Source organism: Schistocerca gregaria, chromosome X (genome assembly GCF_023897955.1).
Source record: "Schistocerca gregaria isolate iqSchGreg1 chromosome X, iqSchGreg1.2, whole genome shotgun sequence".
Classification (NCBI taxonomy): Eukaryota; Metazoa; Arthropoda; class Insecta; order Orthoptera; family Acrididae; genus Schistocerca; species Schistocerca gregaria.
Genome location: NC_064931.1, coordinates 288,936,635 through 289,008,723, shown reverse-complemented (window position 1 = coordinate 289,008,723; position 72,089 = coordinate 288,936,635). Strand labels below are relative to the sequence as shown.

General features: G+C 43.0%; 1 protein-coding gene across 1 annotated transcript; it reads right to left on the bottom strand.

Moving 5' to 3' along the window:
* Window positions 1–33,488: 33,488 nt before the first annotated feature.
* LOC126298033 (uncharacterized) lies at window positions 33,489–58,439 on the bottom strand. Its single transcript, XM_049989354.1, has 3 exons — window positions 58,209–58,439; window positions 34,202–34,486; window positions 33,489–33,896 (listed from the first exon to the last, which is right to left on the bottom strand). The coding sequence occupies exons 1-3, from the start codon at window positions 58,311–58,313 to the stop codon at window positions 33,489–33,491; spliced, it is 798 nt and encodes a 265-aa protein (XP_049845311.1). The 5' UTR covers window positions 58,314–58,439.
* Window positions 58,440–72,089: the final 13,650 nt, after the last annotated feature.

Below are 72,089 nucleotides of genomic sequence, written 5' to 3'. Positions count from 1 at the left end.
GTCTCTCTCATCGCAACGTTCGTCGCGGTGCCTCGTAACGCAATGTTAAAGATATGAACAGTTGTTGCTTACGTGAAGTACGGCTTTTCTGGAGTCCAAAAATTAAATGTTCTGTCTCAGTGTTCTCATCTCATATGGGGATTATGTAGCACAAATCATCAAAGTGGAAAGTGAATACTAAGTGAATTTAGCAGAATGGTTCAGGATCACATGCGGAAGTACATGCACTAGCACTGGGTCTCCAGGTATTTGGAGCGATGTTGTCAGCTCTTAGCTGTGCTAGGAGCAGTTATGTAGCGAAATGCTCGTCTTACATGGGCTCTCAGAGGAGAAGCACGAGAACGTTTGGTTTTTATGCAGCGTTATCTCCTGATACTTTCTAACATCGCCTGCCGTGCTATCTATAGTTAAGGCATTCAGTTAAATTTAATCTAGCATTCCACATTTTTAAAGCTTTTCGGGTGGAAAGGGGCCTTTAACGCCGGTGGTGTACAGGATGTTCGGAAATACCCGTTAGAAACTTCAAGCACATGTACAGGGGAGTGAGTACATAATATTTTGAATAGGAACCAATGTCCGAAAACGTACCGTATTTGTTCTACGAAAGTTTCAGCTCAGATGAGTAATGCGTCCATGTCTGCAGAGGGTAAGAAAAAAGTCTCAGGGTTATTTATCTCGTATGGTACCCAGTAGAGTAGACAGGATGCAGTGTGCTACGTCAGAGTGTGACCTGATATAAAAAAAATAAAAATAAAATGATTCAAATGGCTCTGAGCACTATGGGATTCAACTGCTGTGGTCCTTAGTCCCCTAGAACTTACAACTACTTAAACCTAACTAACCTAAGGACATCACACACATCCATGCCCGAGGCAGGATTCGAACCTGCGACCGTAGCAGTGGCACGGTTCCGGACTGCGCGCCTAGAACCGCGAGACCACCGCGGCCGGCACCTGATATCATTTAATGGCTGTGGGATCGTATGCATAGTTTAATTTTCGAGACTCCTGTAGAGACAGAGGAAGATCTGCTGGCACGATTTTTGGTCGCTGTACTAGAAACTGAAGAGGCAGCAGGTGGGATGGAGAGTGTGTAACAGAACATGCTTCGCAGGTACAATGTCTGTAATAACGTCGGTGGTCACCACGTAGAGCCGCTGTTATAATGCATCAGTACTGTTCTGTGCGTGCAGTACACTGGGTTCTTTTTTGTTTTGGAATTATGTTAACATATAATGTTTAAATGTTAATACAAACAAAAGTACAAAAGTGAGAAATGGATGTTTCATTATGTTTCCTTTCGGACTGATACCTAATAACTGTACTGTGTCACGTCTAATTCAATTCCTCACGTAGAAGTGGATGAGTTAAACATTTGAACTGAAACCATTGTAAAATGGAAATGATAAGTTTCCAGACGTGGGCTCCTATTCAAAATATTGTGTGGTCACTCCCGTCCACAAGCCCTAGAAGATTGTAATTGGAATTTCCGAACACCCTGTATAATTTTGGTGGAAGGATAACAAAGTTTCCTGCAGAAAACGCCATTTGAAATATTGAAGTACATAATTTTACATTGTGATTAAAATTTCCCAAAAATACAAATGAGGAAGACACTTACTCCGATAGTTTGTAATGGAAACTTATTTCAGAGGAATAAAAAGTAATAGGAAATCAATCTTCCCTCAACACGTCACAAAAGAGTAACAGCCAATCATTTCGTCCCTCGAAATCGACTATTTATTTGTGCAATCCTTTACCACATATAAACTGAATTTCACAGCTACCACAAGAATGTAGAAATATGTTGGTGGGGATGCAAACAAGAAGAAATACAGTTAACTAATTATTCGATGGTGCACAGTAATAATTTCATTGCAGGATTCAGAAGAGAAGAAACACAAAATTATGGTCAATGACAGATAAATTAAACTGTAAGTGTGGACAATGTGCGGATCAGCGCCTTCACATGTTTTCATCTTAAAATCATATAACACGGTTATTAGTGTATAATTTTGTGTGTATTCTTCTTAGTATTACACTTAAGAATGCAAAATAATTTTATGTAAGTTCAAGTCCAGTGTATAAATGTGCTCCAGCTATGGAGCAACTTAACACACGTATGGGGACGGCTCTGCACCCATTCTGGATTACTTTTTGATTGGTTGTATGGTTTCAGGTAGTAAATACAGAGGTAGTTTTTACCTTCTTCATCAGACTGATATAGGATGTAAAAGAAAGAAAGGAGAACTGGATTTGAGAATCATTAAGATGAAAGTGTTTGGTAACAGTGCTTTGGAAGGACTAGTTTTTGAAAGGAGATTGACAGAAAGCAGGAGATACAAGGTGACAGACGACAAATGGAAGCGAAAATTTCGAGGAGGTGAAGAGGATGGCAGAAGTCAGAAGAGTATGGGGAGTTAGCATGCGAAAACCTGTCTTTGTGCAGAACACTAATGATGAATTCAGAATTGGGTCTATACACATTTTCCTTGTTCCTTCTTTTGACACCTGCTTGCCGTTATCAGTCCTTGCTCTTACAGAATTAATTCTTTGTGTTTGAGATTTATTAGGTTCAAATGTTTTTTTTCAATTTCTACTTTGTAATTTTTTTTTTGATTGTATTTCAAACTGCTGTTATCTTATACTTTCCTTGCGTGGAATGTCAGTTAGGATGACAGTACAAAATAGTATGCAAGCATGCCCCAAGAAAACTGCGTTAACGTCCCCCATCGCCATGTTAGAAGTAGTTTCGAAACTACACTAGTAACATTCGGGTTTCCAAATTGCACAAATGTACCTTGTAAAGTAGAATAATCTCCTGTAAACAAACTTATATTTATCGATTCTCACTTCTAAAAGGTATGCTGCCAAGAAGCTTCGATACTCAAGTAACTTAACTTACTCACCTTGTACAAAAACAAGAATATGCTCTTCAGGCAAAGACGTTCATTTATCTGGTGCCGTGAAGTTTGTGGGAGCCTTTAGTAAACTAGACTACTAATCTACCATTGTCGGTAGCGCTGTAGCATGAATGGTTCCCGAGAAAAGTGCTATGCATAAAAGTGGCCCATGCGAAAACCCGCCCCGGTCACCCTACAAATAATGCCCATTAATTAGCGTCTTCATTGCTTTCGTTATGTTTCCTCCTTGTTTGGTCCCTAAATGAAGAAAATAATCCAAAAGCGTGTCACTGAAAGTTCCTTTGAACCTTTCTAGCAACTAAATTTGTGTGCTTTTGTTTGGCATTCGTAAAGCAGACCACCATGTCTGCTTGCACGAGGTATTGCACCGTGGTAACGAGAAGGCTTACGAAATGTATTCGCAATCGAATGTCCCGCCTGAAAAACAATTCATTATCTGGAACTTCCATGTCAGTTTTTTCAGTAAACACTGTCTCATTGCCATAATCGCGGCTGAGGTACATAATTCGCAACTTGGAAGATGAGAGTAGGCGTATCTTATGAACCCAAAAGCTTTCACATACATCTACATCTACATTTACATGGCTACTCAGCAAATCACACTTAAGTGCCTGGCAGAGGGTTCACAGAACCACCTTCATAATAATTCTCTGTTATTCCACTCTCGAAGAGCGCGCGGAGAAAGAACACTTAAATCTTTCCGTGCCACCTCTGATTTCCTTTATTTTATTATGATGATTGTTTCTGCCTATGTAGGTCGGTGTCAACAAAATATTATCACATTAGTAGGGGAAAGTTGATGATTGAAATTTCGTTAGAAGATCCCGCCGCAACTAGAAATGCCTTTGTTTTAATGATGTCCGCCCTAAATCGTGTATCATAACCGTGACAATCTCTCCCCTATTTCTCGATAGTACAAAAATTGCTGTCTGCCCTTCTTTGAACTTTCTCGATGTACTCCGTTAATCCTACCTGGTAAGGATCCCACACCGCACAGCAGTTCTCCAAAAGAGGATGGACAGGCGTAGTGTAGGCAGTCTTTTTAATAGATATGTTGCGTCTTCTAAGTGTTCTGCCAATAAAACGCAGTCTTTGGGTTGCCTTCTCCACAACATTTTCTGTGTGTTCTTTCCAATTTAAGTTGTTCGCTATTGTAATTCCTAGGTATTTACTTGTAGCTGCCGCCTTTAGAGCCGCGCGGGGTTAGCCGAGCGGTCTCAGGCGCTGCAGTCATATACTGTGCTGCTGGTCCCGGCGGAGGTTCGAGTCCTCCCTCGTGCATGGGTGTGTGTGTTTGTCCCTAGGATAATTTAGGTTAAGTAGTGTGTAAGCTTAGGGACTGATGACCTTTGCAGTTAAGTCCCATAAGATTTCATACACATTTAAACATTTTTTTTGAACCGCCTTTAGATTTGATTGATTTATCGTGTCACCGAAGTTTCATTTATTCCTTTTACCACCCAAGGGGATGACCTCACACTTTTCATTATTGAGGGTCAATTGCCAATTTTCGCACCATACAGATATCTTTTAGAAATCGTTTTGATCTTCTGATGACTTTACTACACGGTAAACGACGGCGTCATCTACAATAAACCCAAGGCGGCTGCTCGGACTGTCTCCTAAATCGTTTATGTAGATAAGGAACAACAGAGGGATTGTAACACCTTGGGGAAAGCCATATATCACTTCTGTTTTACTCGATGACTTTCCATCAGTTATTACGAACTGTGACCTTTCCGACAGGAAATCACGAATCCAGTCGCATATCTGAGACGATATTCCATAAGCACGCAATTTGATTACAAGCCACTTATGAGGTATGATATGAAAAGCTTTCTGTAAATATAAAAATACGAAATCAATATGAAATGCCTTGTCGATAGCACTCAAGACTTCGTGTCATTAAAAAGTTAGTTGTGTTTCACAAGAACGAAGTTTTCTAAATCTGTCAATAGACCGTTCTCTTTGAGGTAATTCATAATGTTCGAACACAATATACGTTTCGAAATACTGCTGTATACTGACATTAATAACATGGGCCTGTAATTAAGTGGATTACTGCTATTGCCTTTCTTGAATACAGGTGTGACCTGTGCAACATTCAAATCTTTGGGTGCGGATCTTTCGTCGAGTGAGTAGTTGTATATGATTATTAAGTATGAAGCTATTGCATCAGCATACTCTCAAAGCAGTCCAATTCGTATACAATCTGGGCCGGAAGACTTGCTTTTATTAAGTGATTTAAGTTGCTTCACTAGTACAGGGATATCTACTTCTAAGTTACTCATGTTGGCAGCTGTTCTCGATACCAGTTCTGGTATATTTGCTTCGTCTTCTTTGGTCAAGGACTTTCGGATAGCTGTATTTAGTAACTCTGCTTTAGAAGCACAGTCGTCGATAGTATTTCCATTGCTAGCGCGCAGAGAAGACGCTGATTGTGGTCTCTTGAACCAATTGCTCGAAATAATTTTCTCAGAATGCGTTTAGCACAATTTCGGAATCAAATAAGTTGCTTCACGAACTCAATGTGACGCATTAAGTGGGACTTATTCAGAATGTATCATCAAGATGTGAAGAAAAAGTCAAAGAAATTTAGTCTCATACCCGCACGGAACTGTCTAACAGTGTTACTACTGTAGAGGGTCGAACGATTAGAGCGATTAAGTTAGTTAAATGTAGAACCTTTACGGTAATGAAGTTACTTAAAATGTAAAGGAATATTGGGGGCCAGGAGTCATATGTGTTACATTCTGTTGCGCAGCTCAGTGGTATGGTACCGTGATGCAAGAGTGTCGACGGAGCACCGTGTTAAGCAATACAAAGGAGAACACTGTGTCACCGACCAGCGGAGGATGTGATAAGAAGCAGTACACCGCATGCCAGGGAGTCAACATCGAGGACGGTAATAGTGGTCAGTTATGCCACCCGAGCTACATCAGAATATTCCACTGACCTACTGGGGAGCGAGAACCGCAAATATCAGCCGCAGAAAGCCGTATTTGAGGACCGGCAGCCAGCTCGTCATAATTGACCGTCATGAGGTAATGGAGTCACGCAGAGTCTGTGCCACTTAACGCCGCCACCAGTTCCGAGTCGTCACTGTTATCGCAGTCATCGTGATAGTCGCCATCGTAATGAAAGTCGTCGCCTAGGAGGCGCCAGAGTGTCTCCGCCGCTGTAGTCATCACAGTCACTATCATCGAACACCGTCAGCAAGCAGCCAACTGTGTTGGGAGTCGTCTCCTGGGATGACACACTGTCATCGTGGTCCTGGGGGGCTACCTCCACAAACATCGTGACCGAGGCTGCAGCCGGGGATCCTGGTCCGCAGACGCCACACAACCGACGCCGTGAATGGTCGCTGAGACGGGGCCCTGACATGTCCAATTGCTGCCGCCGCCATCAGAGGCCTACCTGACGGCGTGTGGTTCAGCCGCTGCGTTACGACCCAGCAAGGCCGTAGCGCCACTGCCGAAAGAGTGGATTCCAGTTACACCAACGGAGTTATACTCGCAGCGGCTGGCGCACGTGTGAGCGTACGCCTGCCACCTTCGTTGTCTCCGAGAATACTATGTGGAAGCAAACCTCTCCCACAGGGCCAACAACCAATGTTCTACAGTTAATCAATATATGTTGTTATTCTGCCATCAGGAGCCATCCGTTGACCCACGCCCAGTAGACAGTAGACTACCAACGTTGGAATCCGGCGACGGACAGTGGAGTCGCGTGTCTGTTTGCACTACGTTGCGAAGTTCAAATGGTTCAAATGGCTCTGAGCACTATGGGACTTAACATCTTAGGTCATCAGTCCCCAAGAACTTAGAACTACTTAAACCTAACTAACCTAAGGACACCACACACACCCATGCCCCAGGCAGGATTTGAACCTGCGACTGTAGCAGTCCCGCGGTTCCGGACTGTAGCACCTAGAACCGCAAGACCATCGCGGCCGGCATTGCGAAGTCTTGATTATGCTAGTGGCAAGAAGAACGCGTTTTCGTAGCTAGAGTTCTGTATGATCAAATCCAGACATCCAATATAGTACGATTGCGAGACATAGTGTTCTCCAGATTTCAGATATAATGTGTGATCATCATGCTAAAATAGTAGAATACCGAATAATACCTTAACGAATGTTATCCTCATTTCTGCGCCTCTGATCATAGATAACGCTTAGCTAGGAATAGTGTTTATGTATACTGCCAACAGCCTACACCATTAAACACCAACAAGAAGGTTGACCAATACTTTCAGTAAAGGTTTCCTAACATTCAAATTTATCTTTGATGTTAATATGTCTATCTCTTGAGAAAAGTGGTTTTTGATTTTGCCAGTCTACATTTGATACCCATTTTACTTCTGACACCGTCAGATATTTTGCTGCCTCCATAGTAAAACTGCCTCTACATCGCCTACAGTTTATTGCCCTTCTATACGTCTACACATCAAAAGAAGGAAAAGTGACATCTACACCCAATGTTTGCTATGTGGTAACTCACGACGCTTTTGCCAATAATCTCGATCAGCGTCTGGTTAACGAAGTTCTCAATTTGGAGCGCACTTCAGATCTAACAAACAAAATAATAATAAAAGCAGCAGGATTACCGTCTTGAGTGTGAACAAGGTTCACGTAGTACCCTCATATTGGTACCGTTTCCTCCCAGTATACTACCTGATTACTCTGTTAGTACAAAAATAACGGCATATACTTAGACTTCGAACTTCTCTCACTGTTGCCTGCCTCGATGGTTTCGTTAAGTGTTACGTCATCAGGCATACACAACATGCAGAAAGCTATTCATTGTTATATAGTAACAAATCGTGTTAGCTGCAAGTTGCTCCATACACACATTTGAAAATACCGAGTATATGAATTTGGAAAGCAGAGTGTCTCGTGCTAGACTGAATGCCGGGATCCGATCATTCCAGTAACGAAATCGCATGGCGTGGTCAGGACTTCGCAACGTTGTAACATTGTTTGACATTTCTGCTGTAATAACAGTGATTTTTCGGTGTGGGACTGATTTAATCGATAAATTCGCTTGACTTGGCTTGTTACCTCAATGAAATGTTCTGAATAATTCCCACTTAAGTTTTCACCTTGAGTTGACAAAGTAAAACTTTTTGATTCCAAGAAGTTTGTTTCATGCATAAGCTACGCGTACTCTCAGATTTCACACTGCGAGCTATCTGCCGTAGCTACTGTTATGGTGTGAGGAAGTGTTTAAGGCAGGAATTCCTTGTCCGCGACCGTGTCATAACGTCTCCTGGCAGCACTAGGCGTCCTCTATGCTCCGCGACCTTGGACTCTGTACTACCGCAAAAAACGAACCCAAAAATGGTTTACTGCGCGCTTCTCTCGTTATGGCGTCTAGGGTATTTAAATTAATTCATTCCCAGACTACTCTTGTCGTTACACACAAAAATGATTACCAAAATTCGATTAAGAAGTGTCCTCTCCCACGGAATTCTTACATACACTCCTGGAAATTGAAATAAGAACACCGTGAATTCATTGTCCCAGGAAGGGGAAACTTTGTGACTTCGTAGGCTTTCCCGGCGTAATAAGTCTTGAAAATCTCTTCGGGCTTGCTGCCGGATCCTAAAATCAACTTGACTCGATATTTCGGCGATCCAACTGGTCGCCATCTTCAGGAGAATGCTGCTTGCTGATGAGTCCCGCTGAGAACTAACGCCTGGCTGCAAAACGACGTCCTATATAGCCCACCGTGCAGTACACGGCGCGTGCGCCACCCGTCACAGTTGCTGCCCTCCAAGACAGGGAAGGGGCGCCGCCCCTGGTAGAACTTTGCGGCAACGATATATCGCACTCATGGTCGCACCGAAGAACGTTCAATTTTGATGCGGGATAGTACCGGATTCCACGTCCTGCTCAGAGGAAACCCATTGTCTCTATTGATTAAATTATCCGCCAACCTAATTTCAATTGCCTCTTTATAAACACTATTCCAAAAACTGGAAATGTTGGCAACTACCACCGTTTCGTCATATTTCATGCCGTCTCCCTCATTTAAACAGTGTTCTGCTACTGCCGATTTTTCCGGCTGTTGTAGCCTCGTATGGCGTCGGTGTTCCACACACCTGTCATGAACTGTGCGAATCGAACGACCAATGTAAGTTTTCCACACTGACACGGAATTTTGTATACACCGGGTTTCCTAAGCCCCAGATCATCTTTTACAGAGCCAAGTAGTGCCCTAATCTTAGAAGGCGGTCGGAACACACTTTTGATGTTGAAATTCCTTAAAATTCGTCCAATCTTAAACGATATACCTCCTGCATAGGGAAGAAAGGCCACCGATCCATGTTCCTCTTCCTGCACCTCCAGAGATGGTCCAAACTCCATAGCCCGACGAATCTGCTTCTCGGAGTATCCATTATCCTTAAAAACAGCCATCAAATGCGCAAGTTCTTGGGTTAAGCTGTCCGCGTCGGAAATGGCATATGCTCTCCGTACCAAAGTCCTGAGGACGCCACTGCGTTGGTAGGGTGGATGACAACTTGTGGAATGCAGATACCGATCTGTGTGCGTCGGCTTTCGGTGAACACTATGTCCCAAAGTACCATCTGGTTTTTTATAAACCATAACGTCTAAAAATGGAAGAATCCCATCACTTTCGACCTCCATGGTAAATTTGATGCGGGGATGAAGACAGTTGAAATGGTCCAAAAATCTATTAAGAGAGTCACGTCCATACGGCCAAACGAAAAACGTATCATCCACGTATCTCCAGAAGCACGTTGGTTGCAAAGCTGAAGTCTTTAGTGCCATATCCTCGAAGTCCTCCATAAATAAATTGGCGACTATAGGTGATAGAGGACTACCCATAGCCACTCCGTCATTCTGTTCAAAAAAGTTGCCGTTGAATAAAAATATGTGGATGTCAGCACATGACGACAAAGCTTCACCAACTCTTCATCCAGTTTTTCACTAATCAAATTAAGCGACTCTTCTAGAGGAACTTGCGTAAACAGAGATACCACATCAAAACTCACTAATAGATCTGAAGGACTCAACTTCATAGATTTCAATCAGCTAATAAAATCCAGGTTCTACCAGGGGCGGCGCCCCTTCCCTGTCTTGGAGGGCAGCAACTGTGACGGGCGGCGCACGCGCCGTGTACTGCACGGTGGGCTATATAGGACGTCGTTTTGCAGCCAGGCGTTAGTTCTCAGCGGGACTCATCAGCAAGCAGCATTCTCCTGAAGATGGCGACCAGTTGGATCGCCGAAATATCGAGTCAAGTTGATTTTAGGATCCGGCAGGAAACCCGAAGAGATTTTCAAGGGGAAACTTTATTGACACATTCCTGGGGTCAGATACATCTCATGATCACACTGACAGAACCACAGGCACATAGACACAGGCAACAGAGCATGCACAATGTCGGCACTAGTACAGTGTATATCCACCTTTCGCAGCAATGCAGGCTGCTATTCTCCCATGGAGACGATCGTAGAGATGCTGGATGTAGTCCTGTGGAACGGCTTGCCATGCCATTTCCACCTGGCGCCTCAGTTGGACCAGCGTTCGTGCTGGACGTGCAGACCGCGTGAGACGGCGCATCATCCAGTCCCAAACATGCTCAATGGGGGACAGATCCGGAGATCTTGCTGGCCAGGGTAGTTGACTTACACCTTCTAGAGCACGTTGGGTGGCACGGGATACATGAGGACGTGCATTGTCCTGTTGGAACAGCAAGTTCCCTTGCCGGTCTAGGAATGGTAGAACGATGGGTTCCATGACGGTTTGGATGTACCGTGCACTATTCAGTGTCCCCTCGACGATCACCAGAGGTGTACGCCAGTGTAGGAGATCGCTCCCCACACCATGATGCCGGGTGTTGGCCCTGTGTGCCTCGGTCGTATGCAGTCCTGATTGTGGCGCTCACCTGCACGGCGCCAAACACGCATACGACCATCATTGGCACCAAGGCAGAAGCGACTCTCATCGCTGAAGACGACACGTCTCCATTCGTCCCTCCATTCACGCCTGTCGCGACACCACTGGAGGCGGGCTGCACGATGTTGGGGCGTGAGCGGAAGACGGCCTAACGGTGTGCCCAGCTTCATGGAGACGGTTGCGAATGGTCCTCGCCGATACCCCAGGAGCAACAGTGTCCCTAATTTGCTGGGAAGTGGCGGTGCGGTCCCCTTCGGCACTGCGTAGGGTCCTACGGTCTTGGCGTGCATCCGTGCGTCGCTGCGGTCCGGTCCCAGGTCGACGGGCACGTGCACCTTCCGCCGATCACTGGCGACAACATCGATGTACTGTGGAGACCTCACGCCCCACGTGTTGAGCAATTCGGCGGTACGTCCACCCGGCCTCCCGCATGCCCACTATACGCCCTCGCTCAAAGTCCGTCAACTGCACATACGGTTCACGTCCACGCTGTCGGGGCATGCTACCAGTGTTAAAGACTGCGATGGAGCTCCGTATGCCACGGCAAACTGGCTGACACTGACGGCGGCGGTGCACAAATGCTGCGCAGCTAGCGCCATTCGACGGCCAACACCGCGGTTCCTGGTGTGTCCGCTGTGCCGTGCGTGTGATCATTGGTAGTACAGCCCTCTCGCAGTGTCCGGAGCAAGTATGGTGGGTCAGACACACCGGTGTCAATGTGTTCTTTTTTCCATTTCCAGGAGCGTATATTTTAGCGCGAATACTATTCGCTGGATATGGAATGTAGCATGAACACTAAAAATGCCAACAGTATACGTGTTCAATGAATCGTTCATACTGAATTTCATTGTATGTTAAAGTGAATGAACGTACATTTTTAGGTATGTTGCGGACGTTACGATTGTTGTCTTCGGAATATTGCAAACGTATGTTCACAGGAACGTTCCATAAATTACGTGTATTGTACATAATCTATGTTGCTGTAACTCGGGGTTCGTTATTTATAGTTACTGTAAGTAAATAACATATCATGTCACATTATTATTCTCATTTAACAGCAGTGTATATATATTTCAACGTAGATTTTTGTCGACATTGGTAGTGACAACTACTTGAAAAACATTCCAGAGATGCAATAGAATTTATATCAAGTTTTCTGCTGTCATAATGGATACTTATCTCGTTTTGGCTGTAAATCGCTTCAGTTCTAAGCGGCTGCTGGTAATACTTGTAGTATGTGAGACCCATAAATTAAAAGAGAATCAGCAAGCTTACACTGAGATGACAAAAGTCATGGGATTTTTCCTAATATCGTGTCGGACCTCTTTTTGTCCGGCGTGGTGCGGCTACTCCACGTGACATGGACTCATCAAGTCGCTGGAAATCCTCTGCCGAAATATAGAGCCACGCAGCCTCTATAGCCGTCCCGTATATAAATGCGGAAGTGCTACCGGTTCCGCAGTTTGCGCACAAACTGACCTCTCGATTAAATCCCATAAATATTCGATGGGATTCATATCGGGCGATATGGGTGGCCCATAAATTCGCTCGAGTTGTCCATCACGTTCTTTAAACCAGCTACTAACAATTGTCGCCTGCCGACATGGGGCACAGTTATCCATAAAAATTGCATCATTGAATAGCTCTAAATGTCCTCCAAGTAGCGGAAAATAACAATTTACAGTAAATGATTGGTTCAACAGGATCAGAGGACCCAGTCCTGTCCATGTCAACACAGCCCACACCCTTATGGAGCTACCACCAGCTTCGACAGTGCCTCCTTGAAAAAATTGGGTCCGTTGAATCCTAGCATTACCTTTTATCAACTGAAAACTGTACTCATATGACCAGGCCACTGTTTTCCAGACGTCTGGAGTCAAACCGAAACAGTCACTTGCCCAGGAAAGGAACTACAGGCGATGTCGTGCTATTAGCAAAGGCACTCGTGTCGGTCGTCTGCTGGCATAGCCCATTAACTCCAAATTTCGCCGCTCTGTCCTAACGGATACGTTTGTCGCACGTCTTACATTGATTTCTGCGGTTGTTTCACATAGTGCTACTTGTCTGTTAGCACTGACAACTCTACGCAAAGGCCGTTGCTCTCGGTCATTGAACCACGCGCTCGAAGGCGCCTTGTAACTGTCCTCCCGTCGGAGGTTCGAGTCCTCCTCGGGCATGGGTGTGTGTGGTACATAGCGTAAGTTACTTTAAGTTCGATTAAGTAATGTGTAAGCTTAGGGACCGATGACCCCAACAGTTTGGTCCCATAAGACCTTACCGCAAATTCCCAAAAAATTCTCGGCTATTAAGTGAAGGCCACTGCGTTGTCCGTGGTAAGAGGTAATGACAGAAATTTGGTATTCTCTGCACACTCATGATGTTGTGGATCGCGGATCAATGATTTCCCTAACGATTTCCGAAATGGAAGAATGCATGAAGATCCCCGGCCCCGTGCGCCCGCGCTCCCACACGTCTCGCGCTTCCTCGCTCTTGACTTCACGATGCTATAACTAATATTTATGACGTGGTGCATATGCTGGAATTGTGTAAAATGACTGTTCAAGTGTGTAATTTTTGACTTACCTATAATCATCTTTATGTTTTATTACTATTATGGCAGCATGATGTTCTAGTTTTTTTTCTTTTTTTAATAAATGAACAGAATTATCTCCCTGCATTCTGTCTTGACAGTGACAATGACTGATGCAGATGTAGACCGTAAGTATATAGAAAGTCAGCTAGTCTTACATCATGGCACTGAACATTCGTTTTTCTGTATTAAATTAATTTAGTTTTTGTTCACAGCTGCTGACGAAGATATTCAAGCAACTTGCTTTTGTTGCTATGGTATTCTAGAAAACGTGGTGAGAATATTGTCGGCAATTATGTAAACCGCAATCAGCGTGTCACCTCTGGCTCTGAGGTGCTTATCAATCACACTACCTAAATGTCCTAACTATACAAGCTTAGACATACATAAGATGATGAGACCCGGGAAAAGAATAGGCCTCCAGTATGTTCTGCCAGTCGTAGAGGGCGACGAAAAGAACAAACCACTAATAGGGCTAAACCCCCTTTTAATGTGATTAGTTGGTTCAGGACAGAACTAATGAATCCTCGACAAGCGCTGTCATGATCGGGGACGACGCTGGAACCCTATGCCCGTCCACAATGGCAACGACACTGCTAGCCACACGGAAAATGATTTAAATCCAAATAGAGGTGTTTTGCAGGATATGCTTCCTGCAACCACTCTAGAAGGAAAACAAAGACAGAGGATGAGATGGTCAGATGAAGTTAACCGACACCTCATGTTCTGTTATTACCAAGCATCAAACTTAGGAACCAACACAACTGGGTACAGATCACAAGTATACACAACATTTATTACCAGATAACCAGAATTAAAATTTTTAACAGAACAGCGACTAGCTGATCAGATCCATGTAATAATAAAAAATAACAGGATACCCCAGTCAGAATTAGAAAACATCAAACAACAAGTACAACACATACTGGAAAAAAATATGTGCAATCAGAAGAAGAAGAAAATACAGTAATGGACTCAAACATCCCAGAGCAAACAAACAAAGAACAGCACTCATCAATTAAACAATCAGAGGAAAACGAAATCTTAAGACAGCCACCAGAACAAGCACAAATAGAACACGAAGTGACACACATGCTCAATATAGAAGAAAAATTTCAGGTGACATATATAGAATACAAAGACACGAATACAGACATTAGACCATTCTTGCATAGACCACCAAATAACCTACAAGTCGAAACAACAGCAACAACTATCAACACAATAAAATAAATAAATACACAACTATGGAAGAGTTACAACTACTGGTTATATAGGAGCACTCACTACACTAAATATACACACTAGGCAGCGATCAGAACCAACCAACACACAGAAGAAACCCACAAAACCAACATGGCAACACAGGCTACAGATCAGATTAGAAAAACTGAGAAAAGACATCGGAGAGCTAACACAATTTATAAGAAATGAAATATCAGACAAAAAACGAAAAAGGTTTGGTAAAATCTCACAACAAGAAGCGATAGAGCAATTAGATGAAAAGAAGCAAGAAGCAGAAATTATAAGCATTGACCAAACGACTTAGAAGATACAAAAAAAGTGAAAATAGAAGGAAACAAAACCAAACATTCAACACAAACCAAAAGAAATTTTATCGGACAATATACACTCCTGGAAATAGAAATAAGAACACCGTGAATTCATTGTCCCAGGAAGGGGAAACTTTATTGACACATTCCTGGGGTCAGATACATCACATGATCACACTGACAGAACCACAGGCACATAGACACAGGCAACAGAGCATGCACAATGTCGGCACTAGTACAGTATATATCCACCTTTCGCAGCAATGCAGGCTGCTATTCTCCCATGGAGACGATCGTAGAGATGCTGGATGTAGTCCTGTGGAACGGCTTGCCATGCCATTTCCACCTGGCGCCTCAGTTGGACCAGCGTTCGTGCTGGACGTGCAGACCGCGTGAGACGGCGCTTCATCCAGTCCCAAACATGCTCAATGGGGGACAGATCCGGAGATCTTGCTGGCCAGGGTAGTTGACTTACACCTTCTAGAGCACGTTGGGTGGCACGGGATAATGCGGACGTGCATTGTCCTGTTGGAACAGCAAGTTCCCTTGCCGGTCTAGGAATGGTAGAACGATGGGTTCCATGACGGTTTGGATGTACCGTGCACTATTCAGTGTCCCCTCGACGATCACCAGAGGTGTACGCCAGTGTAGGAGATCGCTCCCCACACCATGATGCCAGGTGTTGGCCCTGTGTGCCTCGGTCGTATGCAGTCCTGATTGTGGCGCTCACCTGCACGGCACCAAACACGCATACGACCATCATTGGCACCAAGGCAGAAGCGACTCTCATCGCTGAAGACGACACGTCTCCATTCGTCCCTCCATTCACGCCTGTCGCGGCACCACTGGAGGCGGGCTGCACGATGTTGGGGCGTGAGCGGAAGACGGCCTAACGGTGTGCCCAGCTTCATGGAGACGATTGCGAGTGGTCCTCGCCGATACCCCAGGAGCAACAGTGTCTCTAATTTGCTGGGAAGTGGCGGTGCGGTCCCCTACGGCACTGCGTAGGATCCTACGGTCTTGGTGTGCATCCGTGCGCCGCTGCTGTCCGGTCCCAGGTCGACGGGCACTTGCACCTTCCGCCGACCACTGGCGACAACATCGATGTACTGTGGAGACCTCACGCCCCACGTGTTGAGCAATTCGGCGGTACGTCCATCCGGCCTCCCGCATGCCCACTATACGCCCTCACTCAAAGTCCGTCAACTGCACATACGGTTCACGTCCACGCTGTCGCGGCATGCTACCAGTGTTAAAGGCTGCGATGGAGCTCCGTATGCCACGGCAAACTGGCTGACACCGACGGCGGCGGTGCACAAATGCTGCGCAGCTAGCGCCATTCGACGGCCAACACCGCGGTTCCTGGTGTGTCCGCTGTGCCGTGCGTGTGATCATTGGTAGTACAGCCCTCTCGCAGTGTCCGGAGCAAGTATGGTGGGTGTGACACACCGGTGTCAATGTGTTCTTTTTTCCATTTCCAGGAGTGTATAACACACACATTAAAATAGACAATCCACCAAATATAACACACATGGAACACTTCTGGAGCAACATATGGTCAAACCCGGTACAACATAACTGACATGCATGGTGGATACAAGCAGAAACAGACACATACAAGATGATACCACAAATGCCTGAAGTGATAATTTTTCAACATGAAGTCACCCGAGCAATTAATTCTACGCACAACTGGAAAGCCCCGCCTAAAGAAGTTCACCTCAACACATTCACATCGAACTAAATTATTTAACAGTTACATTGCAGACCCATACACAGTCCCTGATACACTTACACAAGAAATAACGTATCTGAAACCTAAAGATCAAGCAGACATAGCAAACCCAGCAAAATATCGCACCATAACATGCCTACCAACAATATACAAAATATTAACTTCAGTTATTACACAGAAATTAATGGCACATACAACACAGAACAAAATTATAAATGAAGAACAAAAAGGCTGCTGCAAAGGAGTACGAGGATGTAAAGAGCAACTGATAATAGATGCAGACGTGACATATCAAGCTAAACCTAAACAAAGGTCGCTACTCTACGCATACATTGATTACCAAAAAGCTTTTGATAGTGTACCCCACTCATGGTTACTACAGATATTGTAAATATACAATGTAGATCCTAAACTGATACAGTTCCTAAACATAGTAATGAAAAATAGGAAAACCACACTTAATATCCAAACAAATTCAAATAATATCACATCACAGGCAATACAGATTAAGCGTGGAATATACCAAGGAGACTCATTAAGTCCTTTCTGGTTCTGCCTTGCTCTGAACCCACTATCCAACAATCGAAATAATACAAATTATGGATGTAATATTACTGGAACGTACCAACACAAAATCACACATTTGCTCTACATGGATGATCTAAAACTACTGCCAGCAACAAATAAACAACTCAACCAATTATTAAAGGTCCGGTGCCAGGTCGACGGGCCCGTGCACCTTCCGCCGACCACTGGCGACAACATCGATGTACTGTGGAGATCTCACGCCCCACGTGTTGAGCAATTCGGCGGTACGTCCACCCGGCCTCCCGCATGCCCACTATACGCCCTCACTCAAAGTCCGTCAACTGCACATACGGTTCACGTCCACGCTGTCGCGGCATGCTACCAGTGTTAAAGGCTGCGATGGAGCTCCGTATGCCACGGCAAACTGGCTGACACCGACGGCGGCGGTGCACAAATGCTGCGCAGCTAGCGCCATTCGACGGCCAACACCGCGGTTCCTGGTGTGTCCGCTGTGCCGTGCGTGTGATCATTGCTTGTACAGCCCTCTCGCAGTGTCCGGAGCAAGTATGGTGGGTGTGACACACCGGTGTCAATGTGTTCTTTTTTCCATTTCCAGGAGTGTATAACACACACATTAAAATAGACAATCCACCAAATATAACACACATGGAACACTTCTGGAGCAACATATGGTCAAACCCGGTACAACATAACTGACATGCATGGTGGATACAAGCAGAAACAGACACATACAAGATGATACCACAAATGCCTGAAGTGATAATTTTTCAACATGAAGTCACCCGAGCAATTAATTCTACGCACAACTGGAAAGCCCCGCCTAAAGAAGTTCACCTCAACACATTCACATCGAACTAAATTATTTAACAGTTACATTGCAGACCCATACACAGTCCCTGATACACTTACACAAGAAATAACGTATCTGAAACCTAAAGATCAAGCAGACATAGCAAACCCAGCAAAATATCGCACCATAACATGCCTACCAACAATATACAAAATATTAACTTCAGTTATTACACAGAAATTAATGGCACATACAACACAGAACAAAATTATAAATGAAGAACAAAAAGGCTGCTGCAAAGGAGTACGAGGATGTAAAGAGCAACTGATAATAGATGCAGACGTGACATATCAAGCTAAACCTAAACAAAGGTCGCTACTCTACGCATACATTGATTACCAAAAAGCTTTTGATAGTGTACCCCACTCATGGTTACTACAGATATTGTAAATATACAATGTAGATCCTAAACTGATACAGTTCCTAAACATAGTAATGAAAAATAGGAAAACCACACTTAATATCCAAACAAATTCAAATAATATCACATCACAGGCAATACAGATTAAGCGTGGAATATACCAAGGAGACTCATTAAGTCCTTTCTGGTTCTGCCTTGCTCTGAACCCACTATCCAACAATCGAAATAATACAAATTATGGATGTAATATTACTGGAACGTACCAACACAAAATCACACATTTGCTCTACATGGATGATCTAAAACTACTGCCAGCAACAAATAAACAACTCAACCAATTATTAAAGGTCCGGTGCCAGGTCGACGGGCCCGTGCACCTTCCGCCGACCACTGGCGACAACATCGATGTACTGTGGAGATCTCACGCCCCACGTGTTGAGCAATTCGGCGGTACGTCCACCCGGCCTCCCGCATGCCCACTATACGCCCTCACTCAAAGTCCGTCAACTGCACATACGGTTCACGTCCACGCTGTCGCGGCATGCTACCAGTGTTAAAGGCTGCGATGGAGCTCCGTATGCCACGGCAAACTGGCTGACACCGACGGCGGCGGTGCACAAATGCTGCGCAGCTAGCGCCATTCGACGGCCAACACCGCGGTTCCTGGTGTGTCCGCTGTGCCGTGCGTGTGATCATTGCTTGTACAGCCCTCTCGCAGTGTCCGGAGCAAGTATGGTGGGTGTGACACACCGGTGTCAATGTGTTCTTTTTTCCATTTCCAGGAGTGTATAACACACACATTAAAATAGACAATCCACCAAATATAACACACATGGAACACTTCTGGAGCAACATATGGTCAAACCCGGTACAACATAACTGACATGCATGGTGGATACAAGCAGAAACAGACACATACAAGATGATACCACAAATGCCTGAAGTGATAATTTTTCAACATGAAGTCACCCGAGCAATTAATTCTACGCACAACTGGAAAGCCCCGCCTAAAGAAGTTCACCTCAACACATTCACATCGAACTAAATTATTTAACAGTTACATTGCAGACCCATACACAGTCCCTGATACACTTACACAAGAAATAACGTATCTGAAACCTAAAGATCAAGCAGACATAGCAAACCCAGCAAAATATCGCACCATAACATGCCTACCAACAATATACAAAATATTAACTTCAGTTATTACACAGAAATTAATGGCACATACAACACAGAACAAAATTATAAATGAAGAACAAAAAGGCTGCTGCAAAGGAGTACGAGGATGTAAAGAGCAACTGATAATAGATGCAGACGTGACATATCAAGCTAAACCTAAACAAAGGTCGCTACTCTACGCATACATTGATTACCAAAAAGCTTTTGATAGTGTACCCCACTCATGGTTACTACAGATATTGTAAATATACAATGTAGATCCTAAACTGATACAGTTCCTAAACATAGTAATGAAAAATAGGAAAACCACACTTAATATCCAAACAAATTCAAATAATATCACATCACAGGCAATACAGATTAAGCGTGGAATATACCAAGGAGACTCATTAAGTCCTTTCTGGTTCTGCCTTGCTCTGAACCCACTATCCAACAATCGAAATAATACAAATTATGGATGTAATATTACTGGAACGTACCAACGCAAAATCACACATTTGCTCTACATGGATGATCTAAAACTACTGGCAGCAACAAATAAACAACTCAACCAATTATTAAAGATAAGAGAAGTATTCAGCAATGATATAAATATGGCTTTCAGAACAGACAAATGTAATAAAAATAGCATAATCAAGGAAAAATACACTGAACAAGCAGAATACTTATTGGATGACCACAGCGACTGCACAGAAGCGATGGAAAAAACAGATGCCTATAAATATCTAGGATACAGGCAAAAAAATAGGAATAGATAATACAAATATTACAGAAGAACTAAAAGAAAAATATAGACAAAGACTAACAAAAATATTGAAAACAGAACTGACAGCAAGAAACAAGACAAAAGCTATAAATAATTATGCTATACCAATATTGACCTAATCATTTGCAGGAATGAAATGGAGTAACACAGAACTAGAAGCACTCAATACACTTACACGATCACAATGCCACAAATATAGAATACATCACATATATTCAGCAACAGAAACATTCACATTAAGCAGAAAGGAAGGAGGAAGGGGATTCATCGACATAAATCCTACATTATGGACAGGTACACAATTTAAGAAAATTCTTTCTAGAACTAGCAAAAACTAGCAAAATGCACGAAGCAATCACTCATATAAATACATCGGCTACACCATTGCAATTTCATAACCACTTCTACAACCCTTTAGATCACATAACATCAACAGATACAAAAAAAGTAAATTGGAAAAAGAAAGCACTACATGGCAAGGACTCGTATCATCTAACACAGCCACACATCTATCAAGACGCATCTAACACATGACTAAGAAAAGGCAATATATACACTGAGACGGAAAGATTCATGCTTGCAATGCAGGATCAAACAATACACACCAGATATTACAGCAAGCATATTATTAAAGATCCCAATGCCTCAACAGATAAATGCAGACCTTGCAAACAACAAATAGAAACAGTAGATCACATCATAAGCGGATGTACAATACTAACAAATGCAGAATACACAAGAAGACATGACAATGTAGCAAAAATAATACATCAACGACTTGCCATACAACATAAACTAATAAAACAACACGTTCCCACATACAAGTATGCACCACAAAATGTACTGGAGAATGATTAATACAAATTATACTGGAATTGAACCATTATAACAGCTAAAACAACACCACATAACAAACCTGACATCATACTCACCAATAAAAAGAAGAAATTAACACAACTAATCGAAATATCCATACCCAATACAACAAATATACAGAAGAAAACAGGAGAAAAAATTGAAAAATACATCCAATTGGCTGAGGAAGTCAAGGACATGTGGAATCAGGATAAAGTTGACATTATACCAATTATACTATCAACTACAGGAGTTATACCACACAATATCCACCAGTACATCAACGAAATACAGCTACATCCAAACGTATATATGCAACTAGAGAAATTTGTAATTATTGATACATGTTCAATTACCCGAAAGTTCCTAATGCAATGTAACATATACCGTACAGTTAAAATGAAGTCACGCATGATCAAGGTCCGCGTCACTTTTCATTTTTAACCAGACATAACGTTTGAGATAGGAAAGAAACAATGATAGTAGAGGTCGCGAAAATATATTTACAGCAACTGATAAACAGCTCACCCACTTCTGGGAGAAACGTCAAACTGTAAAGATGTAAAATGTATACTAACACTCCCTGCTGCAAGGCAGTTTAAGTATTAACGCTGATGCTGATGAACAGGGGAAAAAAGAGCAAATACACTTATCTAATAATGGGTGTTTTCCTTGCAGGTGAGGTGAAGCCGTTGCAACAGAAAACATCTGACGTGAACCTAGTGTTTGAACAACAGTAGATGTAAGCTTGCCGGCGTCGGTAAGATATCGTATACGGAGTTTGAAGAGATACAATAAATAATTTAGGTGCCAAGAAAAACAGTAGATATGTTAAGGTTAATCTTGTTTTGTCACATTCATTAGCGTTGAATAGAGTTAGGACAGATGAGAATATGCCTGTTAATTATTTAATACACTACTGGAGATTAAAATTGATACACTAAGACGAAATGCAGATGAAAAACGGGTATTCACTAAACACGTATATTATACTAGAACTGACATGTGATTACATTTTCACGCAATTTGGGTGCACAGATCCTGAGAAATCAGTACCCAGATCAGCCACCTCTGGTCGTAATAACGGCCTTGATACGCCTGGGCATTTAGTCAAACAGAGCTTGGATGGCGTGTACAGGTACAGCTGCCCATGCAGCTTCAACATGATACCACAGTTCATCAAGAGTAGTGACTGGCGTATTGTGACGAGCCAGCTGCACGGCCACTATTGAGCAGAGGTTTTCAGTTGGTGAGAGATCTGCAGAATCTGCTGGCCAGGGCAGCAGGCGAACATTTTCTGTATCCAGAAAGGCCCGTACAGGGCCTGCAACATGCGTCGTGCATTATCCTGCTGAAATGTAGGGTTTCGTAGGGATCGAATGAAGCGTAGAGCCACTGGTCCTAACACATCTGAAATGTAACGTCCACTATTCAAAGTGCCGTCAATACGAACAAGAGGTGACCAATACGTGCAACCAATAGCAACCTATACCATCACGCCGGGTGATACGCAAGTATGGCGATGATGAATACACGGTTCCAATGTGCGTCACCGCGATGTCGTCAAACACGGATACGACCATCACGATGCTGAAAAATTGACGTTTTGCCATTCGTGGGTCCAGGTTCGTCATTAAGTACACCATCGTAGGCGCTCCTGTCTGTGATACAGCATCAAGGGTAACCGCAGTCATGGTCTCCGAGCTGATAGTCCATGCTGCTGCAAACGTCTTCGAACGGTTCGTGGTGATGGTTGTTGAATTGCAAACGTCCCCATCTGTTGAATCAGGAATCGAGACGTGGCTGTACGATCCGTTACAGATATGCGGATAAGGTGCCTGTCATATCGACGGTTAGTGATACGAGGCCGTTGGAATCCAGCACGGCGTTTCGTATTACCCTCCTGAACCCACCAATTCCATGTTCTGCTAACAGTCATTGGATGTCGATCAACATGAGCAGAAATGTGGCGATACGATAACCCGCAATCGAGATAGGCTATAATCCGACCTTTATCAAAGTCGGAAACGTGATGGTACGCGTTTCTTCTCCTTAGACGAAGCATCACAACAACGTTTCACCAGGCAACGCCGGTTAACTGCTGTTCGTGTATGAGAAATCGGTTGGAAACTTTTCTCATGTCAGCACGTTGTAGGCGTCGCCACCGGCGCCAACCTTGTGTGAATGACCTGAAAAGCTAATCATTTGCATATCACAGCATCTTCTTCCTGGCGGTTAAATTTCGCGTCTGTAGCACGTCATCCTCGTGGTGTAGCAATTTTAATGGCTAGTAGTGTAATAACCATTCAAGTGAAGAACTCGATGTATTTAATTATTATTGTCCTGTGGCACCTTTACTGTAGAGAAAGCGAAGGAGGCTGTAAAAGGATGTATGTGAAAACGCACTAATTCCTGGCTGACTTGGGCTGAGTCAATATGACCGCTTGCGCGGTATGTAAAAATTAATCGAGTATAATTCTCACCCTTTTCAAACTAACGTTCAACGTATTGTAGACAAGACAGAAGGCCCATGAAACAGAACGCTTTCTTCGAGCCGTCTTGCACATAGAAGCGCAAGAACTGATACGCGTCCATTTGTCTATTGTATCCAGCACAGTGTACCTCAAACTGGTTGACGAAGCGACCTGTGACAAGACTCCTCCAACGATCTACAAACGGCTTCCGCTTCTGCCACGCTGACGTTAATGTGAGCGTGGTAGCAGTTGACCATGTATGTTCGTCTGGGTGTGCGTGCCATACGCGTCTGTGAACTGCAGTTCGAAGTTCCCGCCAACCTTGTTATTGACGCACTGCGGTCATATGGCATGGTTTTGAGACGCATAGAGGTGAAATGGAACACATTTGAAACGCACCATGTACTTAACGTGGTAAGTCAAGTGCGCTTAGAACTTAAGAAGCACGTTCCACCATCTGTTTTCGTTGGTGGCTGCCTCGCAAGTGTTATATATGACGGCCAACGTAGGAGCTGCTCGGGCTGCGGACAGGAGGGCCATGTCCGTACTGAGTGTCTGCAGCGCCGCCTCATCCAGGTGCCCCGCACTGAACTTCCCCAGTAATCCACAATGACCTATCTGCTCCTAACATATGTGGAGGCTGCACGACATGATGTGACGGATGATCAATACCTGATACCATCTCAAGCAGCTACAAGTTCCGTATGAGAGTCGGCAACGACGGCGACGACGACGCCACCGCAGCCAAACAGTCCAGAAGTTCCTGCAATCTCTGCCCATCGCAGCGTCGGGTGCATCCGGCCGCCGTCACTGACGGGATCCGAAACACAGATTCCCGAGGACCGTGCCGAGCCCCACCCTCCAGTGGATGTCGACTCTCGGACCCGCAAGCAAAAATCACCCAAGCAGCACATGAAGAGACGATTGTCAACTGAAGGCCGGGACAGGGGTGTGAGACTGGTGTAAGACAACGACTCCGTTGCAGAGTCTACAGTTGCAAAGGATTCCAGCGGCATCATTCACCAGAGGGCGACAAACGGCATGTAACACTCGTCTCCTCCTGGTGGCCCTGAAAACAAGGCGAATTACGTCGACTTCCAGAATGTGGGCTCCTGTGTAAGTGGCCAGCTACTACTGACTTCCCAATCCTCTCTTGGTGATTGGGCAGACGACATGGAGGCAGATTATGTGCAGCACATGTCGATAACTCCTTCAGTGCCCATGGCTGACATTGATCCTGGAGGACCCTGCGTGTCAGGGGATCATACAGCACAGTAGTGCACATCATGCAGCCAGGTAGCTGTATGGTGTACAACCTCACTATGGACCAGCACCCGTGCAGTGCCTCTACCACTTGAGATGTTTAAAACCTATCATATGGGAACAGTGTCTCCAGGAGGTCTGTCCACAGCTTCGTTTAGACCTTTGTGGCTACACCCATCTAGTGATGGCGGAAGAGGAACGGTTGTCTTTCTCCGAGATGACATGGAAGCGACGGACGTGACGTACTTGCCAAAAGCTTAAGGCATCGCACTCATTTGGCGCAGTCAGCCTCTTTAATGTCTACGCACCCGCTGGTACTTCACCCCGTGGTGTCTGTCACGTCTTCTATTAGGAGGAGGTTGAATGAAGGTGGCATTCATATGTCTACTGATTCTATGAGACATTGTGGCATAATCTACTAGAGTTAGCTCACCAAATTCTCCGCCCATCGGAAGGAAAAATAGCTCAACTCTATGATGCAGGCCGTGCATCTTTGTAGGTGGAAGCGTATGGTTCAAAATTGCCAGACATGGGCAATGAACTACGATCTTATTTAAGTTTGTTTAAATACCCAGATGCACATAAGAGTTTATAAGAACCTCTGCATTCCAATGTAAATAAACAGTTACCTCCATGACCAAGTGGACGAAATAGCCTCACCACAGGAGTCTTGAAGTAAGATGCATTGATAAAGCTGGAAGCCACAAGAATAAGACGAACGGATCATAACTTCCCGATATTTCATGTGTCTTGGTTATTGGGCCTTCGAGCTATGGGAAAACTAATTTTGTTCTAACATTGTTAACACATTCTGAGGGAGTCCATTTCGAGCATGCATGTATATTTTCAAAAACTCCTTTTCAGCCTAAATATCCTGTATTGCAGGAGATTCGGCACGGCATTGAGGGATTAACATACCAGAAGTTCAGCGAAAGCAGTGATGTTCTACCACCTGAAAAAGTAATGCCAAACAGCCTATTCCTATTTGAAAACGTTGCAGTGGAAAATCGGAATGAGATCAGCAGGTATCTTTGCATTGGTCGCGTTATGCAAGTCAATATACCTTATTTTGGCCAGACATACTCAACGATCCCGAAGCAGTTGGTTTGTGATAATGCATACCTTAATATACAAAAGGCGTTCAAAACGTGTTGCGCAGTCGTCTCTACTTTTTTATTTTTTGCAGGAGGAGAATAAAATTTTTTTGTGAACGTACTTGGAGCATTTATCTGTAAGTTGGTACACAAAAGTTTTTTCTTTTATTTACAGTTGAACCATAATGGACCGTGAAGTAGATATCAGGTTGCAACAACGGTCGGTGATGGAGTTCCTCTTCAAGATCGGCGATGACACTGCCACATCAATTTACAGGAAGCTGCTCCCTATTTATGGGAAGGACATGGCAGTATCCAGCGGTTGTTGCACAGGTTTAAATAAGGTGATTTCTCTCTACTGGACAACACACGATGTGGTACACCAATGACGGCAGTTAGTGATGTGAATAAGGAGACCATTGATCAAATCATCCAAAACGACAGATCTGTGACGACACGACAGCTTGCTGAAATGACTCGTTTGTCATTGGGTAGTGTGATATCACTGGTACAGTCACTATGGTACAGAAAAATCTGTGCACCTTAGGTGCCTAGATTATTGACAAGAGAAATTAAAACAATGAGGAAGAATGTGTGCGAGGGTCTCAATGAAGACCTTTACTGAAGAGTGGAAACAGTGTTTTGACGGCGTCATTACCCAGGATGAAACAGCTTTTCTTGTCCGAACCTGAGAGCAAAACCCAGTCCATGGAGTGGCGTCATCCAGGTTCTCCTCGGAAGAAGAAACCAAGACTTTCACGAACAGCAGGCCGAAAGGTGATAGCCTCCTTCTTCTGGGATGAGTGTGGTGTCATTTTCATTGACATTTTGGAACATGTCTCCACAATTAACCGGGACCGTTACTGTTTGTCATTGGACAAGCTCCGACGTGCCATCAAGACCCACAGATCATAGCTCATCAGACTACACCATGACAATGCCAAACACCATACAGCCCTTATGACGCAGGGGAAAATCAGGAAAATGGGTTGGAAAGTTGTTCCTCATCCTCCCGACAGTCTGGACTTGGCTCCGTCTGATTTTTACCTCTTTGGTCGTCTGAAGGCCCACCTGGGCAGTAAAACATTTCGTAGTGAGAAAGACCTTATTTTCTGTGTCAAGCGATGGTGTAAAAGTCAGTCCCCAGAATTTTACCAAAGTGCATTTACATCATGGGCAGAACGTTGGACCAAATGCGTCACAGCTGATGGAGGCTACGCTGAGTGGACTACAAGTATAGCTAAATGTCCCAAGTACGTTCACAAAAAATTTCATTCTCCTCCGGCAAAACATAGAAAAAGTTGAGACGACTGTGTAAAACTTTCTGAATGCCCTTTGTATTTCGATATTTACCAAGCACATATAGGAACTGACATGTCACTCAACGAATTCGTTACCATGTGTAAGGATTGCCGGAATAACTCGCAGTATGGCTTTCTAAACCATATTATATAACCTTATTTACCAAGCACATGTAGGAGCTAATATGTAATTCGAGGAATTCGTTACCGTATGGAGGGCTCGCTGGAATAACTCGCAATATGGCTTTCTGGTTATAGACAAAACCAGGAAAAGGAATAAACGAAACTTCAGTGAGATTCTGTATAAAAGGCAGTGTATCAAAACATAACTCAATCAGTATACTGTAGACTACTGACAAACTTGCATATTTGTTGCACACTCGTTCTGAAGGCGCAACGTGCATGCATCTATTTAACTGAAAAATCGAGACAATCAGCGCCGAATAATGTAACTGGGAAGTTTTATCGAGGCAGAGGCTATAAATGTCGAGGTGTTAAAGGGCTGAAACAGCAATTCAAACCATATGTTAATGATAAAACTGTTGAAGTTAACGCAAAGCTAAAGTATATGCGCGGATATATCAAGGCGATAGGTAAGGCACTAGACTCCCATCATCACCAGTAGTCTCAAAGCATAGATAAATTGTGAACTACCTCAAAAACGGCTTAGTATACAGGAGCATGTAACCGATGGCTTTTAACCCCACCCCGTAGTGTTACGTGTAATTTTGGGAAATGTGCTTACCGGTAGTCAGGAGACAGGTGAGTGCCAACCGTGGTCCTTCAGTATGAGGTGCGATACTGATCACCTGGAATCATCTGGCTTTACTAGTGACCGTAGTCTGACCCATTCTTACCACAAGTCAGTTTTATAAGAGCCTATTTGTGATACGACTGTAAGTGGTTTAATTTCGGGATAATGTTTGCTGCATTGTTCAGAACTATAATATCATCTATTTAAAAGGTTGCTTTCTAACACTTTGCAGCCACTTATGACTTGCTTCTGCGTCGAAAAGCTTGGTAAATACAAAGCGAAACAAGTAAATAAAATCATCGAGTTGCACACTCCAAGTTCTTAAAGAATGTCTTCCTCCGGTACATGATGTTTTCCCTTTGAATTTAGTCACATCATTACCTGCAATGAAGTTTATCACTATCGCTCTGAGTAATGAATATTCATTATCTTTAAACGGGGTGTGAATTGAGTACTGCGGCTTGCTTGCTGTTCAAGGTCCTTTAGTATCTCAACCACTACATCGTTGTTTATCTGTTGATATCATTACTATACTAAGCAATTGAACTCGTATGTAATTTCGGCCTACACCTTGTTGCAAACATGAAATGCTATTCAAGAAGAATGAGGCCCAGGTAAGAAAAAATAAAATATCATGGATGTTGAAGTCGGTAAACAAGAGCTAAATAGCGAGTGAGAGAGTAATTTTTGTAACTTTCTTATCGAGAACAGTGAAAAGTCCATTTAAAAATACCGTTCAATTTCGGTACGATGTGGTTTTGTCAGAGAAACTGCCGTGGAATGTTGAACTACAGATCAACTTCATTTCAGATTCTTACTGGATGCACATTTTTTCTGCAAAATGATAATGGTACGCACAGATATTGCAGAATATATGAGTGCGACATGTTTACTAATAACTTATGTGGGCTGCACTCATCACACCAATAAAGTAAAGTCATATAGCATGTCGACTTGGAAGATCTCATCGGGTATTTTCAGCAGTGAGATGAAAAAGGTTTCCATTATTCAAGTACATTGGCACACATTAGTCAGCAATTTTCTACGACCTATATTACATAGAGTGTCTTATCTGCAGCAAATGCTGTACCTAACGTTGATGAAGCTGTTAGACTGCCAACACCCAAGAACTGTGTATAAGCAAAGACGTGTTTACATATGTAGTTAGTAGTGCCTCGTCTTCAGTAGCATCCTATGGAATGAAGAGGGGACACCGAAACAATGACAGGCAGTGGACCATTGAACCAATGACAGCATTCAGAACATAAAACTTTGGGCAGCATAGTTGAAATTTGAGTGGTACTTTGACCAGATAAGAAAACTGTCACGTGAACAGTACAAGCACAAAGAAGTGAATAAGAACTGATCATAATATGGAGTAATTTTCTATGCAGCACGACAGAATAGAAATAGAGAGCAAAAAAGAAAATATCGTTACATGCAGAAAAGAACGGGAAAGCACTGTATTATAAAGTAGGCCACAGAATGTCACTACATGAGTGTGTCGCAAGTTCTAATCAGTAAAAAAGAAATTTGTGCATGACAGACGGAAATTGCGTCATAGAATATTGAAACAAAATGAGGAATTAGATACAATTTATCTGTTTTTCGCTCATAGTGGCAAAATATTGCTGGGCATTTTGTTGTTGTTGTCAGAATCTTAATTATGTTTTACTTGGCTGGATATATAGGCTAGTAAACATAATTGTACTTACTCGTAAATATGGCTACATCATAATATACTGGTATTTAGCTTAAAAGAGGAATATGTATTACGTTCTTCTCAGTTACATAAAATCCAACCTGGAGTGAACGGCCATCTGTAATGGTTTCGTAAGCCCACAATCAAGATTTCCCCTAACCCTAAAAGCCAGACTGGCAAGCAGTACACTCAGGGACCTCACTGTAGACACTGGAGAGAAACAGAATGATTCAGAAACATTTAGAAAAAAATCCTGAATGTGTCAGCAGCTAGAAAAATAAAGATGAATAATGAAAGAAGAACAGAAATGTAGAATTAACTCCAGTAATCTTTGACACAGTAGGCTGAGACACCAAGTATTGCCTACCAATAATAAAAAGAATGCGACTAGGGGAGCAGAAAGTGGGAGGCATCCAGTTTTAGTAGTTACTGAACAGGAAGTAGAAAGACATTTTGATACTTTGTGAGGCAATCTGTATGTACCATGATGTAAACGGATTATTTTGTTTACATTTTTGTTTACAGTTTTAGTAGTTACTGAACAGGAAGTAGAAAGACATTTTGATACTTTGTGAGGTAATCTGTATGTACCATGATGTAAATGGATTATTTTGTTTACATTGTAACATTTTATATATATTATTGTTACTAAAACCGTAGACATCTGTGCTGTGTTAAATGCTGCGGGTGACGGGGGCCGAGAGACAGTGAAAAACTTAGACCTCTCCCCCCCCCCCCCCCCCCCACACACACACACACCAAACTAAAGCAACCGTGGATATGTAACTGAACTTGCTATCAATTTATCACTATAGAAACTCCACTTAAATTGTGCCTATTGGCACACCCCTGTGAACCTCGAAAGGGCTTTCATTATAGTGAACTTAATTGTATGCCTAGTTCTTCAGTTAAATAAATTTATCTTTTCGGTTTCGTTGTGTATAAGTGCCTTAATCATATGAAAGAAACGAAGTAGACATTATTCTAAGGAAAGTAAGGCGACATCTGCGCGAAGATTTTCCGTCTGTTTCCGAAGTTGTATTGTTGTCGCAAGCCAAGGTTTGTATACGGTTAGGTAAGTGATCAAAAACTTCGGCAGCTGAGAAATTTTCTCTATTCTAAGCCGAAATCAATGTTAATAAATGGTATTTAAGTAACTTTCCTACTTCATACCTTCCTATATTTGCAGTCGTATTAGAAAGAATATCGCAGAGCGCCTATGGCTTGTTACCAGAATGAATCTTCCAGTCAGCAGAGCTGTTTTGATAAGTCGCTGTGGACTAAAACTCAGTATATGATGGAGACTCGAACCCAAAACCATGCCTTACAGAGAGGTACTACAAGATTTGAAGTTATAATAGCGGATGACAAGTAAAGCTATGAGAACCTAACTGGAAAGAGCATTAAAGGACACGCCCATAAAAGTAGAGGTTACAGGCTACAAAGAGAAGGATGATTACGTTTAACATCCCGTCAACAACGATATCATTAGAGACAGACTTTAAGCCGGATAAAGGCAAGATGGTGAAGTATGTAGACCGTGCCCTTTCACAGGAACCATCCTGGCATTTGCCTGAAGCTATTGGAGACTGCACAGAAAACCAAATTCTTGATGGCCAGATAGGAATCTGAACTGTCGTCTATCTGAATGTGACCACTGCGCCACAAATATTATACAGGTTACGCTCCTAGTGCTTTGTGTGTGTGTGTGTGTGTGTGAGTGTGTGTATGTGTGTGTGTGTGTGTGTGTGTGTGTGTGTGTGTGTGTGTGTGTTTGTGTGTGTGTGTGTGTGTATGTGTGCGTGTATGTGTTATACGTGGAATTCTACCGACTTATATTTTATTTTGTATGAATGAATTACTTTATAAGTACACTACTGGCCAATAAAACTGGTACAGCACCAAGATAACGTGCTACAGACGCGAAATTTAACCGACAGGAAAAATATGCTGTAATATGCAAATGATTAGCTTTTCAGAGCATTCACACAAGGTTAGCGCCGGTGGCGACACCTACAACGTGCTGACATGAGGAAAGTTTCCAACCGATTTCTCATACACAAACAGCAGTTGACCGGCGTTGCCTGGTGAAACGTTGTTGTGATGCTTCGTCTAAGGAGAAGAAACGCGTACCATCACGTTTCCGACTTTGATAAAGGTCGGATTGTAGCCTATCGCGATTGCGGTTGAACGTATCGCGACATTGCTGCTCGCTTTGGTCGATATCCGATGACTGTTAGCAGAATATGGAATCGGTGGGTTCAGGAGGGTAATACGGAACGCCGTGCTGGATCCCAACGGCCTCGTATCACTAGCAGTCGAGATGACCAACATCTTATCCGCATGGCTGTAACGGATCGTGCAGCCACGTCTCGATTCCTGAGTCAACAGATGGGGACGTTTGCAAGACAACAACCATCTGCACGAACAGTTCGACGACGTTTGCAGTAGCATGGACTATCAGCTCGGCGACCATGGTTGCGGTTAGCCTTGAAGCTGCATCACAAACAGGAGCGCCTGCCATGGTGTACTCAACGACGAACCTGGCTGCACGAATGGCAAAACGTCATTTTGTCGGATGAATCCAGGTTCTGTTTGCAGCATCATGATGTTCGAATTCGTGTTTGGCCACTTTGCGGTGAACGCACATTGGAAGCGTGTATTCGTCATCGCCATACTGGCGTATCACCCGGCGTGATAGTATGGGGTGCCATTTGCACGTCTCGGTCACCTCTTGTTCGCATTGAAGGCACTTTGAACAGTGGACATTACGTTTCAGATGTGTTACGACTTGTGGCTCTGCCGTTCATTCGATCCCTGCGAAACCCTACATTTGAACAGGATAATGCACGACCGCATGTTGCAGATCCTGTACGGGCCTTTCTGGATACAGAAATGTTCGCCTGCTGCCCTGGCCAGCACATTCTCCAGATCTCTCACCAACTGAAAACGTCTTGTCAATGGTGGCCGAGCAACTGGATCGTCACAATACACCAGTCACTACTCTTAATGAACTGTGGCATCGTGTTGAAGCTGAATGGGCAGCTGTTCCTGTACACGCAATCGAAGCTCTGTTTGATTCAATGCCCAGGCGTATCAAGGCCGTTATTACGGCCAGAGGTGGTTGTTCTGGGTACTGATTTCTCAGGATCTATGCATCAAAATTACGTGAACATGTAATCACATGTCAGTTCTAGTATAATATATGTGTCCAGTGAATACCAGTTTATCATCTGCATGTCTTCTTGGTGTAGCAATTTTAATGGCCAGTAGTGTATATAGGATATGTAAGGAAAACGATACACAAAGCTTCATAATCCATGTAAGTTACTTTAATTGCTATGTTTAGTCTACAAACGAATAATAACTATGCATTAATTACTACTTCTTTACTATCTAAATTACTTTAATTTATGTTATTTTTACAGCCTTAATTTCTATATACTTACATGTAAATTACTTTAATTGATGTTTAATGATATTATTACTACAGGATTAATTATATTTGAATAGCAGCTCTGTAATTTGTATATTGAAATGTATTACATAATTACTGTATGAAGATATGTCAGTACTGATAACTTCTCTCATCTGGATAGGTTTTGTCGTTTATGGATCAGGGCGTATTGTAATAGTAACTGCAGGTCTGCTACGACTTCTAATATATATGAAGAGCATTCCACCTATAAGTATGAAAATACAGATCAGAATGGTAACTACGATAGAAGGTTTCACTGGGTCTTTATCCGTCTCTCCTGGGTTCGAAAATTTGTTTTTGTCGATGGAAGCAGTCACACTTGTAGTGCCAAAGGAAGTGGCATTTATAAGAACTTCTGGAGTTGTATTAGGCTGGCTTGACACCTCTGGAACAACTTCAGACATGATCGCTGGAGAGGTTGGCTGCTCTACTTCTGTTGATATCCCGAATCTGTGACTGGACTCTGGGTGAGTGGGGTCTTCATCGACTACCATCAACGAAGCATTGCTGTAGCGAATGGAGGTGGAAGACAACCTCCCCTACAAAAAGATATTGTAGTGTAGTAATACTTCAACTAAAGCGTAATTAAAACAACACTAATTACATTTTAATAGAAAAACTTTCAATTATATGCCAAAATACACTACATAATTTTATTAGAAAAAGAAATCAAGAGAGACACTGCACTCTTCCGAATAGCTTTTGTAGGCTTAGGGACGTATTTACGCTGCCCACTTTATTATGACAGAATTCCTAGTCTGCAATGCCTTCATGCGTGCAGAATAATTCCTACTATCAGCATTGTGACACAAATTAGAATGTCAATTAAGGTAGAAAGTGTTACCTGTTTATTGCATTTCTCTAGAGGGTTCGGAGTTTTAATTTCCTGGGAGATTACAGCCACACTTGTGTCACCAAAGGTAACAACATCAGGAAGTCCTTCCTGAGTTGTATTCGACTGGCTTGTCACTCCTGTAACGGCTTCGGACGTGGTCGTAGTAGACACTGGTAGAGCTACCTTCGTTGTTTCTCCATTACTGAGACCGAACTTCGGGCACTGAGTAGGGTCTTCATCAACTAACGCCACTGAATCATTGTTGTATCCTATGGTAGTGGAAGAGGATGGCCCCTGCAATAGAAGTAGTGATGGTGCAGTGTTACTTTAATTAAGGATGTCATTACGACAGCATTAATAACATTTTGATAACAAACCTGTCAGTTATATGTCAAAATACACTACATATTATCATAGGAAAAGACATCAGTCACTTCCCTCTTTCGCACAGTTTTAGTAGTTTTGCAAACATTTATATTCCTTGAGCGTTATTATGAGAGAAAGAGCTCGCTTATTATGTCTCTTAACTATGGGGTAATTCTTACTATCAGTATTATAATACAAGTCAAAATCACAGTTATGACTGAATTAGCCACCTTTCTTTTAGCGTTCTTTCCAGTATTCGGAAACTGAGTTTCCTCAGGGGTTACAGCCACACTCGTGTTGCCAAAGGTAATTGTATCTACAAGTCCTTTCACAGTTGTATTAGACAGGCTTAGCACTATTTGTAACAACTTGAGACATAGTTGTAGAAGAGACTGTCTGTCCCCATTGTTGTGACTGTACTCCATGTGCCGAGTGGAGTCTGTATCAACTACCATCAACGAAGTATTGTTGTAGTCACTGATAATGGAAGAAGAGTTCCCCTGCGGTAGAAGTAGTGAAAGTTTAGTATTACATTAATTAATGATATCATTCCAACAGCCCTTGCAGACATTCCAGCAGCAGAACAAGTGAACAAAACACTTCTAACTTAATGTAGACCGAGAATATTTTTCCTTAAGTAATACCAGTATGCATAAACTGCTGTCAATGAGCAATGCATATGCGAAACGCGTTGCAATGTTAAATTAAACGTAAAATAAACAAATGCCACAGCTGGCAGAAAAATACAGGTAATTAATCCAAAGAATCACGGTTCCCAGACTTGGTCAAGACGGGTACCATTTTTGTAATAAACAATATCTGGGACTCGTAAAACAACTGCTCAGTATTATTACCACAAGCGGAAATTGCCTTTCTGCTCACTTAGGCAAAACAAATATCTATGTAACTGATTGATGGAGTGTTGGACAAGGATTGAAGCTAGTGCCGTTATAAGTATTCGATAGAAGTGTTCACTTCTATACGAGTAAAACTGGTACATCAACCTGGTTTACTAGAATCCATCGTGCAGACAACTGTTCATGGGATGCCAGAGAGGAGATGATGACACTCCGTGAGAAGTAGTCAATGGCGTTGGAGTGTCGCAAGTGTAGTACAACGGCCGTGGATATCATTTTAAAGAATGAGAAGTCGGCGCAGAAGATAAGGGTTGGATCACAATAAGAAAAAAGAAGCCAGATAAAATAGTTATCTTTTGCTCACAGTCTGTCGACGTGGAGAGCAAACTGAAAATGAACTGCAGTGACGTACGCAACCAGCAACAAGTAGCAGAAGGTATAAACTCAGCTTGTTCTCAGTAATCTTCATTAATTTCCCCCATATGCACATAGAGCCAAAACTACTAGTCACTATGGTACATGTAAAGAATAGAAAATCGTTAGTAGTGGAACAGGGCCAGTTCTACCAGAGGTAGGCATCGGAAGGCGAGGCCTAGTAACCAACTCTCACATCGAGAGCAACTGTCTGCGGTGAATTCAGGGTTACAAAGCAATCTGATACCCATCACGTGTGAACAAGCCCCCCCCCCCCCCCAAATCCAAAGTCACACATCTGCTGTGGGCATACAAGGACCAAAAGCAATGTCGACCTTGCACCATGGATCTAGGCCACTAGGACGATTTACAAACGATGGGAAATCAAACTTCCCATCCATTTCCATTACCCTTCTGTCTCTAGTGCTATTGTCTGAGTCTTACCATACTTGGTTTGTGCACTGTACTAATAGGTTCATCACTAAGTACCATCACCAGAGACCAGCCACCACCTCTGGAGCTACAATTAAATGGCTCCCTCCACCAACTACCGTGTGAGTTGTGGGACAGGGGTGATACACTGTGTAAAGTGATGGCAAATGTGTGGCCTAAAATTATGTAAGACACTATGGTATTAAACTGTGTTACTAAAATGTTGCTTGAAAATCAAAGAAGAACATTGCTCTGTTGGCTGAATTACTGTAATTTAACGGTGTCATAGTATTTTCTGTAAGCACTATTTACAATTTGGGGGTAATCTGTCACATTTTTGACCGACTTTCTTCCACTTCTCAAAATCATCAACCAAAAAAGCATGTAAATACATGTTCTATAGATCATTTGAACAATCCTTTCATTGAAATGGTGTGGAACAAGTCACTTTCAGTATATATATACATGATAAGCCTTAACATTAATGAACGTGTTATTATTAGTCCTACTTATGCCACTGCACTTAATTTTTTACTGGTTATCAGATTTTAAGCAGAAATTCTTCATGGAATAGAAGGAGTTCCTCAGGAAAAATGATTTTAAATTAGATTTAAAACTTGCATTTCTATCTGTGATACATTTTATGTTATTGGCCAAATTATCAAAAAGCTTGGTTGCCGCAAAAGAACTTTTTTCTGAGACAATGACAGCTTTGACAATGGGTAATAAAGATTATTTTTCCTTCTATTGTTATAGGTATGGACATCTCTGTTGTCGTCAGATTGTGATGAATTTAAATAGAGACTATATGTTTGGTGCTCGAAAAGTTAAAATGTCTATCTCCTTGATGAGCTATCTACATAATGTATTTGGATGAGCTCCACATATTTTTCTTACTGCTTGCTTTTGTGCAATCAATACTTTCTTTCTCAGTGATGAGTTACTCATGAAAATTATCCTGTAAGATATTATTGAGTGAAAATATGGAAAATATCTCAGGAGGCTGATATGTTTGTTTCCAAGATCAGCAGTTATTTGAAGAACAAAAGTAGCTGAACTTCATGCTTCTTCCAGTTCAAGTTTTGATCAGTATGTGAACCCAAAAATTTGGTTTGCATTCCTTTCATTAAGTGTGATTCAAACAGGCTGAGTTTTTCTAAGATAGTAACACGTTTTACAGAATCAAAAACCTCAGAAGGGTTACAAAATGCATCAACTTGCAATATTTCATAATTTAAGGCTTGTACTATTTGATGAGTGAGTATATAAATACCGTTCTCAGTTGAGCAACCCTTCTGGAATTCAAACTGTGATACACTAAGTACACTGTTTCCACTTAACTGTGTGACTACTCTTGAGTACATTACTTCTTCGAATATTTTGAAAAAAGATGTCAGTATCGGAAATGGACTATAATTGTTTAAATCTGTCTTATCACCTTTCCTTTGAAGTGGTTTAACAGTTGTATAATTTAATCTGTCTGGAACAAATCCTTGTGCCAGTGATGAATTGCATATATCGCTAAGGACATTACTTGTTAAGCTGAAACAAATTTACAGAATTCTCTTTGAATTTCCATCAGCCCCACACGAATGTTTGAAGTGGGGCACACTTGCAGACAGACGACGCGCTAAACGGTAGGGGCTGCTCACTAAATTCCAAAATTCGATCTTCGTCTAGGATGTAGAGCATATATTATTACCACCAAATTTCATATCGCGCAATGATCACCATTCAAAGATAACGGGCCTGCATCTCGCGGTCGTGCGGTAGCGTTCTCGCTTCCCGCGCCCGGGTTCCCGGGTTCGATTCCCGGCGGGGTCAGGGATTTTCTCTGCCTCGTGATGGCTGGGTGTTGTGTGTTGTCCTTAGGTTAGTTAGGTTTCAGTAGTTCTAAGTTATAGGGGACTGATGGCCATAGATGTTAAGTCCCATAGTGCTCAGAGCCATTTGAGCCATTTGAAAGATAACGGAAATTAGAGCTCGGACTGAGACGTTCAGATAGCCGTTTTTCCCTCGCGCCATCGGCGAATGGAACAAAGGGGGGGGGAGGGGGGAATATGGCTTTACCACGAATAGTGCCCTCCGCCACACACCGCTTGGTGGCTGGCATACTATATATGTAGATGTAGAAATTTTGCTTCTTAGAACTTCTATAACTGTATTAATTGCAGTGACGGATGTTGGTGCTTTTTCTTGTTGCTTCAAATTCTCGACCCCGCACCATACGGTGGCCTACCGAGTGTCTGAGCAGGTGTAGATGTACATGAAGTGACGTTTTTAGTATAGTCTCTCGCTTCTTCAACTGAACCATTTAATCCTATATTTGCTGCTACTTTTACGAAGTTATCGTTAAAAGTACTTGCAACTTGTGAATTGTCACTCACAACATTCTCATTTAGTTTACACTGACTGGCTGTCCTGTGTCGTATCTGACAATGTCACATATAGTTTTAATCTTATTATCTGCATGATTTATTTCTGTCTGGACATGCATACTTCTGAACATTTTAATGATTTGCCTTAAAATACTGCAGTACTTCTTGTAGTTGTAACTAATGTCTGACCTTGACTTACTCGCTCTTACATTAATATCACTCTTCCTCTTATATGAGATTTACTTCCCTTAAGTATGCACAGCTTACTTGTTTTTTTAATGGATCTTCTGAATAATTTTTTAAGAAAGAAACTTTCAAATGTTCACACAAATTTATCATGCTATAAATTGAATTTGTCATTCTCATCTCTCTCTAAATATACCTCATATGGTACCACCACTTTTAGTTTACTCTTAAAACATTGTATCATGTTCTCATCAGTAAGCCTCATTTTTTTGTGTGAACTTGCCTCAGGATTGTAAGGTGCCATACTGTTTATTTCCATTAGTTACGCATCGTGATCAGATAGTATATTGGCAGTTGGGTAGACATTAGTTTTTTAGCCTGAGCACTGTCTATAAAATATTATCAGTCAGTATCATATGATTTTCCTGAATACGAGATGGAAAACTGACTACGGAAATTAGATTGAAAAACCCAAATAATAATTCTAGTTCATTTTTCTTATCTGTATCTTTTTAGATATCTACATCGAAATCTCCACAAGCTACTTACTGTTTCTTCCTGTCTGACAGATAGCTCAATAATGCATCTACATTTCTCATAAACAGCAGGAAGGATCTATAGACTCTTACAGTTATCAAAGAAGTATTCTGCAGTAACAACTCACAAAGACACTTTTGTAGATTCTCGTCAACACGAAAATTACTTGTTTCAATATTTTTGAAGTTTTACTTATGCTACAACTCCTCCTTTTCTATGTTAACTTAACACGAAAATGACGCACCTCTATAATCCCTGAAATTTAACTCCCCAGTCCCTATGGTTTCATGGTGTTCAGAGGGGCTCAAAATCTTACACGTCTCTACAGGTTAAGTTACTTTCCTTTGTCCTAGCATCTTCGCCTCTTAACATCCTACACCTTCACTAGTATTCCAGGTCAGTCATATTGGATTTTGATGTCATATTAAGACTGCACCAGTATCTAGGATCCATCATCTCGGATTCTGGCGTTATAGAGCTGCACCAGTATCCGTTGTCTCTATGTTGCATCGCCACCTGGGATTCTTAATTACCCGCCAGTTTTTACTTACGACAACAGCTCTGCTTCCATAGTGACATATGAGTGGGGGAAAACTCCACCAAAATTTGAACTTCCTACCATTTTATGAATTTCCTCCCTTTGTCAGATGGGGAGGAGGGAGGGATTGGGAAATCACATGATATCATTGAAGATGTCATCGCTGATCCAAACACACCAGAACGCCCTCAACCTACCTACTGTTGATGGTTCCCTAAGATCGCCTTACTTCTTTGTAAGTTCGCAGGTGAGGTAGAGCTTGAGGTAGTGCTGTCTTTTCTGCGGTGGGTCAGATCCCTATTGCATTAACCATGTGCCCTAGGAATTTGAGTGACTCCTGGTGGAGGTGGCACTTTTCCGTATCGATCTCAATGCCGTGACAGTTGAGGGTATCAAACAAAGAAAGAAGGTTCTAACTGTCCACGGGTGTACTGCCGGTTCATAGTGTCCAACGGGCACAATATTTCTGCGATCAGACATGTCGCCATCGTCAGGTGCCCTGACGAACTGAGCTCCTGAGGTCGGGCGGCCGATTTAAATCCCCTCCCCCCACGGGCAGCTGTCTTCACTGTCTGCGCCAGCGCGCTGGCGGTCCCGAAGACGTGGTCGTCGGAATCTGTCGTAGCGTCGAAGAGCTTGCTACGTCCGCTCTGGTCGCCAGTTCGTACTTCTTGCTGAGAGTCTTCTTAATTACATTCAATGCCGGGTCCCAAGCCTTGCTGAGATTGTAGCCGCAGTCTCGGTTGATAAGATCTTCCCTGGTGCGAATTTCGATAGCCTCCCTTATAACGCTGTTCCAGTACTTAGAGGTCTGAGCCAGGATCTTGGTACGCTCATAATCCATCTCGTGTTTCTCGGACAAACAGTGCTCTGCTACCGCCGACTTATTTGGATATTTCAGTCGAGTGTGCCTTTGATGTTCTGGGCAACGATCTTCGATGGTGCGTACTGTTTGTCCGATATAAGTCTTCCCACACTCACAGGGAATTTGGTATCTGGCGGCCCGCGGGGGGAGGGGATTTAAATCGGTCGCCCAGCCTCAGGAGCTTAGTTCGTCAGCGCACCTAACGATGGCGACATGTCTGATTGCCCAAATATTGTAAACGTTGGACACTATGAACCGGCAGTATGTCCGTGGACTGTTCGAGCAACAAATACGCCGAGAGAAACTGAAGAATCAAAGAAAGGAGGTGTGTCTTGTGGTCTTCTTCATTTGGCGAAAAGATCAAAATTTCATTGAAGCACAAATAACAAAAAGAAAAAGTCTTAAAATATCATCAATAAAACGCTGCCATGCCGGTGCGGCATTTTTAGGCCAAAAGGAAAGAAAAGGCACTCATACAACCCAAGTGGCATAATAACAGCTTCTTCGTCAAGTGCAGTCTGGTGCACCTACGGCGAACCACCCACTAAGTTTGGGTAATTGCATAGAAGGGAGTAGTTGCGCTCTTCTCTCCAAAGCATATGTGGTACTAGCACATCTGCAGGTGCGTTGAAGCCATGGCACACAAAACGATGGGGTCAACTGAAGGTGAAGTCGACGGTCGGTGGCCCTCTTCGTGTGCTGTCGGAAGTGCTTGTCGCTGCGCAGACAGCAGACTTCGTGTGGAGCTGTTTTGTCAGGCCCCCATATCGTCGACGGTCAGTGTCCCTCTTCGTGTGCTGTCGGAAGTGCTGGTCGCTGCACAGACAGCAGACTCCGTGTGGAGCTATTGTGACAGCCCCCATATCCAAGGTTAGCAAGTGCTAAGCATTGTGGGAAGCGACTGCAGCGCCATGGTGTTGTGGAATTTTTTCTAACCTGTTCGACAAACAACCTGTTTTCTGCAGTGTCACATTCTCTCATGATTAACACTGACTGAATGACATTGGAAGCATAAGCAACCAAAATGCCCATAGCACAGTATTTTACGAGAAAGATTCTCGTTGTGTTCTTCAAATATACTTGTAAAAGTTGTTGTTCAGGTGTCTTCATCAGGCGTTGTAGAAACAATATTTCTGCTGCTTCAGTTTCCCAGTAGGTGGCGGTGCCTGTAGAATGTCACTGATGATGAGATCGTGACTGGAAAGGTTGCACAGCAAGGCTACAAATTTCCGAATGTCATCCTCAGTACCATAACACTACAAAATGAGTTCGACCAACGGAAACCAAGTCTTCAGGTGATGTGGTTGAAAAGACGGCAATTGAATCGTATGACTTGGATTAAACATCATATCACGAAAACTCTGTCTATGCAGTATCAAGATGTGTCCAGGAACGGCGGTAGACAACTCACTGCATCAGCACGGCACGGAAGCAAGCCCAGCCTATGCGACAAGGATTTCAACCGGTTGAGCCCAGCTTCGTGGCACGAACGGATTCGTCTGAAACGACACCATCGATTATGGACCGATTAGTACACATACATGGCTGTTGCACGGATTACGGTATGTGGTTACAATGAAACTCCAATGCTCTATTACACTCAAATCAACGAACTGGCTTTTTGTGGGCGTGGTTAGCTTTAAGTCTACTGTTCCCGCGCACGACTCCATTAACGATATGGTCTGTACATGGCATAAACAGTGATTTTTTTTTTTTTTTTTTGGCTCTTGAGCCGAACCAACATACACCTGACCGTCTGTTCGCAAAGACTAAATAAACAGGAGAGTTAGTCACTATTCTTTGTTCTCATATTCTCAGTCGCTTATATCGGTACTGTTTCATTCTTTCATTGCATCTTGCTGGGCGAAGTCCCCACAAGGAACAGACAGCCTATGTGGAGAATTATTGACATGCTGGTACAAGATCAAGGTCGCAGTTTTATTACAGCAAAGGATCTATTGCTGCACCATGCTGACTTAAGTTTTGAGGAGGGCAGTATGACCGTGAAGATAAATGGTAAAATAAACAATACAAAGTTTTCAAATATTAATTGTCTTTGCTACAAGGTGCAAAATCGATGTTACGTGAAGACGACGAGTGAATAATTTCAATGGGAGTCCAGTAAAGATGAAAATATCTAACAGAAAGAAAATGCCAGTAAGAATTTTAATGAAACAGATTATCAAATTGTTAAGTATGAGTTACTAAATGAATTTATAAAGAATAACAGATTTGTAAAAGGAAAATTAGAGAATCTGATTTTGAAGTTCCAGGAGCTTTTTTCGAACAGTGTGAGCATAACGAGAGTGATGAGGAGGCATGTAATGCTACTGACATGAACCCAGGACGTCCGATTGTTACAGATGTCGCAGTGCCTGTCGCAGCCATTGTCATGCTGAAGGAGAGTGTACCCCATATGTGGACGAACTCCGCGAGTTCGAAACTCGATTGCGGCACGCTGTTTCTCACGCGCCAACGTAGGTAACGTTACACACTGCCATGTAACACGCTTTAGTTCGAAGCCGTCTAGCGGTAGAGGACTACAAGCATGTAACCACAAAGAAAAAATATGTAGACTGTTATTAAGGTTTGTTTTATTTTAAAAAATCTATAAGAGATTTCAAATACAAATTCGGAGGCATTGGTTTTCAGTACGCCATTGTAGTACGCTCCCGTAACTGGCACTGCGACATACATCTGCAGGAAGTGAGAAGTTATTTTCCAACACAGGCACCGATAAAGGAGAGCTGACATGGCGCAACAATAAGTCATTGCAGCTAGGCGAGTCATGATAAAGTATCTTGCTTGGCTATCTATGCGTAAGGAAACACATGCATTTAGGCATTTTCTTTCTTACATATCAGTTCCCAAAGTCCGCTTTAGACACAGTAAATAACAGGAGGCACTCATGTGTCACCAGAGCGTTAATGCGGACAATACCACTACACAGTGAACCAATTAAAAGAGTGAACAAACGAATATTATTAAGCTATCGACAGTGTACGAAGAGCTAGGACGTCTTACGAACTATGCAAGAGATTTCGGGTACGCGCGGATCTTGCCAGTCAGCGATGGGGAGTACTCAGATCCTGTTCCGCTGCACTAGTCGGCGACAGTATGTAATCCGAGTCTGTTTTCTGTACTAGTCGGCTTAACCACGCTCTCTTATTTTAGTAACTTTCTACGATAAATTGTTTCAACTACTTCACTACAAACTGATTTACGGTGATCTCTGATAAATGCACAGTAATGGCCTCCCAGGACTTATCTCAAGTATATTAGCCACTCGCACTTCCACTTATAATCACTGATACCCCTGCGTGCATTTTCTAGAAAATCCAGTGTGCTAAACACATTGCTTCGAGGGAAAAACATCAACCAGAGATCTATGGAGAACAGGTAGAGGGAAATCTTAACTGCCATTCATTAAGGTAATCCAAGAAACGCAAAGGAACGACCAGTTGTACTGTATGTCTCCTATCCTGCTTTCTACGGACTCGTCACTACACTGAGAAACATTTTTGGAGGTTTGGTACTGCCATGAAATTTTGCACCATTCGCTATATGATGAAAAGGATACGGACATCTAGCCTTGTCTTAGCAGACGAAGATACAGTGTATTCCTTGTAATATTTGACAGATGGATTTTATCAATTGTTTCGGTACATATTTGCAATTTGGTAATTTGCAGTTTGTAGCTGGTATGGACCGAAGCAAATCCTGATCCTCATTTCTTAAATCTGGTCCCAGTGTCGACAGAAAGTGTCGGTGTGCTTCCCATTACAAACACAGTGACTTCAAAACGGAATTTTACAAAGTCATTTGATACAGAGGTCCCAAATTCGTATAGTAAGAAATTCGTTTCATCGGTATGCATTAAAGGAAACATTAAAACTTGAAGAAAAGCCGGTACTCAAACATAGAAAAGTACTAATATATCCGTGTCAGCTTCCCATTTAGATTCTCGCACAACGTCCAGCTACTCGTATTCCTCGTTTATCACCTTCGCATTTCTTAGTATAACAACTTACAATACTCCACGTTTCCTTTAATAGGTTTCTTTCTTGTAGTTACTCGAATATTATGGCTGGCAACATGTTGTGTAGAGGTTTGAGGTATCAAGTACCCTCCGTCATGTACAAGTCGAGTACTTCATGAGACGATAGCCAAATTGTGATATAAAAAATAGAAACACTGTATGCCTCAAAGACAATAGTTTTTTAATGGAGGGAATTTAGGGGGAGAGAGATTAAGTACTCTCCAGAGCAGTGATCAAACTTCTCACAATCGTCAAGCTTTAATTGTATAATACTTAGTTTCCATTCCGGTCACAGATTACTCTTCCCACGTAGAAGTAATTCCTTTTTTACTATGACGTCGTGTTTCACAGAGACGAGTCAAACAAACATATACGACTCTAAGAACTGACGTACCACTACTGTTCCACGTCACCATCTCAGACACACATGTTGATTACCGTAAGCAGGAGACCTTCCAGGGTTTTTTTCTTTTGGGCAGTGTGGCAACTATGAAAGCAAATACGTCAATGCAAAAACTTTATCATGTACATGTTAATCGTCAAATTAATTTCTCAACCCAGTAATTTGCCAAATACAAAGCTGGCAGGTTCTCGAATTCTGACATGTATCTAATTTTTTTCCTGCAAATGTCTTTTTTATGGCTTTAAAAATTGGCTCTGTTCCTTCTTGCAATTCATCTATCTGAGAGCAATGACGAATTTTAGTTTTTGCTCTTATAATCCAGCATTACACTACCGCTAAGACATTTCACTTTTTCCTGGGTGTGTGTGGGCAATTCTTTCACCGCCCCCCCCCCTCCCCCTCTCCAGAGAAAGTTTAAATATGCAACTTTTGCAAAAAAATGGCCAAATTCCCGTTAAACGTAGTTTGTGTATCACTGTTTAAATCGGTATTAGGCTCTTCAGTTGCAAAGTACACATCGCCCAGTCTGCTACATTTAAATACAATGTAGGCATCCTTCCTAAACTAATATAAATCGGAGAGGATGATTACATTTTATGTGTATCCTTTCATATAATAAACGTCTATTGATCTACTAATTTCTGCAACCACTCCAACTTAAGACCACTTTCCATCGGTGTTTACGGTAAATATCGATCTGATGTATGCCTCATTCGTATCCAGATTTTTCCCTACACTATGTTTAAATTACTATGAGCCTTGCCTACACTTCTCAATACTTTCATACTTTTCCAGTGCCAGTTTATATTCGTTCTTCATAGCAAATGTTTCCACCTTATGCATACGCGACTGTTATTGCTATTTCAGTCCGATCTTTTCCATTTCCAGTTCTCGTTTTCGTACACAAACCACATAGAGTGTACTTAGGAGATGAATTTGTTTAATAGGGCATGGTTTAATACTATTCAATACATTTATTCCGTTTCTTTAAGATTTTGTCACAAAATTATTCGTGGGAATCGACCCTAATTCAACCATATCTATAAGTGACGCTATTGCGGAGAACAGTATCCCACAATGAGAAAAATCTGTTTCTTCACGTTACTGGTAAGACATTCGGGTATGTATCATCTGTCAACATGTCCATCGCAATATATAAATGCGACGCCAGAGGCAGCTTGTGCTGCACACTCCTCCACACTAGTAGCGACTTGATGCTGTATCGGGGTGTACTGCATGGAAAAAAATCTGATTATCATAGCAATTATAATTCCTTGTTCCCGTCCTACAATGGTTTGTAGAAAAAAACCTGTACGATTTTGATGTGAGTGTTTAGATACGGGTGAGGGATGACACCACATATAAGGGCTTTAATAGTGGACAGATGGGGCATTCCAGAGCCATGGTATCAGGACGAAGCTGCCATGTTTCCCTGTATGTGGGCAATACTACATCAGTCCTTTGCCTGTGTCACATAAAGCGTAACTCGCTGACTTTAAAATGCATATTCTAATAGATCAAAAGCCTTGACTACTATATGAGCTTCGTTTGGATGATAATTACTTTACGGATGTTGATATTTAACAAACTGGATGTGTGTTTCTACGTAACAGGAAACCACGCCATCTGCGTGCATGAGAATGTCTGTCAGAAAACTGGTAAAGTTATTGCAAGCAATTATTTTCCTTGGCTAATGATCATGGCATTACCGTAACATAAGCTACGATTTCTATGTATGGAACAAACTGTGTTTTTCATCCTGTGGAAACGTTTTCTAAATGTCCTAAATGCTGACAAACAGTATTTATCAAACTAACTTCACTGAACTTTGTGCGATACACACCGGATGGTGGTGTAAATCATAATTCAGGCTCCGAAAAAGACGACATATGTATTTTACATAAGAGTCACATTAAATTTTCTCCATGATACCATCAAATATAGATGTTATCGTATTGGGATTGGTTAATATAAAATATGTTGCTCCACAGGCCTTAAGAAAAACAATTTAAATCATTACCTACCAACGATTTCGAGTATGAAACATATGTAAGTAGGGCCAGTGTTGTTCTAAAATTTTTTCTATTGGGGTAATAAGAACAAAGTAGGTTTGACATGTGTAGAAAAACACCTTACAGACAAACAGGCCGGCTTGAAGGTTATAAACTATGCCCTGTCTGCCTACAGTATTCATCATTTGACTGCAAACTATGTGGGGATCTATGTTACAGATGAGACTCCATTGCTCTTGTGGAGTATGGGCTACTCTTCATAAGCCAGTAGGAACTGGAAATGAGGAGGATGGAAGGTGGGTGTGTATATGCCATAGAATATAAGTTTTACTGGAACATTGTGTTAATGACAGGAGGCCGTACCACTCAGAAATACTCTATTAAAGTCAAGGGACTGACAGTTGTATTTTACACTATCTCTTCGTGGAAATTTATGTTACACATCCGACTCAATTTGCCGGCTAGAGTAATGGCTCTTTGTTATAAGCAAATTTCATTTCTGAATGAGAAGAATGGAAATGGTGGTGTGGGGAAGGGGGAAATGCCTCAGAAGACTGCAGTTTTAATGGGACATTTGGTAATGGGGGCAGGCAGCAACACACACCAGTACTCTACTAAGAAAGGATTCTGGCAGTTGTACATATTGCAATTGGTACGATAATCTGCTAGAAAATGGAGCTGATAGGCACAGTGTAGACGGCCTTGGTTAACCCAGAGTTCAACACAGACGACATAGGTATTATACATAACTGCAATATTAAAGCTGGGAAACAAATTTTTCTCTGTCCAGCACCTTGTTAAAGTGATATATCTTGAATATAAATCCTATATCGAGACAGATAATACCTAAAAGAAGGAATGTGTTGAGGAGATTTAAACCTTTCTCTATTAAAGATTTTTTTTTCAGTTTGTCTACACGGAGGGGCGGTGGGCGGTAATAAGGTGCACTAAAGTTGACTGGTATATCTTCCAGTCATGATCAAGAAAAGGTTATAAACTACGTTCTGTCTGCCTATAGTTGTAATTCTCTAAATTAGCTGGAGGTTTTTAATACAAACTACAAAAACAACTTTATGTGTGTTATATATTAAATGCGAAGAAAACATATTTTTCTCAAACTAAGACGTAGTTCTCTGCTATACCATCAAATGTAGATGTTGAGAAATTAGGTCTAATTACGATGAATAACGTTATTCTACAAACATTAAGGGAAAAGGAAAAATAAATCAAACAAACTGAAACAACACCTTATTACAGAAATTCAACTCCTAAAGTACAGTTAATGTGTTACGCATGTGAAAAAGAAAACTGGAATGGAAAGAGGTCGCATTAAAAAAACGAAAACTGGAGTGTATTATTATGGTGAAAACACTTGCCACATAAGAAGAACATAACCTGATACTGGAAAAATAAGAAGTTATTGTAGATCTACATGTAAGGCACGCTTGTTACTTTAAACAAGAAAAACTCTGCATTCAGATGGCGTCTACAAAATATTGGCATTTACTACCAATACCGATAGAGAAAGTCCAAACGTTAGAGTGCTTGCAGAAGTGAATGGATCAGTGAATGACTACCATACTAAAGGATACACAATTTTTTTGTAGGCTCCTACCCCCACTTCAGTCAGCTTAGGAAGGATAGTTACTCATTATCAAAGTGTGTCAGAACAGACTATATGCTTCTTGCAGCACAATAGCCTTTCATGAGTTACAAAATGACGGAATAACTACATTTACTGGCGATTCGTTTGCAAAAGTTGGAGACTATAGTTTTATAAGTAAATTATACAAGAATGGGGGTGGTAGAGCTGCCAACAAACACCAAGGCTGATGTAGAATGTTTTAACAGTAGTATTATGCACGAAATAAGAGGCAACATTAAAATTCAGAAAAGCTCTTGGCTACGAAAACTACAAGAAGGAACAGACCTAATTGTTAAAGCCATAAATTGAAATACTTTATAGGAAAAATGTGATTCGCATTAGAATCCGGTAGTATACCTGCCTTGCATTTCTCATATTACTTTTTGGAGAAAGATTTCGATGATTCGCAGATATATTCCAATTATAAGTTGAAACTGAAGTTTTATGTAATTAAAAACATAGATTTGCTTGCTGTACATAACTGTATACCAAAAATTAATAGCTTTTCTATTCAAATATTTGTTCCTTATTCTCTACCGCGCCAAAACAAAGACATTCTAAAAAAATCTTCTGTTTATGGTGATCTGCAAGTAGCTTTTGGGTGGTGCTTTAAGGAACAGTGGAAGTCCAAGGTCAAATGTAATAGTTTGACTCGTCTCTCCAAAGAACGATGACACACTAAAATTAGAATTTCACATACCAGAGAAGAATAATATGTGACAACAATAAGAACCTAAGCCACTTATACACTGAAGAGCCAAAGAAACTGGTACAGCTGCCTAATATCGCGTAGGGCCGCCGTGAGCACGCAGAAGTGCCGCAACACGACGTGGAATGGACTCGACTAATGTCTGAAGTAGTGCTGGAGGTAACTGACACCATGAATCCTGCAGGGCTTTCCACAAACCTGCAAAAGTAGGAGGGGGTGGAAATCACTTCTGAACAGCACGTTCCAAGACATCCCAGATATGCTGAATAATGTTCATGTCTGGGGAGTCTGGTGGCCAGCGGAAGTGTTTAAGCTCTGAAGAGTGTTCCTGGAGCCACTATGTAGCAATGCTGGACGTGTGAGGCGTCGCATTGCCCAAGTCCGTCGGAATACACTATAGCCATGATTGGACGCTAGTGATCAGACATGACTCTTAAGTACTTGTCATCCGTCAAGAGTCGTACCTAGACGCATCAGGGGTGCCGTATCACTTCAACTGCACAGGCCCCACACCATTACAGAGCCTCCTCCAGCATGAACAGTCTCCTGCTGATATGCAGAATCCATCGATTCATGAGGTTGTCACCATACCCGTACACGTCCATTCGCTCGATACAATTTGAAACGGACTCGTCCGACCAGGCAACACGTTTCCAGGCATCAACAGTCCAATGTCGGTGTTGAACGGCCCAGGCGAGGCGTAAAGTTTTGTGTCCTGTACTCTTCAAGAGTATATGAGTGGGCCTTCGGCTCCGAAAGTCCATATCGATCATGTTCCGTTGAATGGCTCGCACGTTCTTGAAGCATCGTTTTCTGGCCGCAGCGATGTCGCAGATTTGTTGTTTTACCATATTCCTGATATTCACGGTACACTAATGAAATGGTTGTACGGGAAAATCCCCACTTCATCTCTATCTAAGAGATGCTGTGTCCCATCGCTCGTGCGCCGACTGTAACACCATGTTCAGACTCACTTAAATCTCGATAACCTGCCATTGTAGTAGCAGTAACCGAGGTAACTGCGCCAGACACTTGTTGTCTTATATAGGCATTGCCGACCACAGAGCCGTATTCTGCCTGTTTATGTATCTCTGTATTTGAATACACATGCCTATACCTCTTTCTTTGGATCTTCAGTGTAATTACAGGTTCAGCAGTGACACTTACTTGATCACGCCTCTGGAGAACTGTCAGTTTCCCTTCCCCTATATTTTCACCATTAAAAAACCCTTTTCATTGAGATATACACTGCTACTATTTCTGTACTTTAACATCACAGTTTGGCAATCATCTCACTCACCTCAAAACTTCTCATAGCACTCTATCAGCCATAACATCCTAGTAACTGCTAGAAAGTAATACTTAAAAAAAGTGAAGTGTTCTAAGATGTTATACTAAGGAATGCGAAGGTTAAAAATGAGGAATACGCTTAGGGAGACATTTTTCAAGGAGTATCGAACTGGAAAGCTGACGTAGATAGATAACGACTTTGCAATGTTTTCTATGTCCGTGTTAATACATTGCTATTAAACGAATATCTAAATTGGCAAATCTGCGACATCTGTATCAAATTACCCCGTAAAATTCAGCTTTAAAACACTTATGTTTGTAACGGAGAGCAAGCCGATACTTGCCGTTGACACTTCAAGTAGCATTTAATGCGCAATGATCAGTATTTTTTTGGCCGACTCCAGCTACAAATCGCAAAACACAAAATTTAATACATACATCGAAGCACCTGAGGAAATTCATCTGAAGGCTCTTATGAAGGATACGTTGTATCTCCTGTTGTTAATATAGTGGTGGGCGTCCAGGTTGCTTTGATCCGGTTGAGAGTATGGTGCTCCATCTGTGGAATGCTATAAACGTTTCACCACATTCGTCCAGCACAATACAGGGAAGCACTGGAAAGCAAATTTTCACCCCTTGTCTTACATCGTATCCTTCGTAATGTCTCATCTAATGTTTGCGGCTCTGGCTGTCACCCGGTCGGCCGCACTTTCAAATACGCACACCGCCAGTTACACCACTGCGTTTCTGACAGCCGCCACTGTGGCACAGTGGCTCTGTCACTAACGATTACGTCTCTGCCTATGAGATGCTAGCATTCACTCGACAGAGCTCCAGCGGTGGGTGTATTTAAATTCGAACATTTATACACTGACCCCTGTTTGTGTGGTTGGAAATTGAATAACGTTTACAGACTTGCATAGTGGCCAGGGCTCGACATTTTCTGAATAGGCATTGTATTAAAGAGTGAGATTTATAAATCTTTGGTGTCCGCATATATTTCTACACTCAGATTTGCTGTTAGCGACTGGCGGTCCCACTTCAGCAACAAAGTTATGAATTATTTCTACTATTTTATATTAGATGTAGAATAAACTAATATCTGAATCCTCTGTTCACAAACAGCGTCTGTTCCTCGCCCCTGTATCCACCCACGAACCTCGCAGCGTGCAGAGGAATACATAATAATGTCCGCTAGGGCCTGGATGCTTCCGAAGATACAGTGTCAGCCATCAGAGAATAATGGCTTTTAGTATATTTTACAGCGGACATAAGAATTATTACTCTACAGCAGACATTTGCTACTGGTAATAAGATGTCCAGGTGATTGATTGTTAATAACGACTCATTACTGGAAATATCCTCAAGAATTAGAGAGACATGTAATACAAATATACACTCCTGGAAATGGAAAAAAGAACACATTAACACCGGTGTGTCAGACCCACCATAATTGCTCCGGACACTGCGAGAGGGCTGTACAAGCAATGATCACACGCACGGCACAGCGGACACACCAGGAACCGCGGTGTTGGCCGTCGAATGGCGCTAGCTGCGCAGCATTTGTGCACCGCCGCCGTCAGTGTCAGCCAGTTTGCCGTGGCATACGGAGCTCCATCAGAGTCTTTAACACTGGTAGCCTGCCGCGACAGCGTGGACGTGAACCGTATGTGCAGTTGACGGACTTTGAGCGAGAGCGTATAGTGGGCATGCGGGAGGCCGGGTGGACGTACCGCCGAATTGCTTAACACGTGGGGCGTGAGGTCTCCACAGTACATCGATGTTGTCGCCAGTGGTCGGCGGAAGGTGCACGTGCCCGTCGACCTGGGACCGGACGGCAGCGACGCACGGATGCACACCAAGACCGTAGGATCCTACGCAGTGCCGTAGGGGACCGCACCGCCACTTCCCAGCAAATTAGGGACACTGTTGCTCCTGGGGAATCGGCGAGGACCATTCGCAACCGTCTCCATGAAGCTAGGCTACGGTCCCGCACACCGTTAGGCCGTCTTCCGCTCACGCCCCAACATCGTGCAGCCCGCCTCCAGTGGTGTCGCGACAGGCGTGAATGGAGGGACGAATGGAGACGTGTCGTCTTCAGCGATGAGAGTCACTTCTGCCTTGGTGCCAATGATGGTCGTATGCGTGTTTGGCGCCGTGCAGGTGAGCGCCACAATCAGGACTGCATACGACCGAGGCACACAGGGCCAACACCCGGCATCATGGTGTGGGGAGCGATCTCCTACACTGGCCGTACACCTCTGGTGATCGTCGAGGGGACACTGAATAGTGCACGGTACATCCAAACCGTCATCGAACCCATCGTTCTACCATTCCTAGACCGGCAAGGGAACCTGCTGTTCCAACAGGACAATGCACGTCCGCATGTATCCCGTGCCACCCAACGTGCTCTAGAAGGTGTAAGTCAACTACCATGGCCAGCAAGATCTCCGGATCTGTCCCCCATTGAGCATGTTTGGGACTGGATGAAGCGTCGTCTCACGCGGTCTGCACGTCCAGCACGAACGCTGGTCCAACTGAGGCGCCAGGTGGAAATGGCACGGCAAGCTGTTCCACAGGACTACATCCAGCATCGCTACGATCGTCTCCATGGGAGAATAGCAGCCTGCATTGCTGCGAAAGGTGGATATACACTGTACTAGTGCCGACATTGTGCATGCTCTGTTGCCTGTGTCTATGTGCCTGTGGTTCTGTCAGTGTGATCATGTGATATATCTGACCCCAGGAATGTGTCAATAAAGTTTCCCCTTCCTGGGACAATGAATTCACGGTGTTCTTATTTCAATTTCCAGGAGTGTATTAGATCGCTTTGAGGCAAGCTGCGTGCTATGTTGACAAGTTGAGTTCTTATCTCGAGTGGCCCTTTATTCTCCTATGAGGGGGCGCCACATATGATTACTGGGCTCTGTGGGTTACAGCCTGCTGTTTGTTATCTATCATCTGTGGGAAATTTTCAGCAATTTGACTGACGGCCCTCACAGATGTTGGACTCATCACATGCTTGTGGCAAGAACACGCTGGAGGCAGTTTTAGTGATCTGACCCTGGACAGCTCTGTGGTGAGGCAGTGCATTACAGCACGGCTGGGTAGAACAGAGGTTGCACGAAATTAAGGACTGGATTAAGTAAGATATTCAGCTCGTTTTAATTAAAGTGCATTCCTCAACCATTCCTATCCATTGCCTGAGGTGGTGGTAGCAGCAAAAGTGCTGGAAATCGTTTACAGTAGAATTTTTAGCGATGTCTCGTCTGTAGGAAACCTCCTACGCCGATTCCCTGTCGTTACCTCATAATCCAGAACTCTCCAAGGCATCCTGATAGCGATTTCATTATTTTTAACCTATTAATAATACAAGGATAAATTTCTTACATTGAAATGTAGAATTGGCATATAGTAAACGCATTTTTGTTGCAGTGTGCTTATTGTTTAACATGGAATATCAGTGTATTTGTTACAATGTTGCACTGTGGTAATTGTTTAAATTGAGCTATCTGTGTATTTCTTAAAGTATGACACTGTTTGCAATCCTTAAACATATAAAGTCAAATATTAAATGTATCTTTGGTTGATGATCTTGAAAAGCGGGAGAAAATCAATAAAAAATGTTACAGATTACACCAACATTGTAACTATCAGTGGGAGGTGATCATATGCTGGAGTCCTTACAGCAAATCCTATTTTCTTAGCATTATATGACATTTCACATAAATAATGCAGGCACAATTTCCTTACAGTGCAATGTAGACTTATTATATAGCAATAAGTTTGTTTGAACAATGCACCATGGTAACTGTTAAATATTAAAATGTCTCGTTTTCACTTATGTCTTTGAACTGCAATCTCGAAAAGTTGGTACTTGTAATATTAGTGGAGAAATCGACCAAAAAATTTAACAAATTACCCTAAAATTTTAAACAGCGATGGGTGGGGTTCATACATAGGACTGTTTACAGAAAATACCCTAAGTCATTAAATTACAATAATTCAGCCAATAGACAACACATCCCTCCCAATTTCTGCAGTATTTTAGTCACACACAGTAATGTCTTATATACTTTTAGATCACAAATTAAGATACTATTTTTCATCATTTTTAAGTAGGCCAACAGCATGTCACACTCAGATATTTCATGTAGAAGACTGGGTGGAGGATACACGTCAACTGCAGTTCCAGAAGCTGTGGCTGATCTCTGCCACTAGCACTTCAGGATCATCCTTCCACTATAATGCACGAACCAAGAAGGAGGGGACCTTGATTGAGTGTCATTTTTATGTCATCCTATTCGCCTAGAGGGGGCAGTTTAAATTTGATTTTGGTCTCTCTATCCCCACAGTCGGTCGGTCACCTTGAGGGATTTTTTTTTGGGGGAGGGGGGGGGGGGGGGAAGTTAATCTTGAAATGTGATGGGTCTCAGGTTACATCGGGACATAGAATTTACTGCACACATTTGCCCACAAGGCATGGGCAGGGTATCAGTTAGGCCTATATCCTGATCTTGGGTGCTTCATCGTCTGATTCCTCCGTGGGTGGCACTGGCCCTGTTCAACTACTATTATGAACATAATCACACTGAATGCCGTAGTGTTGTACCAGCTGATGACTGCCTACATAAAATCAAACTTGATAGCTGACCAGATTACATTTAGCGGGACTGTAGAAAATGCAAGAAAATGAAAACGGGTTGCAAATATTTCAGTACCGTGATGGCGGACTGTTGGTGGGTTAGGAGTAGTTACTGGGAGAAGCACGGATCGCCTTGTCACCCGAACAGTTGTAAATCGGATAACTGTACTGGATCGATATTAACCGTCTTTCTCTTCGGTTTTTACCTAATCCAGCTCATTACACACCTGCTTTTTTATTTCTGGTTACATACCTGCTTTATTTGATGTTATAGTGAATTGAAGAACTACTTGTAGATAATGGGTGATATACCGACAGACACACTGATTGTTTATACCAATGAATATTTTCAGTTTTGTAATATAATTCGTCACTTACATTCGTTGCCATTGGCTGTTGTTGAACATCTCTCCTATCGTCTCCTAGTGTGAGCAGAGCTGGTCAGTGGTAAAACGTGACACGTGTGTCCTGCGCCAAGTGTGGCCTGTTACTTCCACGGGATTGCTAATATGATACAACCTATCCAGACACTATTTCTTTATCAGTTTAGACTAAAGTGCGTTGGTCGATTGGTTTATCTCTGCTGTTCTTGCTATAGGTGTTAATCATAAAAAAGAAATAAATAATAATAAAGGAAAGGTAGAGGAAAAACTTTGATCGTCCTCAGATTAATCCAATGGACATAATCTCCATTAACAAACAAACATAAAACAAATATTAATACTAAAAACACTCCCCTAAGATACGTCTAAGCCATGTCTCTGAAAAATCTTTTTTTCCATGAGTACTAGTCCCACATGAAATGCAGGAGAACTTCTGTAAATTTGGAAGGTAGGAAAAGAGGTGCTGGCGGAAGTAAATTTGTGAGGGTGGATCGCAAGCCGTGCTTGGGTGGTCAATTGGTAGAGTACGTGCCAGCGAAAGTCAAAGGTCCCATTTTCGAATCACTGTCCAGCACATTGTTTTAATCTGCCATGAAGTTTCGAATCAGTGGACACACATTTGCAGTGTGAAAACTTTTTCTGGACGAGCCACTTTCTATTGACATACCTGACTTTCTCGAACGGACGGAAGAGCTTGTTGAAATGATCTGTTCTGTATAAAGACTTTTGACAGAGGGTCGCTTTCGACTGCGAAATGTGGATAAATAAACGCCCCAGGGGAAGGAGTGGTTTCATTAACGCCCCTTTTCCACCTGCTGAGGCCTTTTTGTATAGATTCTGAGCGGCGGTGTGTCTGCAATGTTTTCCTCGCCACTCACAGGAAAACGGCGCTATTTCAGCGTTAGCCACCATCCCAGAGGCTCAACAGAAGGGGCGAGAATTTGATTGAGGGGGGGGGGGGGGATGGCGACCTTCCCACATGGCACGTACACAATGGCGAAGGGCAGAAGTGAGGTGGAATTTATTGCCTGTGTGGCATTATTAACCCACCTTACACGTCATATGAACTTCTAAGCTCTTGGCTTTTTTTTTTTTTTTCGCATGTGTCGACAGCTTCCTGCATGAAGCATCGCCGAGTCCGAGAATGACGTCACAGGGTGCCACGGTTTTGCGCTATTACAGAGACACCCGTGAGCCCAATATTAAACTTCTGCGTCGCAATGGAGAAAATGACAGCTATACAAGAAAATTACTCTTCAGTTAATTTGTAAAATGTAGTTTACAGCTACAGCCAACACTTCGTTAATCGATTAGTTTTTCAAGACGATAATACAGGAGCATACGTGCCCATCTCGTGAATATCTTCTTCAGGTGGCAGGGATCCATTGAAGGGAATGCCTATCACATATGCTAACACGAACCCGAGTGAGTATGCTTGGGATAAGTAGAAACTTGCGCTGCTTCGCTAGACACTAGCTAACCTCAGAAGGGCCGTCTTCGTCGCGGGAGACAGACTTCAGCAACAACGCTTCAGCTACCGTATGGACAGTGTGACCAGGAGCGTCCAAGAATCTAGTATGCGCTGGGTTGAGCATCAAGGTATTAAAATTTACACAAGAGCGGATTTTGATTTCACAGATATATATAGATGTGAATGTTAGAACTGGTAATCCTTTTTGTTATAGTTTAATTTTTAATTCACACTAACGTTATTTTTTTAGTTCCATTGATTTTGTTTCTTTCGTTCATTTCTCATTCCTCATGAATCCAACCCCATGAACTACAGCAGACATGTACAGGAGATAAATTTTTGAACAGTTTATAAGTAATAGTGAGATTCAAAACGAAATACTAACGCTTCGGCTACTATGAACAGTAGGGCACCTCAAAATTCAAGTCTGCCAGAGTAAAAAAATAATATGAATCGTGTGAAGTTTTTCACCCTTTTTTGTATATTTATTGGATTTGAGATATCACGTGTTAAGCGAAGGGGAAAGAGCTTCTACATTACTTAACTACAGAATGTTAGTCATAGGAAACTTTTACATTCTTTAAATAAGGAGTTATACGAAGATTGCTGTGTAATGTTTCTATAAAATGCTGATTAATTCAGGTCATCCTCAGACGTACTACCATGAAAAATGTTTAGAAACCGTGCAAATATAGACATCCTCCCGACCACGTAGTTATAATGTAAAAGTACAGGTCGTCTTATTCCTCATCTTCAGTTTTAGACTTTTATACATAAAAGAAGGAAGTTCACATACCGCTAGTGCCAACAACTAGATTATTAGCAAATAGACACGAAGTTACTTACCTCCAACTCTGTTTTCACGTGGTCTTTCAGATGATGGACAAAATTACAGTTGGTTATTATCAGCCATAAGGCTATGCTGAAGAACATAATTGTTTTAACTCGCATTGTTCAAATATAGCGCACAAAAGAGACTGGCCTGGTGATAGAGCTTAGTTAGTTCTCACGACAGCGCTCTTCTCCCGCTGCCTGTGGTTCCGGCGGCAAGCTGCACACTCTGATTCTCTGGCCAGCAGTTCTTCCGATCTTGTCAGTGGAATCTGGAATGTATGTACAGAGAAAAAACGTACGTTTTAGTTTCTTTTGTATGACTGCTTCGTGAGGATAGTTTCACGAAATTTCGTGTTTTATTACTTCCGCTACATCATTGTGAAATAACGAAGAGCCGGCAGTTGTGGCCGAACGGTTCTAGGCGCTTCAGTCTGGAACCGCGCTGCTGCTACGGTCGCGGGTTCCAATCCTGCCTCTGGTATGGATGTGTGTGATGTCTTTAGGTTAGTTGGGTTGAAATAGTTATAAGTCTAGGAGACTGATGACCTCAGATGTTAAGTCCCATTGTGCTTAGAGCCATTTGAACCATTTTGAAATAACTAAGGAAAGGATGTAGAGAATAGGATTACGAGGTATGTCAGAAGGGTAAACAGTGTCCCTTTCTGTAAGTCGCTTCCGTGTGTGTGTGTGTGTGTGTGTGACTGCATGACGACATAAAATGTAAGGGCCTCTTCAGCAACTGCTTTTGGAGGTTGCCTTCATTGGACTGACTACTTACGATACATACGACCGTAGCATACACAAGCCATATATCGAGCAGACATATGACTTACCGAAAACTGTGAATATGTCGAACATTGATCCCTGAATGAATTATTCTCTTTAACGAAAAGATTTATAAAGCTAGAAAACGAGAATAAAAATTTTCTTTGTCGTAATTTTCTTCAAGGAATGTGACAACATGATGTACAATAAAGTGACAACCACTTTTCAGCTCACTTACCAAGCGACAACATTCATTAACTCTTCTGCATGCTGTAGCTACCGGTAAGTCATTGTATTTATATTGCTTTTATGCAGCTGTCACGTATATAGAAATATACGGGGTGAGTCACTAACTACTGCCACCTGGGATAACTCAGAAAGTGTGATAGGAGTTGAAAAGTAGGTGGGACAAAAGTTGTATTGGGCAACGGGAGCCATAATATGACGTTGGTTTTTTGTTTCTTGGAGGGGTCGCTTCAGAGATCTGAAGGTCAACTTCGTTTTTTTCTTTTTTTAAAAATGGGATGCTGTAGTTTGGTACTTTTTTTCTGATAACGGCTATCGAGACGAATCCAATTATGTGTAATAGTAAGGTTGTGAAGCTCAACGAAGGTCAGAAAGGTGGCATGAACGTCCATTTTCAGAAGGTGTACGAAGTGATGGCCATTGGTATCAATGTGGTGCTGCACTCTTCTTATCATGGGTTGAATGGTATTCCTTATCACATCGCAACTTATCGAAGCACATGCTCTGACAATTCTCTCTCGCATATCTTTAGGTGTAGTTGGAAAGCCTTTGTAAACAATATCTGTTACGAATCTCCACAAGAAAAAATCCAGAGGCCTTAAGTCAGACGAACGAGCCGCCCACGACACATTTCCTCCGCGTCCAATCCAACGAATGTGAATTGTCTGTGTAACTCATTTCTAGCCATCGGCGAAAAATGTGCCGGACATCCATCGTGTTGATACCACATTCTGTTCCTTGTTCCTAAAGATGTTTCTTCCAATAACAGACCTAATGTTTCTTGCAGGAATGTGGTGTACTTCCTACCATTACGCTTTCCTTCGATGAAATAGGGACCTATAATTCTGTCCTCCAGAATCCCGCACCATACATTTACCGACCACGGTTTTTGGTGTTCAGAAATGGTTCAAATGGCTCTGAGCACTCTGGGACTTAACATCTGAGGTCATCAGTCCCCTAGAACTCAGAACTACTTAAACCTAACTAACCTAAGAATATCACACACATCCACGACCGAGGCAGGATTCGAACCTGCGACCGTAGCGGTCGTGCGGTTCTAGACTAAAGCTTCATCCCTCTGAATCTGAAGTTGAGCCGGGAGAATTCAATGCGACGCATACAATCCGTACCAGTTAATCCTTGGTGAAGACTGATATGCTAAGGATGATGTTTATAGCGATGCAGAACACGAACAACACTACTCTGGCTCACACTAGGTTCCCTTGTGATTTGACGTAGACTAACACTGGGATCAAGAAACCACAGTGCCAAGAGCACCAAGTTCCGTTTTCTCGTTAGTAGCTTTCCTTTGCCAGATATGTTTCCGATGCGTTAAAGATCCAGTTGTTCTCAATTTATCACACACATATTTAAATGTACGACATGTAGGGTGAATACTTTGAGGATATCTTTCAACGTATAAGTCTCTAGTTCTCACTGAATTTCGATGGTATTCTCCGTAAATGAGAAACATATCGACGTGTTCTACGAAGGAATAGATCATTCACTTTCGCTTGATTCGACGGTACTAGTCTCACCGTTCCTACTGTTGTTGTATTGCGAAACTGTCGAATAGTGTTTACATATCAATGGCACGTTAGATGGATAGACCGTATTCCGCGAATATTTACTAACTACACGATATAAGAGAGAGAACTGCCAGAACAGGTGCTTCGATAAGTGCGGAAGTGATAAGGAAGACCACTCAACCCATAATAAGAATACTGCAGCACTGCATTGATACCAATGGTCACCACTTCGCACACATTCTGTAAATGGACATTCATGCCAACGTTTTGACCTTCGTTGACCTTCAAAAGCCTTACAATAGAATTCCATTTAAAAAATCAAAGTCGACCTTCATATCTCTGACAAGACCCCCACGTAGCAACAAAAACCCAACGTCATATTACGTAACCCCTTGTCCCATCCAACATTTGTCCCACAAACGTTTAAGCTATTATCATGCTTTCCGAGTTATTCTATGTTATGTGGTACCAGCAAGTGCCTAGGCCACTATGGTAAGTACCCCTCATGAGGCATATGGTTGGTGTATTTTAATTTTGTACAATTATGTATCAAAATACACCTGAGTATCAAAATTCTGATTAATAGATGAGCTATGCCAGATACGAAATGATCATTCTACAGCAGCTTGCAACGAAGGATGCAAAAACTTCATAGAAAATGCCCAAATTAGAAGATAAATAATATTTAAATAATATAAATAATATTTAAATAAATGTTCACTAAATGTAGTGAATACTTCGTTAACAACATTATGATAAGGATAGATTGCTACTCACCACGTACATGAATCGTTGAGCGATTGGCCACAGAAAGGCAGAATGAATAGACTGCTAAACGTTTAAGCTTTCAGCCAACAGATCCTCTTTATATAGAATAATAGCAAAGGACAACAGCACTGGGTTGTGGGACGGAAGAAGAGCCAAGTTCGTGGCGCCCTCCATCGGTAATTCTCGAATTCAGTACGGTGTTGGCCCACCCTTAGCATTGATGACAGCTTCCACTCTCGCAGGAATATTTTCAATCAGTCATGGAAGGTTTCTTGGGGAATACAGTCCATTCTTCACGGAGTGCGGCACCAAGGGCTCTTATCGATGTGGGCCGGTGAGGCTTGACAAGAAATCGGCGTTCCAAAAGACCACAAAGGTGTTCTATGTTCATTCCATTACAGGAATGTTATTGTCGTGTAACCATTCCGCCACAGGCTGTGCATTATGAACATGTGCTCGATCGTGTTGAAAGATGCAATCGCCATCCCCGAATTGCTCTTCTACAGTGGCAAGCAAGAAGGTGGTTAAAACATAAATGTAGGCCTGTGCTGTGACAGTGCCACGCAAAACAACAAGGGACGCAAGCCTCCGCCATGAGAAACACGACCACACCACAACACCACCGCCTCCGAATTTTACTGTTGGGTCTACACACGCTGGCAGATGACGTTCACCCGGCATTCGCCGTACCCACAACCTGCCATCGGATCGCCACATTGTGTACCGTGATTTGTCACTCCACACAACGTTTTACCACTGTTCAATCGTCCAATGTTTGCACTCCTTACACTAAGCGAGGCGTCGTTTACCGGCATGATGTGTGGCTTATGAGTAACCGCTCGTCCATGAAATCCAAGTTTTTTCACCTCCCGCCTAACTGTCATAGTACTTGTAGTAGATGCTGATGCAGTTTGGAATTCCTGTGTGATAGTCTGGATAGATGTCTGCCTATTACACATTACGACCGTCTTCAATTGTCGGCTGTTTCTGTCAGTCAACAGGCGAGATCGGCCTGTACGCTTTTGTGCTATACATGTCCCTTCACGTTTCTGCTTCACTATCACATCGGAATCAGTGGACCTAGGGACGTTCAGGAGTGTGAAAATCTCGCATACAGACGTATGACACAAGTGACACCCAGTCACCTCACCACGTTCGAAGATCTTGAGTTCCACAGAGCGCCCCATTCTGCTCTGTCACGATGTCTAACGATTACTGAGGTCGCTGATATGGCGCACCTGACAGTAGGTGGTAGCAAAATGCACCTAATATGAGAAACGTATATTTTTGGGGTGTCCGGATACTTTTGATGGTTGAAGTGGCTCTGAGCAGTATGGGACTTAACATCTGAGGTCATCAGTCCCCTAGTCTTAGAACTATTTAAACCTAACTAACACATCCATGCCCGAGGCAGAATTCGAACCCTCGACCGTAGCAGCAGCGCGGTTCCGGACTGAAGCGCCTAGAACCGCTCGGCCACAACGGCCGGCACACTTTTGATCACATAGTGTATGCACCTATGTGGGTTTATATTTAGGTATGTATGTTCCACATCTTCTAAACCATTTCACTCTTTAAAAAAAAACAACTTGGAATTTATATCGGTTACTGTCTGGAATGGATCTCTGTTGGCATAAGAATCAACTATCAATTAGTGGGGGTGGGTGTAAAAAAGTGCTGTAGCCTACGGCTCGCGAATAACTAACTTTTATTCAGGCAGTATTTGAGAAAGAGAGCACTTAGTGAATAACTTAAAATCCTTAATTAACTTTTACTCGCTGACAACCCTCACAAACTCATGAAACGAAGAAAGTTTGTCACTTACTACATTCTCACTGTTCATACAGTAAAACTGCCGCATCAGGCATACTGTCTCAAAGTATTACTTCTTTACTACTAACTATATTCGCGTCACATCTTGCAGACAGAATCATGTATACCACGGAATATAATAGCAAAAGTAGAGAGTGATCCAACAGTCCGTTAACATTTGGAAATGCACTAATTCATTTAATAATGTAGGCAGAGACGCAAAAATCAACACATATGCCTGAAATGACATGGGCTTTTATTGAAACCAAAAAAGAGTGCGAACAGATGCCACTGGACAGCAACACGTCAGAATCATATATAAAAGGAGCTGTACTGAGAGAAGGAGTCACATGCGCCAGCAGTCGTGGCATGTTGAATTTACTAGAAAAGGTACTATTGCTGAAGCTTTAGACCCTACTATCAGAATGGAGAAACTGATACTGCAGCTTTACGATATTATCGCCATATGTAGGGTATTTAAATGAGTAAAGAACTTGTGATAAGTGTCATTGTGAAAAATGATCACTCATTAAGTTCGAAGTCATCATTGGTCCCGTAGTGGGCGACCAGACACAAGTGCTATTGCTGCTTGGTCACTACAGGAAGAACAGGAAACTTTAGCGGGTGAATCTCCGCAATGTGCTGTCAGAAATTGTGAAATCGCAATGGCATCCCACCACTACCATTTGGCGCGCACTAAAACGTACCCTTGAATGCTATCCATACAAAATCCAGCGGTCTCATGAACTGTCAGCCACCGATTTTGAGCTAGGGAGAGCATTCGTAGTTTAGACACTCCAAAAATGGGTGGAAGATAATGATTGGTTGTCCAACCTGTTGTGGACCAACAAGCCATATTTCACACTCCAACGGTCTGTCAACACCCACAACTGCAGAATTTGGACTACCGGAAATCCTAGAACTGTCGTGGAAACCCCGATGCGGAAAGAGGAAGTCACGGTGTGGTGTGGATTTACCACATCAGTCGTGATCAGACACTTTTCCTTCCAGCAAATGCGGCGTGCCGCTTTTCTAACTGTCACCATGACGGGTGTGAGGGACGCTGATATGTTAATGACTTTATTCATCCCTAGCCTCCCTAGACTGGCTCATAAAGATCTGCTGCAAGGTACGACTTTCATGGAGGCTGGCGCTCCACCCAATACTGCTACACGTGTGAAATATTTCTTGCGCACATTGGTTGGTGAGGATCGCATGCTGAGCCGCCACTTCCGGAATGCTTGGCCTCCCAGGTGCTGAGACCTCTATTCGTGTGCTTATTTGTTGTGTTATTATCTGAAGTCGCAAGTCTACCACGATCGTCCTACCTCATTAGGGATGTCAAAAGACCAAATCCGACAGCAATTTGTCACCATACTACAGTAATGTTCACAATATTGTCCCTCGACTACAGGTATTGTTGATGGATGGTAACCGATATGCTGAGCGTTTGTTATAAAGTACGTCCTCTTTACTAAAAATCAACTGTTATGCTAATTACTGCTTTTGTATCGTATGAAACGCCATCTGTTGGTCATTTGCGCCCTTTCTTGTTTCAATAACACCCGTGTCATTTCAAGCAAGTTTATCAGTTGTTACCCCTCTAGCAACATTATCCCGTGAAGTGTTTAATTTTCAAATGATGATGCGCGTTTGGGTCACCAAGTATATCAATTTACCACAGATAGTTCAGGACATATGACTTCATAAACACTGAGATATAAGGAAAACTTCTGCATCATGGATGATGTTTTAATTTATTGCCTGCTGACTTCCAATTCTATTGGCAATACAGTGTCCACATCCACTTTTGAATGTATCTACAAAAATATATCACTGTACACAAAACAGTTCAGGATATATGACGTCATAGGACTGTGACGTAAGGAAAACCGCAGCATCATGCATAAGATTTTAATTTATTACTTCTTTAGCGATAAGTGTATTCACAAGGCAGACAGTAGACACAATTAGCACTGGATGTACGTTATGTGATCACAAGTATACGAAGACACCCCCCCCCCCCCCAAAAAAAAACATACGTTTTTCATATTACGTGCATTTTGCTGCCACCTACTGACAGCTACTCCATATCAGCGACCTCAGTAGTCATTAGACATCGTGAGAGAGCAGAATGGGGTGCTCTGCAGAACTCAGGGACTTCGAACATGGTCAGGTGTTTGGGTGTCACGGTGTTGTGTGGATTTACCACATCAGTCTTGATCAGACACTTTTCACGTACGTCTGTACGCGAGATTTCCACACTCATAAACGTCCCTAAGTCCACTGTTTTCGATGTGATAGTAAAGTGGAAACGTGAAGGGACACGAACAGCACCGAAGTGTACAGGCTGACTTCGTCTGTTGACTGACAGAGACCGCTGACAGTTGAAGAGGGTCGTAATGTGTATAAGGCAGATATCTGTCCAGACCACCACACAGGAATTCCAAACTGCATCAGGATCTACTGCAAGTAATATGACAGTTAGGCGGGAGGTGAGAAAACTTGGATTTCATGGTCGAGCGGCAACTCATAAGCCACACATCATGCCGGTAAATGTCAAACGACGCCTCACTTGGTGTAAGGAGCGTAAACATTGGACGATTGAACAGTGGTAAAACGTTGTGTGGAGTGACAAATCACAGTACACAATGTGGCGATCTGATGGTAGAGTGTGGGTGTGGCGAATGCCCGGTGAACGTCATCTACCAGCGTGCATTGTGCCAACAGTAAAATTCGGAGGCGGTGGTGTTTTGGTGTGGTAGTGTTTTTCATGGCGGGGGCTTGCACCCTTGTTTTGCGTGGAACTGTCACAGCGCAGGTCTGCATTGATCTTTTAAGCACCTTCTTGTTTGCCACTGTTGAAGAGCAATTCGGGGATGGCGATAGATCTTTCAACACGATCGAGCATAATGCACGGCCTGTGGCGGAGCGGTTACAAGACAATAACATCCCTGTAATGGACTGGCCTTCACAGGGTCCTCAGCTGAATCCCACAGAAAACCTTAGGGTGTTTTGGAAAGCCGACTTCGTGCCGGGGATTACCGATCGGCGTCGACACCTCTCGTCAGTGCAGTAGTCCGTGAAGAATTGGCTACGGCTCCCAAAGATACCTTCAAGCAGCTGATTGAACGTATGCCTGCGAGGGTAGAAGCTGTCATCAAGGCTAAGGGTGGGTCAACAGCGGCCGCGCGGGGTAGCCGTGTGGTCCGAGGCAGCTTGTCACGGTTCGCGCGGCTCCCCCCGTCGGAGGTTCGAATCCTCCCTCGGATATGGATGTGTGTGTTGTCCTTAGCGTAACTTAGTTTAAGTTAGATTAAGTAATGCGTAAGCCTAGGGACCGATGAGCTTAGCGGTTTGGTCCCATAACCCTTATCACAAATTTCCAAAATTTCCAATTTGGGTCAACACCATATTGAATTTCAGCATTACCGATGGAGGGCGCCACGAACTTGTAAGTCATTTTCAGCCAGGTGTCCAGATTCTTTTGATCACATAGTGTAGTATTAAGAACAGCTGGCATAGAAAAACAACTGAAGGATCTGAAAGCAAATAAATCAGCAGTTGAGGATGGAATCCCAGTTCGATTTCGCAAAGAGTACTCTACGGTACTGGACTCTTATCTAGCTTGCTATTTTGGTGAATCTCTCTCTCAGCGCTACGTCCCAAGCGACTGGAAAAAAGCGCAGGTGACTCCAGTATGCAAGAAATGTAAAAGTACGGACCTGCAAAATTTTAAACCATTATCCCTAACTTCTGTTTGCTGCAGAATCCTTGAAGATATTCTCAGTTCGAATATAATAAACTTTCTTGATACCGAGATGCTAATGTACACGTATCATCATGGTTTTAGAAAGCATCGCTCGTGCGAAACTCAAGTTGTCCTTTTCTCTTATGATATGCTGAGAACTATGGATGAAGGGCAACAGGTTGATTCCACATTCCTAGATTTCCGGAAAGTATTTTACATGATGCCCCCTTGTACGCTGTTAAAGAAGGTACGAGCAAATGGAATAAGTCCAAAGATATGTGAGTGTCTCGAACACTTCTTAAATAATAGAACCTAGTATGTTGCCCTCGAAGGCGAGTGTTTATAAGAGATACACATATCGTCAGGATTGCCCCAGGCAAGAGCGCTGTTTTTCTCTATATACATATACGATTTGGCTGACAGCTTGCGCTGCAATTTGCAGTTCTTTGCTGATGATGCCGTAGTATACAGTAAGGTGTCGAAGTTGAGTGACTGCAGGTAGATACAAGACGATTTAGACAATATTTACAGCTGGTGTGATGAATGGCAGTTAGCCCTAGATGTGGAAATATGTAAGTTAGTGCAGATGCTTAGGAAGATCAAATGTTGAGATACGGTATTACCAGTGTCCTGCTTGGCAGTCAAGTCATTTAAATATCTGGTCATAACGTTGCAAAGCTATATGAGGTGGAACGAGCATCTGACAACTGTGGTAGGGAAGGCGAATGATCGACTTTCGTTTATTGGGAGAGTTTTAGGAAAGAGTGGTTCACATGTGAAGGGGACCGCATAGAGGACACTGGTGCCACCTATTCGCGAGTACTGCTCGAGAATTTAGGATCTCGTATCAGATTGGATTGAAGGAAGACATGGAAGCAATTGAGAGGTGGGCTGCTAGATTTGTTACCAGTAGGTTTGAACAGCACATAACTGTTATGGAGATGCTTCGGGAAATCAAATGGGAATCCCTGGGGGGAAGGCGGTGTTCATTTCGAGGAACACTATTGAGAAAATTTAGGGGACAAGTGTTTTTCAAACATGGCTGAAATGGCTCTGAGCACTATGGGACTTAACAACTGAGATCATCAGTCGCTTAGAACTTAGAAATACTTAAACCTAACTAACCTAAGGACTTCACACAGCCGCGCGGGATTAGACGAGCGGTCTTAGGCGCTGGTTCCAGACTGAAGCGCCTAGTACCGCTCGGCCACACCGACCGGACTGGTGTTTTTCGCCGAATGGAGAAAGAACCTACTGCCACCAACACACATAGCGCGTATGGACCATGAAGATAAGACATGAGAAATTAGAGCTCAAACTGAGGCATACAGTCAGTCGTTTTTCCCTCTCTCTCTTTGCAAGTGGAACAGGAAAGGAAATTACAAGTAGTGGTACAGAGTACCGTACGGTGGCTCGTGGAGTATCTGTGTAGATGTAGAGAGACAATAGAATGAACAGAGAAAGGAAAGAGGAGGAGATGGAGAGACTGACGATGGAGGAGGAGGTGAACAACAAGAGGATGGACAGCGATGGAGGAGGAGATGAACAACAAGAGGGTGGACAGGAAGAGCGCTAGGATGGCTAGGATGTGTGGCTGCTGTGTACGGACGCAGGAGGAGCTGGCCACTCTTCGCGAACAGCTGAGCGTGTTGATGGCCGCGGTCAGCCGTCTTCAGGCTGCTGCCTCGGAGTGTAGCGGCAGTGGGGAGTCTCGTGCGTCGCATGGTGCACCCCAGGTGTTAGATGCTTCACCCACTGTCCCTGCTGTCGAGACATCTTCGCGGGTACCGGGCGCGGTTGGGCCACCCTCTCCCCAAGGGGAGTGGCGGGTTCAGCGGCGTTCGCGGCGCACGAGGCGGAGGGTCAATGTGGAGGCTGGCCGTGTGGCATCGCCCGCTCTGCCTGTGAGTGGACATGTGGCTGCTCCTTCAGCAAGGTCCGAGCAGGCACACGGGGGGAGGGGTTTATTAGTTATTGGGAGCTCCAACGTTAGGCGGGTGATGGAGCCCCTTAGGGAAATAGCGGAAAGGTCGGGGAAGAAGGCCAGTGTTCACTCTGTCTGCTTGCCGGGGGGTCTCATACGAGATGTGGAGGAGGCCCTACCGGCGGCGATAGAGAGCACTGGGTGCACCCGACTGCAAATTGTTGCTCATGTCGGCACCAATGACTCTTGCCGTCTGGGTTCAGAGGTCATCCTCAGTTCGTACAGGCGGTTGGCGGAGTTGGTGAAGGTGGAAAGCCTCGCTCGCGGGGGGGAATCAGAGCTAACTATTTGTAGTATCGTTCCGAGAACCGATCGCGGTCCTCTGGTTTGGAGCCGAGTGGAAGGCTTAAACCAGAGGCTCAGACGATTCTGCGGAGAGCTGGGGTGCAAATTTCTCGACCTCCGCTATCGGGTGGAGAAATGTAGGGTCCCCCTGAATAGGTCAGGCGTGCACTACACGCCGGAAGCGGCTACGAGGGTAGCGGAGTACGTGTGGAGTGCACATGGGGTTTTTTTAGGTTAGAGAATTCCCTCCCTAGGCCCGACAAGACGCCTCCTGAGACGCGGCAAGGCAGGAGTAGGCAAAATGCAACAAGGAATAACAATATTAATGTGCTAATAGTAAACTGCAGGAGCGTCTATAGAAAGGTCCCAGAACTGCTCTCATTAATAAACGGTCACAACGCCCATATAGTACTAGGAACAGAAAGTTGGCTGAAACCAGACGTAAACAGTAATGAAATCCTAAACTCTGATTGGAATGTATACCGCAGAGATAGGCTGGACAGTGAAGGGGGAGGCGTGTTTATAGCGATAAGAAGTGCAATAGTATCGAAGGAAATTGACGGAGATTCGAATTGTGAAATGATTTGGGTGAAGGTCACGGTTAAAGCAGGCTCAGACATGGTAATTGGATGTCTCTATAGGCCCCCGGGCTCAGCAGCTGTTGTGGCTCAGCACCTGAAGAATAATTTGGAAAATATTTCGAGTAGATTTCCCCACCATGTTATAGTTCTGGGTGGAGATTTTAATTTGCCGGATATAGACTGGGAGACTCAAACGTTCATAACGGGTGGCAGGGACAAAGAATCCAGTGAAATATTTTTAAGTGCTTTATCTGAAAACTACCTTGAGCAATTAAACAGAGAACCGACTCGTGGCGATAACATATTAGACCTTCTGGTGACAAACAGACCCGAACTATTTGAATCAGTTAATGCAGAACAGGGAATCAGCGATCATAAAGCGGTTATTGCATCGATGATTTCAGCCGTAAATAGAAATATTAAAAAAGGTAGGAAGATTTTTCTGTTTAGCAAAAGTGACAAAAAGCAGATTACAGAGTACTTGATGGCTCAACACACAAGTTTTGTCTCAAGTACAGATAGTGTTGAGCATCAGTGGACGAAGTTCAAAACCATGGTACAATATGCGTTAGATGAGTATGTGCCAAGCAAGATCGTAAGAGATGGAAAAGAGCCACCGTGGTACAACAACCGAGTTAGAAAACTGCTGCGGAAGCAAAGGGAACTTCACAGCAAACATAAACATAGCCAAAGCCTTGCAGACAAACAAAAATTACGCGAAGCGAAATGTAGTGTGAGGAGGGCTATGCGAGAGGCTTTCAATGAATTCGAAAGTAAAGTTCTATGTACTGACTTGGCAGAAAATCCTAAGAAATTTTGGTCCTATGTCAAAGCGGTAGGTGGATCAAAACAAAATGTCCAGACACTCTGTGACCAAAATGGTACTGAAACAGAGGATGACAGACTAAAGGCCGAATTACTAAATGTCTTCTTCCAAAGCTGTTTCACAGAGGAAGACTGCACTGTGCTTCCTTCTCTAGATTGTCGCACAGTTGACAAAATGGTAGATATCGAAGTAGACGACAGAGGGATAGAGAAACAATTAAAATCGCTCAAAAGAGGTAAGGCCGCTGGTCCTGATGGGATACCAGTTCGATTTTACACAGAGTACGCGAAGGAACTTGCCCCCCTTCTTGCAGCGGTGTACCGTAGGTCTCTAGAAGAGCGAAGCGTTCCAAAGGATTGGAAAAGGGCACAGGTCATCCCCGTTCTCAAGAAGGGACGTCGAACAGATGTGCAGAACTATAGACCTATATCTCTAACGTCGATCAGTTGTAGAATTTTGGAACACGTATTATGTTCGAGTATAATGTCTTTTCTGGAGACTAGAAATCTACTCTGTAGGAATCAGCATGGGTTTCGAAAAAGACGATCGTGTGAAACCCAGCTCGCGCTATTCGTCCACGAGACTCAGAGGGCCTTAGACACGGGTTCACAGGTAGATGCCGTGTTTCTTGACTTCCGCAAGGCGTTTGACACAGTTCCCCACAGTCGTTTAATGAACAAAGTAAGAGCATACGGACTATCAGATCAATTGTGTGATTGGATTGAGGAGTTCCTAGATAACAGAACGCAGCACGTCATTCTCAATGGAGAGAAGTCTTCCGAAGTAAGAGTGATTTCAGGTGTGCCGCAGGGGAGTGTCATAGGACCGTTGCTATTCACAATATACATAAATGACCTGGTGGATGACATCGGAAGTTCACTGAGGCTTTTTGCAGATGATTCTGTGGTGTATCGAAAGGTTGCAACAATGGAAAATTGTACTGAAATGCAGGAGGATCTGCAGCGAATTGACGCATGGTGCACGGAATGGCAATTGAATCTCAATGTAGCGAAGTGTAATGTGATGCGAATACATAGAAAGATAGGTCCCTTATCATTTAGCTACAAAATAGCAGGTCAGCAACTGGAAGCAGTTAATTCCATAAATTATCTGGGAGTACGCATTAGGAGTGATTTAAAATGGAATGATCATATGAAGTTGATCGTCGGTAAAGCAGATGCCAGACTGAGATTCATTGGAAGAATCCTAAGGAAATGCAATCCGACAACAAAGGAAGTAGGTTACAGTACGCTTGTTCGCCCAATGCTTGAATACTGCTCAGCAGTGTGGGATCCGCACCAGGTAGGGTTGATAGAAGAGATAGAGAAGATCCAACGGAGAGCAGC

What these genes read in the sequence shown, in the direction of transcription:
- LOC126298033 (XM_049989354.1), bottom strand. Translation starts at nt 58,313, where the DNA reads ATGCGAGTTAAAACAATTATGTTCTTCAGCATAGCCTTATGGCTGATA. An exon ending in ACGTGAAAACAGAGTTGGAG is followed by an intron (nt 34,487 to 58,208) that starts GTAAGTAACTTC and finishes CTTCTATTGCAG; the next exon opens with GGGCCATCCTCTTCCACTAC. An exon ending in TAGAGAAATGCAATAAACAG is followed by an intron (nt 33,897 to 34,201) that starts GTAACACTTTCT and finishes ATCTTTTTGTAG; the next exon opens with GGGAGGTTGTCTTCCACCTC.